Genomic DNA, 52,831 nt, shown 5'->3' with positions numbered 1-52,831 from the left:
TTAAGGTAAGGACTTTGGGTTTAAAATATTATCTGTTATTAGGAAAAAAATTTTATTCTTCCTTATCCTGTGCTGCGTGTTGAATCTATTACCTGTTCTTTTTCTACTCAACATAGGTTCGTTCTGTTTGAACAAGTATTTATTGAACGTCTAAATGGTGTACGAAGAAGACATTGTTCCAGTTGTTCTTTCAAACAACCATGATCTAAGTGTGGGGACTGGGCGGGTGAGTCATTTATTGACAGAGCAAGAAAAGACCGTAGCAGTGGGCCTTGACGGACACGAAAGGCCAGCGCCGTGCAACCGCGTTTCAGTTGCCCGGAGAGGGGAGGAGTCACGTCTGGCGCGCCGCAGGGCATGATGGGAGGTGCCCAGACGCTGCAGGAGAGGCGGGAAGAAGAGGCGGACGTGACTTCCACCTCAGCGGGCGCGGCCTGGGGGTGACTCTGGAGCCTCGCTGGTAAGAGTTCGTTTGAGAATTTTCCAGGGACCAGGGCTTTCCTCATCCACTCCGTTTATTAGCCCTGTGCGACCTTTGAGAACAGCGGTGTGAAGGACTGTGCGGCCGGGAGGATGTGAAATTGGGCATAGTGAGGGGATTTGAAGGGCCCTTGATAGACTAAGCCAGTAGAAAATGTCAGAGCATTCTTAAGTCGTCGCATCCCATGTGAAGTTTTAAAATGTGTATTTGTTATGGTGTGGTTTTTGGTCTTCTGGGTATATGCCCAGCAGAGGAATTACAGGATTGAATGGGAGATCTATTTTTAGATCTCTAACTGTTCTCCATATATCTTTCCAAAAGGAATGTATTAGTTTGCATTCCCACCAGCAGTGCAAAAGTGTTCCCTTTTCTCCACATCCACGCCAACATCTCTGGTCTTGAGATTTTGTGATATAGGCTAGTCTCACTGGAGTTAGATGATATCTCAAAGTAGTTTTGATTTGCATTTCTCTGATGATTAAAGATGATGAGCATTTTTTTTTTTTAATTGTTGGGGATTCATTGAGGGTACAATAAGCCAGGTTACACTGATTGCAATTGTTAGGTAAAGTCCCTCTTGCAATCATGTCTTGCCTCCATAAAGTGTGACACACACCAAGGCCCCACCCACCTCCCTCCTTCCCTCTTTCTGTTTCCCCCCCATAACCATAATTGTCATTAATTGTCCTCATATCAAAATTGAGTACATAGGATTCATGCTTCTCCATTCTTGTGATGCTTTACTAAGAATAATGTCTTCCACGTATATGTCTGAAGGCCGCTCGCCTGTCTTCTTCGGAGAAGTTTCTTTTCAATTCTCTTGCCCAGCCTGTGATGGTATCCCTTGTTCTTTTCTTGCTAATGTGTTTGAGTTCTCTGTGGATTCTGGTTATTAAACCTTTGTCAGAGACATAACCAGCAAATATCTTCTCCCATTCTGTGGGCTGTTTGCTTGCAAAGATATTTGTACCAGAATCTTTATTGAAGCCCTATTCATAATTGCTAAGTCATGGAAGAAACCCAAGTGCCCAACGATCCACGAATGGATTAACAAATTGTGGTATATGTACACCATGGAATACTATGCAGCCTTGAAGAAAGATGGAGACCTCACCTCCTTCATGTTTACATGGATGGAGCTGGAACATATTCTTCTCAGTAAAGTGTCTCAAGAATGGAAGAAAAAATATCCAATGTATTCACCCCTACTATGAAACTAACTTAGGACCTTCACATGAAGCTATAACCAAGTTTCAACCTAAGAACAGGGGGAAGGGGGAAAGCGTGGGGAGGGAGGGGGGAGGTGGGTAGAGAGAGGGGGATTGAAAGGATCACACATGTGGTGCATCTTACAAGGGTACATGTGAGCCTTGGCAAATGTGGAATGTAAATGTCTTGACAAAGTAACTAGGATAATGCCAGGAGGGCTATGTCAACTAATGAGATGAAAATGTGTCAAATATTCTATGAAACAAGTGTATGGTGGCCCATGATCATATTGATGTACACAGCTATGATTTAATAAAATAAAATAAAAATTAAAAAAAAATAAAATGTGTATTTGTATATAGTCAGGGTATTATGTTGCATATATAGCATATATATTCGCAAATATGATCCTAGATGGTATTTATAAAATCAGTTTCGGGTACTAAGAATTGTGGATACCAGTTGAATTATATTTCCCAGTAGTGGGAAAAAAAAGATGATTCTGTTTCTCAGAAGGTACCGCTATCCATATCCATCCTTTTAACAGAATTTCTCATGATTTGAGCCCTCACACTATGAGGTACCTCAGTTTTCCCAAGAAAGAGCCACCAGCTACAAGTTTGGGTGAGAAGTTGAGAAAACAGTCCGCCATTTTGTGAAGGGCCGGGTACTGGAATCTAAGGAAAGTCCTGTTTTCTAAAGAAGGGGGAGTTTCTTCTTCAACATGGAGAGACTTGCTTTTTCCTGTGGCCTCTGGAAGCATCATCTGAGTAGCCCTTGGCACCAGGAGGGAGGAATCAGGCTGGTAAATTCCATCCTTAAGAACTTAAGTAGGGTTCTTTCCATCTGCCTATGACTGATTCTTCAGCTTCTCGCTTTGGAAAATGTGACTGATGAAGTCCACGGTGAAGGTGCCTGGGGACACTGATGTGTATAACATGTGCCCAAACCTCTGCCACAGCCAGGAGGCAGAATTTGAGTTTACTCACTGACAGCTGCTGGTGTTAGCCCAGGAATGTTAATCCTTACCGAGAGTTTGGACGAAAGACAGCAGCTTTTAGTAGCTGTGCTAATGGTCTCATCCATCAAATGACCCTGTCCTCTTTTCCTTTCTGTTATCAGGCATATCCATGTTTGTGATGAGAAGTGGATATAAAATCTTAAGAGTCAGGTTGTTTTTATTTATTTTAAAAATATGAGCCTTTAAAATAACTTCAAAAGTAATACACACATTGAAAATATAACCAAACATACTGAAGGAAAATTTTAAATCCTAAAATTTTAGCATAGAGGTAATCTTTACCTTAATTTTGGTTTAAATCCTTTCACACATTTTTTTTGTGTGTGTTGGTATGTATTCTTTTTTTTTTTTTTTTTTTTTAGAGACAGAGTCTCACTTTATGGCCTTTGGTAGAGTGCCATGGCATCACACAGCTCACAGCAACCTCCAGCTCCTGGGCTTAAGCGATTCTCTTGCCTCAGCCTCCCGAGTAGCTGGGACTACAGGTGCCCACCATAGCACCCAGCTATTTTTTTGTTGCAGTTTGGCCAGGGCTGGGTTTGAACCTGCCACCCGCGGCATTTGGGGCCGGCGCCCTACTCACTGAGCCACAGGCGCCACCCTGGTATGTATTCTTAAACACACAAATGAGATATCAGTTTTCAAGCACTGTTTTGTATTCTGCTTTTAGAACATGTTTTGAAAATTTTCTCATAGTATTAACTATTTTTCTACATTTTTTAAAAAAGAGGATCTTGGGCAGTGCCTATGTGTCAGTGAGTAGGGTACTGGCCCAGTATATCAAGGGTGGTGGGTTCGAACCCAGCTCTGGCCAAACTACAACAAAAAAATAGCAGGGTGTTAGGGCGGGCACCTGTAGTCCCGGCTACTCAGGAGGCTGAGGCAAGAGAATTGCCTAAGCCCAGAAGTTGGAGGTTGCTGTGAGTAGTGATGCCACAGTACTCTACCCAGGGCGACAAAGTGAGATTCTGTCTCTTAAAAAAAAAAAAAAGAAGGTCTCATTCTGTCCCTCAGACTAGAGTGCAGTGGCCCAATCACAGCTCACTATAACTTCAAACTTCAGGACTCAAGTGATCCTTACACCTTAGCCTCCCAAGTAGCAAGGACTACAGGTGTATACCACCCTTCCTGGCTAATTTTTAATTATTTTTATGGAGACAGTTTCACTTTGTTGCTCATACTGGTCTGAACTACTGGCCTTAGATGATCTTCCTGTCTCAGCCTCCCAACATGCTGAGATAACAGGTATGTGCTATTATGCATGGCACACATTGTGATCTTTTATAGTTAAATAGTGTTTTTCATCCTTTGGATATGCCAAAATTTATATTAATACAAACAAATGCCTATTTTTGGACATTTGGGGTGCCCTTATTTTTTGTTCTTTTAAATATTCTAATAAATGTATGTGCACATAATGGCTAGGCATCTCTTCAATTAATACATTTAAAGAATGGACTTTCTGGGCAAAGGCTGGGGATTTTTTATGGTTTATAGTGGAAGAGTTTCTGTTACTAGACAGTAATGTTATTGCATAGGAGAACAAAAAGCAATCGCTAATGATTTGTTGATCATCAGATGTTGTAAATATGCAATAATCAGTTCAAGTTGACTGTGAAATAAAATGGAAAATCTTGCAAAAGTTGCAGAACTTAATTAAGTCACTGAAGGTGGTATTAGAAATCTGCTTGAATTTTGCAAAGCGATTAATCAGTATGGATTAACAGTGTTGAAGTCCTTTGAATAATTGAAAATGGACAAAGATGATGATCCAATTGATGCTTCAAGAGAATTAGTTCAGTATCAAAAGATTAAGGAAGGGCCTTAAAAATATTGAAGAAGCCATCATGTATTTTTGCAAAAAGTACATTCTTTATGATTGCACTGCAAGAACTAAGCATAGAAGATGCCATATTGGCTGAGTGCCTGTAGCTCAGCGGCTAGGGCGCCAGCCACATACATTGGAACTGGTGGGTTCGAACCTGGCCCGGGCCTGCCAAACAGCAATGAAAACTACAACTACATAGTTGTGGCGGGCGCCTGTAGTCCCAGCTTCTTAGGAGCCTGAGGCAAGAGAATCGCTTAAGCCCAAGAGTTTGAGGTTGCTGTGAGCTGGGACGCCACAGACTCTACTAAGGGCAACATACTGAGACTCTGTCTCAAAAAGCAACAACAACAACAAAAAACGCCGTATGCCATAGAGAAGAGGGTTGCAATTATGACCTAAGTTTTAAGAAATAGAATATCAACATATTTTTAATATTTTGGGCTTTATTTTATTTATTTTTTTGTAGAGACAGAGTCTCACTTTATCACCCTTGGTAGTGTGCTGTGGCATCACACAGCTCACAGCAACCTCCAGTTCCTGGGCTTAGGCGATTCTCATGCCTGTGCCTTACAAGTAGCTGGGACTACAGGTGCCTACACAACGCCTGGCTATTTTTTTGTTGCAGTTTGTCCGGGGCCAGGTTTGAAACCACCGCCCTTGGTATATGGGACCTGTGCCCTACTCTCTGAGCCACAGGCGCCACCCTATTTTTAAGATCAAATCCTAGTTCACAATTTAATATGAAATTTTGGATCTCTTCTTAATTTAGATTCACTTTTTAAATGGTATGTTTTTCCAGGTGGGATGATCATCTGTGTAAAAAATCCCAAGGAATCTGCCAAAAATCTGAGAACTAACATGTGAGTTTAGGAAAGGGTCAAGGTACAGAATAAACATCAGCAGATTGTTTTTTTAAATGCTAGGAATGAACATGTGGACAGCAAAAGTAGAAATACAATGAACTTTTACAATCATTTTTAAAAAAAGAAAAAGATGAGGTATAAATTTAATAAAACATGTACAGAGTTTACATGCTGAAAACTACAAAACACTGATGAAAGAAGCAAAGGAGAGCTAAGTCAATGGAGAAATAGACTGTAGAGACAATGGAAAGACTTAATTTAGTAAAGATGTCAATAAACTGATAAACAGGTTTGATTCAATTCTGATCAAAAATTATAACTGTGGCTTTAAAGTTTGGTATGCAGTGTCCTAATTATTATTACTTTCCCAAAGTACTTGAATTGTAGTCTTTTTTCCAAGGAAATATTTTAAATAGCTTTATGGAGGTGTAATTGATATACAAAACAATGCATATTTTAAGTGTACAACTTGATAAATTTTGACCTGTATACACTTGTGACACTATCATCTCAATCAAGATAATGAACATGTTCTTCAGCCCCCACAAGGTCCTCTTGCTTTCTTGTAAATCCTTCCTCCTCTGCCTTCACGCCCCCTGTAAACCTACTCTCAATTCCTAGGTAAGCACTGGCCCACTTATATCACTATAGATTAGTTATAATTTTCTAGAATTTTATATAAATGGACTCATGCTTTATGTACTTTGGTGGGGGTGAAGGGGACCTGGCTGCTTTCAATGACAATTATTTTGGGATTCATCCATGTTTTTCTCCCTGTTAATAGTTTATTTATTTTGATTGATGAGTAATATTCCATTGCATGGATAAACCATAATTTGTTTACCCATTCATCTGTTGATGGACATTTGTGTTCTTTCCTGGTTTTGGCTGTTACTAACAAATATACTGTGAACATTTGTGTACAAAGTCTTTGTAGGGACATATGCTTTCACTTCTCTTGGATAAATACCTAGGATAATTTCTTCACTTTGGTCTTTTGGCCATTGTACTAGGTGTACAGTGATAGCTTCTGTGTTTTAATTGATATTTTCCTAATTACTCATGAGTATTTTTTCAGGTTCCTGTTTGTCATATGTATATCTTCTTTAGTGTTTAAATGTTTTGTCTCTTAAAATATTGAATTGTTTTCATTGAATTTTTAAGTTTATATATAGTGTATTTTGGATATGTCTTTTATTGGGGATATAAATTGCAAATACTTTCTCTCAGTCTGTGGCTTGTCTTTTCATTCTCTTTAACAGTGTTTCTCAGAGTGCAGAAGTTGTAAATTTTGATTAAGTTCAACTTACTAATTTTTTCTTTTATGGCTCATGCTTTTGGTGTTATATCTAAGAAACCTGTGCCTAAGCCAAGGTCACAAAGATTTATATTTACTTCCAGAAGTTCTTTTGATTACAGTATTGATTTTCTCTTTGATCCAAAATTTTGTTTGAGAAATAATTTTGAAATTTTTTTCTCTTTTTGTTTTGAAATTTTATTATTAATTTAGTACATATAGTAGGACCTCTGTAAGTTGACCACCCCAGGGACTATAACTGTTCAGCATAAGGAACTAGGCCCCTACTGTATTGATTCATACATGTGGTGCATGTTTGGTCTATGAAAATTAGGTCAACATGAGGAGGTGGTCAGTGTAGGAAGATGATCAACTATGGAGGTTCTACTATATTTGAGATTGTAGATTGCACAGTGTATACTGTAAAAGATGAAGGCTGATGTGGTTGAGAAGTTAGGGAAGAGTAGATCTAGAAGGCAGAGGAAGGAGTGGATAAAGTATACTCTTGTCTAGATTGCAGTTTTTATTCTGCTGCTTCTTTTTGATTTTGGAGGACAAATCTATCACGTTATACTCTGCTAAGCCTTTCTTATCCCTCCTCATCCCTCTTTTCATAAGTTCATTCTTTCTCTTCCTCTCTATCTCTCATCTGGTCTGAAAATCTTACATAAGCTACCTTCAATAAATCTAGAATCCATCTACTTATCATCCACTGATGCTGTTTTTCTGGTCTAAGCCTCTGCCACTTTTATATTTTGTTTTTTAGTAGGCTCCTAACTAGTTTCTCAGTTTCTACCTTTGCTTCCTTCAATCTGTTCTTAACATGGCAGTCAAAGTGATTCTTTTAAAATGCATATTAATATCACTTCTCTCCTCAAAAACCTCCAAGTCTTTCCCGCCTCATTCTGAGTAAAGGCAAGCATCCCTAGTGTGGCCCTGAGGCCCTAACTGGGCCCCTGGTTCCTCTCTCTCTCTCTTTTTTTTTTTTATTAAGTCATATATACATAGATCATGATGGTTCCTCTCTTAATGTCATAACTATCTGTCTTGCTCATTCTCTTCCAGCCCTGCTGATCTCCTTCCTGTTCCTGCAACATGCTTACTTGCCCTTGCCTTGGAGCTTTTGCTCTTTCTGCCCAGAAATGCTCTGTACTCACAGACTCATTTTGCTTACGCTATTGCTTCCTTTGGGTCTCTGCTTAAATGTTTTCTTAGTAGAGAGGCCTTCTCTGACTACTCTTTATAAAATACTAAAGTAACTGCCTCCCGCCTACTTTATTTCCCAGTAGCACTTATCATCTGACACATTACGTATTTAGTGCCTTTTTCTCCTTGTGGAATATAAACTCCCAGAGAGCAGGAACTGTGTTTCCTTGGATGCTATGTCCACAGGAAGTAGAACAGTGTCTGGAACATAGTAGATGCTCTGTATCTATTTGTGGAGTAAACGAATGGGTTTATCTGGAGGGACTTCAGAAAGTGTTTTCCTTAGTAATTTGTAACAATCCAGAGAGAGTTGATAAAGCCTCCAAAAGACATTTGTGTGTGTGGGTGGAGGGGAGGGAGAGAAAGATGCAGGTGAAAGCACAAAATACTGACTGCTTTGCAATTAATATTAAAAATTAATAACTAGTTGAGAACTGTGAGAGTAAATAATTTTGCAAACAAAAAGTGAAAATCTGGCTTAATTTTAAATTTTATAGTTTTTATTCTCCATTAAGAGGAAAATAAACATCACAAAGCAAATGACTAAAAATAGCACATTATGGCATTTCTTCAGCCACTTGGCAGCCTCAGGCAGGTATGTTTACTCTGCACTGAGTTTTGTATGAACTTCCCGGCTCTTCACTCGCAATTTGTTGACCTGAGACTCCGCAATGTCAGCCCGTTCCTCTGCCTCTTCAAGCTCATGTTGGAGCTTGCGGAGTTTAGATAGATTAGTGTTGGATTGTTCCTCCTGAGAACAGAGGTAAAATTGTGAGAATTAGACTTTGTGGTTCTCATTTGCACCTGTCACCAGGCAGGATCATTTCCTCACATCAAATATTTTCTTCTTAGGTCTGTTTGCCATATCTGACTTCAAATTTAGACAGGATTTGTAACTTCAAATATATATTTTACTTTAAAGAATGAAAGGAGAAATAGTTCTGAAGTGGAGGAGACAACCTTGTGTATGTCCTGAGTAGAAAGCAGGAAGAGACCCATGCACTCTTACAGAGTTCAGTAAGTAAATGTGACCACTGTAAGGTCACATTTTTTTTTTTTTTTTGTAGAGACAGAGTCTCACTGTACAGCCCTCAGGTAGAGTGCCGTGGCGTCACACGGCTCACAGCAACCTCTAATTCTTGGGCTTACCTGATTCTCTTGCCTCAGCCTCCCGAGCAGCTGGGACTACAGGTGCCCGCCACAACGCCCGGCTATTTTTCTGTTGCAGTTTGGCCGGGGCTGGGTCCGAACCCGCCACCCTCGGCATATGGGGCCGGCGCCCTACTCACTGAGCCACAGGCGCCGCCCTGTAAGGTCATATTTTAACTTTGCCGAAATCCCTCTTAAAATTTTTTTTGTTGGCCAGCCATATATTTTGAGTCTAGTGTATAGAGAAAGGGAAAGTGGGGGAAGAAGGAAGAAAGTCTTCCTCTGTTGGTTTAGCTTATTACCATTTATGTCTTTCTCTTTCCTTTTTCCTTTCCTTCTTTCCTGCTTACATCCTACCTATTACATATGTCTGAAAGAATGGAAGAACAAGCAGAAAAAAAGTGTCTCTGGAGAATCTTCTAGCATGTTCTTATATGTGTAGTAGCTACAGCAAATGTGGGGAGAAGAATCCTTGCTGTGACACTGGTACTGAGTGAATGAGTCAGTTGGGGTAAAAGATTGATGTTCGGCTTATGAGAACATTTGATTTTGAGTATGTCCCGAGGGGGAGGAATATTTATCATGGTGTGAGAGTTTCTACTGTGTATTCGTTGCAGCTATCACAAAAGGTGGGTTAGTAGAAACTTTTCCCAACCCTTACAAATTGCTTAATGATAAAATTATCTTCTCTTGGAGTCTTACTCTGTAATTAGGATTTGGAACATAAATTCATATTTATAAAATCATTCCTCTTAAAATATGAGTAGTAGATTTTTACTGTGTCTTCTTTCTTAACAAGTTCTTTTAACACTTTCTCCAAAAGAAGTTTGCTTCTTTCCTCAAGGGCTTAACGATACTTACAGCCTCTTCAGCTTGTCTCTTATATGATTTCACCTTTGCCTGTAATTTATCTACCAAGTCCTGCAGCCGGAGAACATTCTTCCGGTCTTCCTCAGTCTGAAAGTTTGAAAAAACAATTTGCATTCAACCCAGAAAAATAAGCCTACTGTGGGTGTTAAAATAAATCATTTGGTAATGATGGCAGATTGACCTGGGGTGAATTTGATCAACACCAAGGCTTTCTTTATAGCATTATCAACAGCATTCTTGTTAAATGTTTATAATGTGAAAAATGCTGTATTAGGGAATTACATACATTTCTAATTCTTACCTCCCTATCTTGAAAGTAGATGCTAGTATCCCTATCTTATAGGTGAAGAAACTAAGGTGTAGAGTATTAAGTAACTAACTCAAGTTTAAAAAGCAGGAGAGGCTAAACTAAGACTGACACCTAGTTTATCTGGTTTTAAAAGCCATGTTCTTTCCTCATGCTGTTTTCTGCAGCCTCCCTAACCTTCCTGGCTCAGTACAGGTTTTTGATAGGTCTGTGTCTTTTACCCTTTATATGCACTGAGTTAATGTGCGTTTGTTTTGGGGTGGCACGTAAATAGTCATCAGGTTTTGAGTTTCCCTTTGGGGAAGATACTAGATATTCTAGAAAGCTATTCCCTTTACCTGGTAAGTGAGTTCCTTTACTCTTCTCTCGTGTTTCCGTAAACCTTTAACAGCCTCAGCATTACGTTTCTGTTCATTTTCAACCTCTCCTTCAAGCTCACGTACCTGCGACCAAGAAAAATATTTATACAGTCAGTTTTGGGGGATATGAATTAGCTTCAGAACTACTGAAGGTATGGGGTACGTGTCCCCAGCCTCAGGGTGTGAGTGGGAATTATATGTCGGAAGAGAGAAGGGAAGAAGGAGTGCTGCTTTTCCCTTCCCAGATTCAGAAAGATTGAGGCACCCACCCTGGCCTCCAGTTTCTGGATCTGCTTCTTCCCGCCCTTCAGCGCCAGCTGCTCGGCCTCGTCCAGACGGTGCTGCAGGTCCTTCACCGTCTGCTCCAGGTTCTTCTTCATCCGCTCCAGGTGGGCGCTGGTGTCCTGCTCCTTCTTCAGCTCCTCAGCCATCATGGCGGCCTGTACAGCAAATAAATCAAGAAAATAATGGACCCTGATGGTAGAAAGAAACAAGTGTGTCAGAAAGGCAAATGCTTGTCTTGCTCACGTCAGTGATGGCCTTCTTGGCCTTCTCTTCTGCATTGCGTGATTCTTGGATTACTTCTTCTACTTCACTCTGGAGTTGTGAAACATCATTTTCTAGTTTCTTCTTGGTATTGATGAGGCTGGTATTCTGTTAAAAATAGTGGAAATTTACAAGATTTCAGTTATCCCTTTTGGAAGTTTATAAATGCCTTTCTTGTGGGCTCTTGACCTGCTGGCAATAATTAACTAAACTTTAAAAGTTTGTTCAGTGCAAAATATTAATCATTTGCAAGGCAGGACCCTCTTCCCCAGTGTCCATTTGATTTGTGCATAAGGACTTCTGAGTTTTAAGAATGTCTGTATTAGACATTAATTAATTGCTTTCTCCATTATATTTCAACCAGACATCACTAGTCATTCTATCCTTAAAAGGTTGGAGACGTTACAAAAGAATAGATTAATTTTTGTACTTGGCACTGACAGTTTCTCAGTTAGAAAAAATGTATTTATTCTCTGTGAAATTTCCTGATTTGTTCCCTGGGAGATTATGGAGTTTATTTATGAACATATTCTTAAAATTTCAACTCAGTGGTTCTCAAAGGGAAGTAACAATATCTCAGCAGGTATTTTAAAATGTTTGGGTACATTTTTATGTCAAAATAACTCCTGGGGAGGGGTGCGCTACTGTATTTACTGGGCAAATGTGGACTGCTGAATGTCCTGCAAGGCACATGCACAGTACACACAACAATGTGAAATGGTGAAGTGCCCCAATGAGAAATACCACGTGGGACATTTCCAGATTTTGGAGCCAGCAGGCATCTTTACTCAAGTTCATTCCACTTCATGGTTTCCAAAATAATCTAAAAAGCCAAACTTTATTTTTGAATAAAAAAGTAGTATCTCTTTTTGGGAGTAGAAACCCCCCAAAAGACATATAGGAACACATACCAAAAACATCACCCATAATTTCATCACTCTAAGATGACTGCAATGAATATTTTAGAATACATACCCCATGCTTATTTAAACACACATACAGGTGTGTATTTATAAAAATGGGGTAGTTTTGTATTATAATTCTGATTTATCACTTGCCAGTGCTGGCTTTGTTTGGTGTGAAGGTCTTACCTGGGTGTGCAGGAGCTGGACGCGCTCACTGGCATCCAGGAGCTCCTGTTCCGCCATCTTCCTGCTCCTCTCCGTCTGCTCCAGAGTGGCCCGCAGCTCCTCAATCTCGGCCTGCAGCAGGTTGGCTCTGCGCTCTACCATGGCCAGCTGCTCCTTCAGGTCCTCCTGGCCCCGGAGAGCATCATCCAGGTGGAGCTGAGTGTCCTATTAAGTTCAAAAAACAAAAAAGAACCTGTATGTTCTGAAGAAAATGTGAATATCCCGGGAGATGAACTAGAAGAATGTATTTCTGCCAGAAATAGGGGATGATGTGCCTGACATTTGAATTTACTTGAGGATGGTGATGTTATTTGCTTAGGGTGAGAGAGTTGTGAGGAGACAGATTCTTGTTCTCTTTCTGCCATTAACTGATTATTGTTTCATGTGTGAGTCACTAATGTCTGTCATTTATAGGCATTTTTCATATGCTCTATCCAGTACCTGACATCTGTTATTTCATTTGATCCTCACAGTAACCCTGTGAGACCAGTAGTTTCATTTTTATTTTGAAGAAGAAACAGAGTTCTGAGAGGTTAAAAGACTTACCTAACATCAGGTGGCTAGTAAGTGACAAAACTAGGACTCAACCTCAAGCTTGTTTGGTGGCCAAGTCGGTGTACTTTCTCTCGTATCCTACTTTACTTAATCTCTGGGCTTCTGTTTGTTTTTCTATATAAAATTTTCTTAAAAATACGTTTTATATATATTTAGTTTAACTACCTCTGTGCTATCAGCTGTATGAAATTTGTTAAGTGAAAAAAAAAGGATGGTTTAACAAGGTATTTGGGGAGTGGAAGACTGGTAGCTCCGACTCCTCTGAGAGGGAAATGTGGGCCCCCTTTACCTTCAGGACTCCTTGGGTGTTCCTGTAGTTCCTCAGGGCCTCGGCAGCCATGCGGTTGGCGTGGTTCAGCTGGATTTCCATTTCATTGAGGTCTCCCTCCATCTTCTTCTTGAGCCTGATGGCATCGTTCCTGCTCCTGATCTCAGCATCCAGGGTGCTCTGCATCGACTCCACCACTCTGACGTGGTTTCTTTTCAGCTGGTCAATCTCCTCATCCTTTTCAGCCGTTTTCCTGTCGATTTCTGACTTGACTTGGTTCAGCTCAAGCTGGATTCGCAGGATCTTTCCCTCCTCATGTTCAAGAGATGCCTTAACAAAAGGTGATCAATTAATAATGGAAAAGAACTTGAATGTTTGGAGTATATTTCCTGGTGGGACAAACTCTTATTAGTATAATCCAGTAGTTCCAGGAATTCAATAGGTAAATCATTCTTTTGTCATTCAGTCACAGGTTATATAGGGCAGCTCTCTTAGAGGTGCTATAGAGGTGCTTTGTTTAATACAAAAACCATTATTAAAAATATTAATAATTTATTGAATATTTTGTTTAATGAATAATTTATTAAATATATTAGATATTAAATAAAACAATAATTTATTAAATAATTATTAATAATACATATAGAAAACATGAACTCTCATTATGTTTTATAAATTAAAATGTTCATGTGTGATTCACTAATTCATCATCTAGAAACTATCAGTTTTAAAATATGCTTATATTTTTTCTGATTAATAATATATGTTTATTATAGAATGTGGGGTAGTCCATAAACACAGAGAAAAAACTACCCATTGTGGCTGCACTCAGATATAGCCATTTTAATGTAGTGTATTTTTTATGATTTTTCCTACTTTTGTATATTTTTACATAATCAAAATTATATATGTAAATTTGTATCTTAAAAAATTACTGTCTACTATACACATTTCCCCATAATAATCATATTTACTGTCCATAGAAAATTCCATAATATGGATGTTCTGATAATTTCAAAATAATTTGCTTATTTTTGTTCTTAGATTGGACATTTTTATCTTAAAGCTTTGGCTTCATTTAAGATTATTTTCTTGAGAAAACTTCTTAGAAATAGAATTGATGGGTCAGTGTATTTACATACTTAAGGCTTTAGATAACTACTGCCAAATTGCCTTTCATAAAGGTCCTACATATTTAAATTGTCCCCAGCTCCACAATAATGTATTCATGTCACAGCACTGTTGCCCACTTTGAGTGTTTTCACTGATTTTTGTCTTTGATTCCTCCCCCAGCATAATCTGCGTAAAACATACCTCTGCTTCCTCTAAGGCAGCCTGAATTTCACATTTCTCTTGTTCCACTTGCTTCTTTACTTTCTCCAACTCATGGATTTGCTTTCCTCCCTCTGCAACCTGCTCTGTGAAGTCAGAAATCTCCTCTGTGGAGGGAAAAGACAAGGGAGAAATGGCCAGAAAGATGGCAATGTGAAAGGGTCCTTCTGGGGCTGTGTGCGGTAGGTAAGGTTTTGAGGACTCACGCTGCAAGTTCTTATTTTCTCTTTTTAGCGTTTCAAGTTGATCCAGGGCTTCCTCATAGGCATTTTTCACCTTGAACAGCTCAGTGCTAAGAGAACGGGACTCCTTCTGGGAGGCCTCCAGTTCAGCTTGAGTTTCCTCATACTTCTGTCTCCATTCTGATAGGACCTGAAAAGCAATACTTCATCAGCTGATGCAAGGAGAAAGGAAAACCAAATAAAGCATTCATAAAGATGAAGCAGGCTGGGCCACCTTGTCAAAGTTCCTTTGCTTCTTATCCAGAGCTGCACAGGCCGCATTAGATCTTTCCACATCAAGCATGAGATCTTCGACTTCATTCTGGAGTCGCTGCTTCGTTTTTTCAAGGGAAGCACATTTGGCGTTCACGGCTTCTACGTGTTCCTCAGCTTCCTGCAGATGCTGGGCCAGCTTCTTTCTGAGAAGTTAGGCAGTTAAGGATAGTGGCCAAGATAAGAAGCAAAGTAATAATTTCCTAGGTCCCTTTTCACAGTCCTATTTCTATATTGGCAAGAACACATGGTTTTCAAAATTGTGGCAGTCAGCACTTCTTTTTATATTGATAAACTGTATGAAAAGTTCCAAAGTGGTGAACAGCTGGATTCAAGTCCTTGGTATGTTTTTGAATTCTTAGAGGCTCCCATTGGTGCTGCCATTGTATGGGCCTTACTAGATACGGAATGCTGGATTTTTCAAGACTTTTGCTTGAGTATGGTTGTGGAAAATGATTAGCCAGGACAACTTATTGATTGATTTATATATCCCTTCTCATTTCCTTTTTGTTTTAGAGACAGTCTTACTCTGTCACCCAGGCTGGAGTGCAGGGGTGGTGTCACAGAACCCCTGAACTCCAGTGAATCTCCTGCCTTATTAGCTTCCCGAGTAGCTGAGACTGACTATGGGAATGTGACACACTCAGCTAATTAAAAATATTTTTTTAATTTACATTTTTTGTGGAGATGACATTCTTGCTATGTTGTCCAGGATGGTCTTGAACTCCTGGCCTTAAAAATGATCCTTTTACCTTGGCCTCCCAAAGTGCTGGGAAATATAGGTGTGAATCACCACTCCTGAGCTACTTTTCATTTCAAAAAAGATTTGAGGCTAACTAGACATTTTAATCAGCAAAAATATACTGAGAATGGTTAACTTTTTAAGACTTTCCATTTTATGTTATGTGCTTTTACCCTCTGAAAATAGCGAGTTTCTTCTAATCATATACATTTGGACAGTCTCACCAGAGAAATAAATTGAGAGGTAAATCAGGACAATTCATGTAGTTTAAGCAGAGGCAGATTTTGTTTTTCTAAATTGTCTATAGTCTTGCTTCATTTGCAATTGTATGCCAGGTATACATCTTTAAGGTAGAGAAAAGCCTTTAGCTCTGATGCTCCAAAAGTCTCCTTTGGTCTATACAAAAACTAAGGCTTTACTCTATTTAGACCAACACTAGACATTATATATGGGTTGGTGTCCTCCAACATGACTTTTAAGATGTCTGTCTGTTCAGTAATTAAGAAGGTGGGCTCTGGAATCAGAAAGTCTGGTTCCAGTCCCAGGCTGTACCATTTATTAAGCATCTGCCCTTATGCAGATGCTTAGTTGGTTAACATCTCACATCCTCAGTTTTCTCATCTGTAAAATGGGGGTAAGAATAATGGTAACAATATAATATGAAAGCAAAATTAACTGATGTATATATAGTACTTGACACATAGTATGAACTTATTAAATGTTGGCTTTTGCTATTTGTAATATTATCATTATCATTAATATCATAACAGCTGTTGCTGAGTTGGCTAGCTAAAAGACCATGTCTTTTCCTCCTCCAGATTTCACAAAACATACTTGGCCTCCTCCAGCTCCTCTGTGCGCTGGATGGCATCCGTCTCATATTTAGTCCTCCACTGGGCAACCTCGCTATTGGCCTTGGACATTGCCCTCTGCAGCTCAGCCTTGGCTTCCTGCTCCTCCTCATACTGTTCCCGCAGCAAGTCACAGTCATGGCGGGAGGACTGCAGGGCATGTGCCAGGGCGTTCTTGGCCTGTAGCAGCAGTTCAGAGACTTAAATTAATGTTTTCAGTGATATTTAATTTATACACCCAACTGGACATGCTTAGATTTGATTAATCAAGAATATCTTTGGGGGAAAAAAAGAAGATCTTTGGTTAAACTCACTTTAGTTTCTTCTTCTAGCTGATGTTTCAGCTCCTCAATCTGCTGAGTAAATGCCTGTTTGCCCCTTGAAAGCTGAGAGACTAAAGCATCTTTCTCATCTAATTGTCGCGAATATTCACCTAAGAAGTAAAGGCATTTTTTAAGGGCCTAAAAGTAAGCCTGAGGCTTTTATATATCTTGTGTGTATGTGTGTGGGTGTATACGTACACACACATACAGATTGAGTATCCTTTATTGAAATACTTGGGACCAGAAATGTTCCAGATTTCAGATTTTTTCGGATTTTGGAATATTTACATTATACTTACTGGTTCAGCATCTCTAATCTGAAAATCTGAACTCTGAACAATGAGCATTGCTTTTGGGTATCATGTTGGTGCTTCAGGTTTTAGAGTATTTCATACTTTAGATTGGGGTACTCAGTGTGTGTGTGTGTGTGTGTGTGTGTGTGTGTGTGTGTAAAGACATACTTTATCTGTTTGTGGTTAGAACTGAAAATTTAAAAACAGTTGTCCCCAATTGCCAAGACATGGAAGCAACCCAAGTGCTTATCAACACATGAATGAATTAATAATAAACTGTGGTGTATGTTTACCATGGAATACTATTCAGCCATAAAAATATGGAAACTTTACATCTTTTGTATTTACCTGGATGGAGCTGAAACACATTCTGCTAGGAAAGTATTACAAGAATGGAAATGCAAGTATATAATGTATTCAATACTAATATGAAATCAATAGAAAAACAACTACATGGCCACACGAGAGAATGACACAAGTATATTCAAGTGGCGTGGGGGGGAGGGGAAGGGGAGGAGAGAAAGGGATTGACAAGCTGTCACCTAATGGGCACAACGTAGGGATATACAGCACATCCCCTGGGTGGAGGGCTCAACTACAACTTGAGCTTTACCTTGGGAACACAATATGGCATGATCATTTGTATAAACATATTAATCCAAATAAAACAAAAATTAAAAAAAAATCAGTTGCCATAGGAGCGTAACAAGTAAACTTCTCTGCTCAGTCTTCTTTTCTTTTTTTCCTTTTTGACCTTCTCAGCAAATTCTGATTGTTTATTCCTCATCAAAAAATGGAAGTTTTGCTGTTTATTAGGACCCCGGGCATCCTTTTTTATCTAATCCATGGTTTGGAGACCCAGAGAAGGTGTCTTTACCTGCTTCAGTCTGCAGGCGTGCTCTCTGCGCTGTCAGCTCGTTTATCTGCCGCTGTTGCTCATCTTCCCTGGTCTTAAGTTCACTCACTTGATCTTCTAGAGTGCGGCACATCTTTTCAAGGTTTCCCTAAAGGCAGTGAGAGATTAGACATTGAATATAGTAAAAGAAGGTTAAAACTTGATTCTTAATATATTTTTAGAGTGAATAAATTTATGTCAAGTGTGAGTAGAAAATTTTGACATCAACTCTTTGGAACATGCCAGAACTCAAGCATAGTGAGTGTATAATGTCCCCAAACTGGTCATTGTTGGAGACTATTCATTTATCCCAAGGATGTTGACAAGTGCTTAAAGTAGATTTTGAAATTCTAATGGGTCATAATCAACATTTAAAAAAATTAAGTAGTGGCTCAGTGCCTGTAGCTCAGTGGCCAGGACTCCAGCCACATTCTCCAGAGCTGGCTGGTTCAAACCCAACTCGGGCCTGCCAAACAACAATGACAACTACCACCAAAAAATAGCTGGGCATTGTGGCGGGCACCTGTAGTCCCAGCTACTTGGGAGGATGAGGCAAGAGAATTGCTTAAGCCCAAGAGTTGGAGGTTGCTGTGAGCTGTGAAACTCTGTCTCAAAAAAAAAAAAATTAAGTAGAAAAAAATTAATTAGGATAGAAGCTGGGCACAGTGGCTCAGGTCTATAATCCTACCAGTATTGGAGGCTTAGGTGGGAGGATCCCTTGAGCTCAGGGGTTCAAGAAGAGCCTGAGCAAGAGTGAGACCCTGTCTCTACTAAAACTAGAAAAATTAGCCAGGTGTGTGTCAGTCCCAGCTACTTGGGAGGCTGAGACAGGAGGATCGCTTGAGCCCAGGAATTTGAGGTTGCAGTGAGATATGGTTACACCACTCTACTCTAGTACACTGTACTGTACTCTAAAAAATAGTTTAGAAAATATTTGAGTAGTGCCATAAAATGCCTGCAAACAGTATTTAATGACAGGGAACAACGGGTGTTCTTTTCAGTTATTACCTTCATTTAACGATAGTATTGTGTACCTTGGCTTTGGAGACCGTCTCTACATTACTAGCAAGGTCATCGATCTCCATCTTCAGCTCGCTCTTCTCCTTCTCCAGCTTCTGTTTGACCCGCTGCAGGTTGTCGATCTGCTCCCCGAGCTCAGCCACACTGTCTGCATGCTTCTTCCTCAGGGTGGCCGCCGTGGCTTCATGCTGCAGGGTGGCCTCCTCCAGGTCCCTGCGCATTTTCTGGAACTCGGCCTCTCGCTTCTTGTTCATCTCGATCTGGGCTGAAGTGGCCCCGCCAGCTTCTTCCAGCCGCTCGCTGATCTCCTCCAGTTCCCGGGAGAGGTCAGAGCACTGCTTCTCTGCCTTGGCCCGTGAGGCCCGCTCTGCCTCGATTTCCTCCTCCAGCTCCTCAATGCGGGCCTGGGAGTGAAAGAGGCATTATTAGCATAAAGTCATCACTGCTTTAGGGGTTTTTTTGGTGTGCAGAGAAAAGAGAGGTGAGATAAGTCACCTGCAACTCTTTAATCTTCTTTTGCAATTGAGTTTCTACTGCTTGCTCATCTTCAATTTTGCTTAACAAATTGCTAATTTCAAATTCTTTCCTTTAGACAGAAGAATAAGATACATTAATACTCATATGAATTAAAAGATGGTATCATGTAGATTTTTTTTTTTTTCTAAAATGTTCCTACTTTTTAAGCTTTTCATCAAGTTGCTGTTTGTCGTTTTCCATATCCATTGTGGATTCTTGAGCCAATTTAAGGTCACCCTCCAGTTTTCTCTTTGCTCTTTCCAGGTCCATTCGAAGTTTTTTTTCTTGCTCCAGAGATCCTTCAAGCTAATGAGAAAGTAAATATGTTGAAAATTAAAAGTATTTAGCAGTCTTTCAAAAGGATATTAAAATTTTGCTTACATCATCCACTTGCTGCTCTAGCTTGGTTTTAGCCTTGGTCAGGGTGTTGACTTTGTCTTCTTCTGCCTGCAGATCATCCAGGGTCTGCTGGTGGGCCTCTTGGAGGGCCTTCTTCTCCTTGGTCAGCTTTGCAATGGTTTCATCCAGGCCTGCCATCTCCTCTGTGAGGTTTTTCACCTATAGAGGGTAAGGAAGGAGCTTAGTTGCTATCCAGCAGTTTAGTTGCGTGGCAGACCTCTGTCTAGTAGTGCAGAATATGATTCATACCTTGTTCTCTGTGGCATGCTTCTCCTTCTCAACCTTGGCCAGTGTCAGCTCAAGGTCATCAATGTCTTTCTTGAGTTCTGAACATTCATCCTCCAGTTTTCTCTTCTTGGCCGTCAGCTCAGCGTTGAACTCTTCCTCCTCCTCAGCTCTCTCACTCACCTCCTTGATTTTGGCCTCAAGCTGGATTTTGTTTTTAATCAGTTGCTCATACCGTTCCTCTGCATCAGCCAAGCTATCTGCTTCCTGTGAAGAGATGTATTCAGATATTTAGAATTTGTTTCTCGTTTTGAAACTAGTTTGTGCACAAAAATAATAGTGTTCTGAATTTTGTTAAATTTTTCGTATGAATATAGGTTCGACTAAATTCAACACTGTTATTACATGAGCTGGAGAAATGTGGCTAATTAGAAGTGAGACTATCACTTTAGAAACAAACTAGTTTGCAAAATGATTGGGTTGGAGCCATTTAACTGTTTGAAAAATAATGTGTAGAAGTGTGGAAAGACTTCTAGACAGGGCAAAGGGAAGCCTGGGTTCTTGCCCCAATATTGCTCCAAATGTGTGACCTTGGGCAAATTGCTGTATTCCTCTTATTCTCAATTATTTTTCATTTGTAAATAAGGAATAAAATTCAGATCATTGTCTACCCTCTTCAAACAACTAATGGCTAGATTGAATTTAAAAAAGAAATAGAAGAAAAAGAAATACATTTCCATGCAGCATTTTTGTATACTAGAAATTTCCTGATGCCCATAATAGTGGTGTAATTGTACACAAAGTTACATTTTTATTTAAAGAATTAACCATTAGTCTCAAAATGAATTTTATTCTTTGAAACTTTTACCCCAATTTTTTATTTTTGTTTTTTTTTTTTTTTTTTTAATTTTTTTATTAAATCATAAGTGTATACAATGATATGATTATGGGGCATCATACACTCACTTCATAAACCATTTGACACATTTTTATCCCAGTGGTTAACATAGCCTTTCCGGCGTTATCTCAGTTACTGTGCCAAAACATTTATATTCTACATTTACCAAGTTTCGCAAATACCCCTGTAATATGCACCACAGGTGTGATCCCACCGATTCCTCTCCCTCTACCCACCCCCCCCTTCCCACTTCCCCCTATTGTTAAGTTGTAGCTGGGTTATAGCTTTCATGTGAGAGTCCCAAATTAGTTTCATAGTAGGGCTGTGTACATTGGATATTTTTTCTTCCATTCTTGGGATACTTTACTAAGAAGAATATGTTCCAGCTCCATCCATGTAAACATGAAAGAGGTAAAGTCTCCATCTTTCTTTAAGGCTGCATAGTATTCCATGGTATACATATACCACAATTTATTAATCCATTCGTGGATCGATGGGCACTTCGGCTTTTTCCATGACTTAGCAATTATGAATTGGGCTGCAATAAACATTCTGGTACAAATATCTTTGTTATGTTGTGATTTTTGGTCTTCTGGGTATATGCCCAGCAGAGGAATTACAGGATTGAATGGCAGATCTATTTTTAGATCTCTGAGTGTTCTCCATATATCCCTCCAAAAGGAATGTATTAATTTGCATTCCCACCAGCAGTGCAGAAGTGTTCCCTTTTCTCCGCATCCACGCCAACATCTCTGGTCTTGAGATTTTGTGATATAGGCTAGTCTCATTGGAGTTAGATGATATCTCAAAGTAGTTTTGATTTGCATTTCTCTGATGATTAAAGATGATGAGCATTTTTTCATATGTCTGAAGGCCGTGCGCCTGTCTTCTTCAGAGAAGTTTCTCTTCAAATCCCTTGCCCAGCCTGCGATGGGATCCCTTGTTTTTTTCTTGCTGATGCGTTTGAGTTCTCTGTGGATTCTGGTTATTAAACCTTTGTCAGAGTTATACCCTGCAAATATCTTCTCCCATTCTGAGGGCTGTCTGCTTGCTCTGCTTACTGTGTTCTTAGCTGTGCAGAAGCTTTTTAGTTTGATCAAGTCCCAGTAGTGTATTTTTGAAGCTGCTTCAATTGCCCGGGGGGTTCTCCTCATGAAATACTCACCCAGACCAATTTCTTCAAGGGTTTTCCCTGCATTCTCCTCTAGTATTTTTATAGTTTCATGTCTTAAGTTTAAATCTTTAATCCAATGAGAGTCTATCTTAGTTAATGGTGAAAGGTGTGGGTCTAATTTCAGTCTTCTGCAGGTTGCCAGCCAGTTCACCCAGCACCATTTGTTAAATAGGGAATCTTTTCCCCACTGAATGTTTTTAATTGGCTTGTCAAAAATCAAATAGCGGTAAGTAGCTGGATTCATCTCTTGGTTCTCTATTCTATTCCAGATATCTACTTCTCTGTTTTTGTGCCAATACCATGCTGTTTTGATCACTATCGATTTGTAGTAAAGTCTGAGGTCTGGTAGTGTGATTCCTCCTGTTTTGTTTTTATTTCTGAGTAATGTCTTGGCTATTCGAGGTTTTTTCTGATTCCATATAAAACGAAGTAATGTTTTTTCAAGATCTTTAAAATATGACAGTGGAGCTTTAATAGGGAGTGCGTTGAAAGTATATATTGCTTTGGGTAGTATGGACATTTTGATAATGTTGATTCTTCCTAGCCATGAGCATGGTATGTTTTTCCATTTGTTAACATTTTCAGCTATTTCTTTTCTTAGAGTTTCATAGTTCTCTTTATAGAGATCTTTCACGTCTTTTGTTAGGTAAATTCCCAAATATTTCATCTTCTTTGGCACTACTGTGAATGGGATAGAGTCCTTAACTGCTTTTTCAATTTGACTGTTGTTGGTGTATATAAAGGCTACCGATTTATGAATGTTGATTTTGTAACCTGAGACGCTGCTGTATTCCTTGATCACTTCTAGGAGTTTTGTAGTAGAGTCCCTAGTGTTTTCCAGATACACAATCATATCATCTGCGAAGAGCGAGAGTTTGATCTCTTCTGACCCTATATGGATACCCTTGATCGCCTTTTCTTCCCTAATTGCGGTGGCTAAAACTTCCATTACAATGTTGAAAAGCAATGGAGACAATGGGCAGCCTTGTCTGGTTCCTGATCTGAGTGGAAATGATTCCAATTTAACTCCATTCAATATGATATTGGCTGTGGGTTTGCTGTAGATAGCCTCTATCAGTTTAAGAAAAGTCCCTTCTAGACCAATTTTCTTGAGTGTTCTGATCATGAAGGGATGCTGGATATTATCAAAAGCTTTTTCTGCATCAATTGAGAGAATCATATGGTCTTTGTTTTTTAATTTGTTTATGTGCTGAATTACATTTATAGATTTACGTATATTGAACCAGCCTTGAGACCCTGGGATAAAACCAACTTGGTCATGATGTATAATTTGTTTGATGTGTTGCTGGATTCTGTTTGTTAGGATCTTGTTGAATATTTTTGCATCTATATTCATTAGTGATATTGGTCTATAATTTTCTTTTCTTGTTGGGTCTTTTCCTGGTTTGGGGATCAGGGTGATATTTGCTTCATAGAACGTGTTGGGTAGTCTTCCTTCTTTTTCTAGATTTTGGAACAGGTTGAGTAATATAGGTACTAACTCCTCTTTAAAGGTTTGGTAGAATTCTGACGTGAAACCATCTGGTCCCGGGCTTTTCTTTTTAGGGAGGTTTTGTATAGTTGATGCTATTTCTGAACTTGATATGGGTCTGTTCAACATTTCCACTTGATTCTGGTTAAGTCTTGGAAGGTGGCGTGCTTCCAAGTATCGGTCTATTTCCTTCAGATTTTCATATTTCTGAGAATAAAGTTTCTTGTAATATTCATTAAGGATTTTTTGGATTTCTGATGAGTCTGTGGTTATTTTGTCTTTGTTGTTTCTGATTGATGATATTAGAGATTTTACTCTTTTTTTCCTGATTAGGTTGGCCAGAGGTTTATCTATTTTATTGACCTTTTCAAAAAACCAGCTTTTTGATTTATTGATCTGTTGTATTATTCTTTTGTTTTCAATTTCATTTAATTCTGCTCTAATTTTGGTTATTTCTTTTCTTCTACTGGGTTTGGGGTTGGAATGTTCTTCCTTTTCCAGTTGCGTGAGATGTCCCATTAAGTTGTTAACTTCCTCTCTTTCCGTTCTCTTGAGGAAGGCTTGCAGTGCTATAAATTTCCCTCTTAGAACTGCCTTTGCGGTGTCCCAGAGGTTCTGATAGCTTGTGTCTTCATTGTCATTTTGTTCCAAAAAATTGGTGATTTCTTTCTTAATCTCATCTCTGACCCAGCTATCATTCAGCATAAGGTTATTTAACTTCCATGTTTTTGTATGGGTATGCAGATTCCTGTTGTTACTCAATTCAAGTTTTATTCCATGATGGTCCGAGAAGATGCACGGAATAATTTCTATTCCTTTAAATTTACTGAGGTTAGACTTGTGACCTAAAATGTGATCAATTTTGGAGTAAGTTCCGTGGGCTGATGAGAAGTATGTGTATTCAGTTTTGTTGGGATGAAATGTTCTGTAGATGTCTGCTAAATCTAAATATTGGATGGTTAGGTTTAAATCTAAGATTTCTTTGCTCAGCTTCTTTCTGGAGGATCGATCCAACTCTGCCAAGGGAGTGTTGAAATCTCCAACGATTATGGAGCTGGAGGAAATCAAGTTACTCATGTCTGTTAGAGTTTCTCTTATAAATTGAGGTGCATTCTGGTTGGGTGCATAGATATTAATAATTGAGATCTCGTCATATTGAGTATTACCCTTAACAAATATGAAGTGACCATTCTTGTCCTTCCTTACTTTTGATGGTTTAAAGCCTACTGTATCTGCAAATAAAATTGCAACACCTGCTTTTTTCTGATTACCATTTGCCTGAAATATGGATGACCATCCTTTCACCTTGAGTCTGTATTTGTCTTTTAAGTTGAGATGTGACTCTTGTATGCAACAAATATCTGGCTTAAGTTTTTGTATCCAGTCAGCTAACCTATGCCTCTTTAGAGGACAGTTTAAGCCATTCACATTGATGGAGAGTAAGGATAAGTCTGGTGGAATTTTGGGTATCGAGTTTTTCAAAGGTCCAATGGACATTTTTAATCCTTTCGCCAGTGTGGAAGTTGGAGTTTGATCCGAAGTTTCTGAGTGAGTTTACTTTTGTGGTATAGGATTGGGTTGGTCATTGTGGAGGATAGGTCTGAGAACATCCTGAAGAGCTGGTTTACTTATGGCAAATTTTTTCAACATATGAATGTCATTGAAGTATTTAATTTCTCCATCATAGATGAAACTCAGTTTAGCTGGATACAAGATCCTGGGTTGAAAGTTTTTTTGCTTTAGGATATTAAAAGTTGATGACCAGCCTCTTCTTGCTTGAAAAGTTTCAGCAGAGAGATCTGCAGTTATTCTAATATTCTTACCTTTGTACGTTATAGTTTTCTTTCGCCGGGCTGCTTTGAGAATCTTCTCTTTCATGTTAACTTTAGTGAAGCTAATTATGATATGTCTGGGAGATGGCTTTTTGGGGTTGAATCGTGCTGGGGTTCTGAAGCTGTCTGCTATCTGAATTTCAGATTCTCTAGGCATGTCTGGAAAATTTTCTTTCATAATTTCATGTAGAAGGGCCTCTGTGCCCTTGGCTGCCACGTCATCAGCCTCCGAAATTCCTATAACCCTTATGTTATGTTTTTTCGAATTATCTGAGAGCTCTCTGAGTGAGTGATCCGTTTTTGCTCTCCATTTCTCTTCCTCTTTGAGAGATTGGGAGCGTTCGAAGACTTTATCTTCAATGTCAGAAATCCTTTCTTCTGCTTGCTCCATTCTGTTACTGAGGGATTCTACTGTATTTTTCATATCTTTGAGGGCTGTAAGTTCTTGTTTCAGTGTGTCTAAGTCTTTGGTGGTTTTGTCTTTAAATTCGTTAAATTCTTGAGACAGTTTTTGAATTTCTCCACGAATTCCTAATTCCATTTTATTAATCTTGTCTGCAAACCAAATTCTGAATTCAATTTCTGACATTTCAGCCAGTTGTTTATGAATGGGATCTTCAATCACATCTGCCGTATCTTTTCTTGGGGGGGTTGATCTATTCTGGTTATTCATGTTACCAGAGTTTTTCCGCTGATTCCGCCCCATGGTTTACTCCCTTTGGTTTTTCCCCTGGGGTTTTATCGAGGGCCCGTACAGTGTTGTGGCCTGAGAAACTGGGGCCCTGTCTGGTGTGGTGGAGCAAAGTGGTTCTGTCTTGTTTTCAGCTGGTTTCTGTTCTATCCTATTGCAACTTCTACTCTGGCTTGAAGTCTCAGCTGTGTGGAAAAATCAGCAATTAAGTCACCCCGCCTGCCCACCTCTGGCCCCAGTTGGAGAAGGAGAATCGAACCTTCCTACAATCGCACACCCAGGGCACCACCTGAAAAGTCCTCAGTCTATTAGCCCAGTTCAAAAGGTCCGAATCAACTGTCTCAATCGGCACTTGTCTCAGGTGGAAGGGTTCAAGAGGTCTCTGGGAACTGGATCACAGGGGCCTGGTGACTCCTCTGAGACAGCTCACTCCAGTGCAGCGTGGAGTCAGGAGGAGCCACCCCGCAAACAGAGCAGTCTGGGAAGGTTAACGTCTCCTTCCCCACTTTGCCCCTCCGTCGGACCCAGTCACTGGTATCTCTGCAGATGGCTAACCCAGTTGCCTGCAGTGAACAGACACTCCAGGGGTTTGCACCTGCCTGAATCGCGAGGAAGTCTGCCAGGCCCCCGCAGACTGCCGCTATCTAGCAGGAGGAGATGGGGCCTGACATCTTTGAGTGTTTGATCCAATTTTTTATTTTTGAAAAACGTTATTCATATTGCTACAGAATAGCAATATGAATAGTATAAAAAAATTGCCATATACCATTCATCTAAATCCTCAAGTTATTGACCTTTTACCATATTTGGGTTTTTCTCTCTAAACACATATACATCTCCTCCAATCATTTGAAAGTAAATGGTAGATAGGATATTTCAGCATTTCTCTCCCAAGAAAATGAACATTCTTCCACATAACTACAATACCATTATTACAAATAAGGATATTGTGATCAATACAATATTTTATAATATACAGTCTATATTTAGATTTCCCCAGTGTCCCAAAAATGTTCTCTATAACTTTTATTGGTTTTGTTCTCTTTTTACATACATCATAGGCAATAGGCCTGAGCCAGGCTAGAGGTTCTTCTTAGAACAGTTCTACTGAGGGAAAGATTGATAAACTGCTTTTAGTTCTTTTTGCTTTAGTTTTGTTTGCTTTTGCTTTGTTTTCCTGTTACCTTCTCTAAATCTTATTTATGTGGAAAGCTGACATTGACACTCTTAAATTTTGGAAAATTTCAAGCCCATATAATATGTTAGGAAAAAAATAGAATAAACAATGATATGTTGTGAAACTAAGTTGAACAGTTGTTAATACTGCCACATTTGTTTTATATGGTCCTCTCCCCCCATAATTATCAAAATGAATTTTAGACCAGGTAAGAACATAGAATCCTGAGGAACAATAAAGTTTTTATAATTGACTAAAGGAGTCAAATAAAATCAGTCCAGTCACTAATTTATAGATAACCCTGATAATAACCCTGATAATAAATTCTCCCAGGGAGAATTTTTTTTATCTTTCCAGTGTTTGTTTTATTTAGAATTAAAAAAAAAAATGGTGGTGGTGCCTGTGGCTCAGTGAATAGGGTGCTGGCCCCATATACTAAGGGTGGCAGGTTTGAACCCAGCCCTGGCCAAACTGCAACAAAAAATAGTTAGGCGTTGTGGTGGGCACCTGTAGTCCCAGCTACTTGGGAGGCTGAGGCAAGAGAATCGCCTAAGCCCAGGAGTTGGAGGTTGCTGTGAGCTGTGTGACGTCACGGCTCTCTACCAAGAGTGAGACTCTGTCTCTACAAAAAAAACATAAAACATAAAAAATGAAAAATAAATGTTTAAATGGAATATAATGGGGGCTTCCCAGCATTCCTGCACTTTTCTTTTCCTCTTTTTAAATTGAGTTTTGCTGCTTAATCTTTTATTTTTCATAGTGATATTGTCAGAACACATTTACTCATTGACTGATGATACCTCTGAAAAGAGGTTAAGATAGGCTATGGAAAAGCTTTTGGAAAAGTGTTATCTTCAGATAAGTGAAGTTATCAGAAGGAAAAACTTAAAATGGCTAAAAAATTTAGGAAAACTATTCTTTTCACAGATTACTTTATGACACTATTAGGCTTTTTGAATCAAGAAAATGGGAGCTTCTGTCATTTGGCCAGCGTGCTGGTGCCAAATGTGTCCCCCCACTTTGACTACCTACACCTTCCTAAACCAATACACAGAGACCTTCGGAACTTGAGATTTGTGTCAAAGGAAGAATCATGGAGGACACATTGTTCTACCTCGGATGCTGATATTTCAGTTCAAGGAAATACAAATAAATTTATTGAGTTCAATCTTGTGGGTTGGGGAAAGGAGCTAGAGAGAGAAATAAGACTGTATTTTCTTGAATGTAAATACAATCTCATGGACTTGTGTTTGGAAGAGAGGCCTTTTAAGGCTGGGACAGAACAGCCAAGGTAAAAGGGTAAAATATCTGACTAAGATTTGGGGGCCTGACTTTAAACTACTTCCTTCATGGATGCTAAATTTTGTGAAATCGTTGAATAAATTCTTCAATCTTTCATTTTCCCTTTGTAACTTGGAAGTATTTGTGCCTTTCCTTCCGCAGAGAATATTGAAAGGAAGATGAAATACTAAAAAAAGCAACTTGAGATTTTTTTTTTTTTAAAAGAAATTCCCAGTTGTAAATGCAAAGTACATACATATTCTAGAAAAGCTCCAGTGACACGGAGCATTCAGAATATGGAGTACTCACAGATTGAACCTGGAGCTGCAGGTCATTTTTCTCTTTTAGGAGAGTGACCATTTTTTCTTCCAATTCCTTCCTTTTGGCCTCTGACTTGGCGAGCTCGTCTTTGGTTTTCTGGAACTCTTGCTTCATGGTGGCCATCTCCTTCTCTGTCTCTGCACTCTTGAGGAGGGGCTTGATCTTGAAGAAGAGTTTCATCCAGGGCCAGTGCTTGACGTTCATGAAGGCGCGGACATTGTACTGGATGCAGAAAAGGGCTTCTCTGCAATGGCATGGAAATGTCAGAGTACATCAATCTCTTAGGGCAAAAGTTATGATTGTTTTTTACACACAAACTCCTCTTTTAATGAATGCCCCCCACATATAAATGATGTATATGTCAAATTTTGTATATATCATGTGTAGGATTTAAACACACATACACACATTCTCACACTCACACTCAAATTCAGTAGTCTTTAGTCACTTTGCTAACGTGAGTCCTCTTCATATTGAGCAAATCTGTGTTCTCAAACTAGCAAAGAAGCTGACATTAGAGGGTAAATACTGTGAATGTATGAGCACCCTGTACCACTTGACATATGACAATATTAGTGACTTGGGAGTGGACACGGTAATTCTAAGTTGATTGTGCTGCTTCTTTGTCAGCACATGGATATGAACCGTGAAATGGCATTGGTTGTTTTCTGTATTGCCCCACCTAAACTGAGCTTATCATTTGTTAGATCTTCCTTGAAGCACTCCTTTTATTCTGAACACCACTCTATAAACTCCTTTTGTTAGCTTCTTCCGATAATATACTGGCTTGTCTCAAATTCTTTCAGTTGCCTTGGTCTTATCTGCTTAATTAGACTGTTAATATTCACAGGGTATTTAGTATGGATTGATCTCCAAAATTAGTTTTATTTAAACAAAATTGAACAATAGTAATAAGAGATGCTGTTCTGTGGATGATAGCCATAGACTGGCTAGGTTTGACTATTTTGTAGTAATGTGTATTCTCTTCAAGCTTGTTAAAATCCAATCTGTTTTAAGGCCTGTAATTCTGCAAAGGAAGACACCCTAATACAACCCCCAATGCAGACACATGGAAAAGACTCAGAAATACTTACAATACAGACCTGAAATAGTGCGGTTGTGTGAAATGAACGTGCAGTGTATATGGAAGGAGACGGCAATCATGCTAGGTAGATAATCCAGGTGAGGTTAATTACAGAAAGGGGAAATTAAAGTTTTAAATTGGTAAACAGATTAAGTTAGGATGAGGGGAGAGGGCCTATCAAACATGAGAATAGGAGATAAGCAAATTGCTTATCTTGGCTGTCAAAGATTGTGTGGTTGGAAATGATAGAGAAGGTTGTGACAGCAAGCAAGGCAACTGGCTTGATGGAAATAGTGCTTAGTGCAAACTATTCTGCAGCTGTAAGTGAGGTGGATGGAAATGGGAAATTGGAGGCAGGAGAGAAGTTTTAGAGGGAATCCAGGTGTGAGGGCTGAAGCAAAGGCTGATGTGTTGTGGGGGTGAGTTCTGAACTGGATAAGTGGCACATATTAGCCACAAAATGAAAGAATTAATGAACAGGGGAGGCTAATTGGTAGTCCAAAAGGGATCTTATCCTGATATTCTGTATGGTTGTTACCTTCTTTGCAACATCTTCTGATATTCTACCCTCATTAGGAATCCCCTACAGACAGCTTGTGTTCTTGTTATAATCTGGGCCAATTTTTCATCTCTCATTTCTTCCAGAAGACCCAAAAGGCCAGCTTTGAAGAAAACCTGGTGAAAGAGAGAGTCACAAATCATCCCCCTACTACAGGAGACCCAGAAATGGCAGAAGCTACTTGGATCAGATGTAAATAAGTAACAGCTATACCTTGGTATGCCCAAATTTATATTGTGTATGGTCAATATCAATAGAAGCAAGAAGTTTCTCAGAAGCCTTCTTACTATCAATGAACTGTCCTTCTGGAATAGCACTTGCATTTAAAACCTTGTATCTGCTCAGGTAAACAAAGAAAGAATGGTTAGAAAAGTGAGATCACATGTAAACCAAACAAAATATCACTAAACATCTGGGAGCAAAAGTTAAAGTAGAAAATCTAGCTGTCCTGTAAGGTTAGATAGTAAAGCAATGTGGTTTTCTGTTGCCTGCCACTTTCCTGTTATTCTTCCAACCTGTTATTCTATCCTACTACCACAAAACTATACTAGTTGACTTCTTAATTTTGTAATATATACTCAAAAGGGTGCCTGACATTTCTGCTGAGACAAAACATTTAAATATGCTAAAGGGATATGTGAAATACAATGACCAGAGGACAAAAATTAAGATGATAAAATAGTCACAGATTTCAGTGACATATAAGACAGAGAACTGACCTTTGTTTAAAATCCCCATATAAGATTCTGCTTGGGAATCCTTTCCTACAGATGCGTATGCCTTCCAGAACACCATTACACCTCAGCTGGTGCAGGACAAGTTCATGTTCCATTGCCCCTAAAAATATAGAATAATACTTACTACTAAGCATTGCATTTTCAAACCTAAGACTGATTAGTCTGTGCCCTGTGCCTTACCAGGAGTTTTGGTTTCATTTGGAATGATACACCTTACAAAGTGAGGGTGTGTGCTTCTCAGATTGGTCATCAGTTTATTTAAATTGTCCTAGAAAACCAGACAGAAGGGACTTGATGAGAAAGTTATAGTTGAGATTGCTTTTTTATACTTATATGGAGTGAACTGAGGCAGTCTTTTAACACTAGGTATAAGTCTATGAGGCTTCAATTACTGTCTACTGTGAAGGTCTCCAGAGTTACAGCCTGCCAAATAACCAAAAGGCCAAAGTATTGAGAAGAAATACAGATCTCCAAGGTATTCATTCATTTCTAACACATAGGGTCAGTCTTGTAAACAAACTGCACATTCAGAAGCCTTGGTGCACAGAAAAAGACAAAAGTCTGTGGCCTTTCCTTGCTTCTAATGAGCTACCTGACTGTGTAAAATTCCTCTTGTCTCTCTGGGTCATATCTAAAAATACTTGAGATTAAGACTAAAATACTCTGAGGTCTTTCTTCTCCCTCAGTGCTAATATTTTCACAGTAGCAGTTTACAGTGATAACCTAGGTTAGCAATTGTGCTAACTTTTGCCATTCCTTCCTTGAGTTTATTATTCCCTGGGTCTCTAACTTCTTGTTTTGCTTTGTTTTTTGAAGAGTCTGAAATTTTGAGACTATATAACCTTGCATGGACAGATCTTGGGTACCTGAAAATATCTACAGTCTGAAGCTTACAGGGGAGAATTATTCTAGAAACAGAATAATTGACTATGACAAAATGATGTTTTATTTTGTCATGGAAAATACACAGATAAATATCTCTCAGTACTTCTTAGATACACTCTTAAGAAGATACTTTTTTTTTTTCCACATCTCAGTTAACTATTAGGAAATGAAGAAAATAATTAATGTGAATTTGTTATTTTGGAAACACATACAAGGACAAGTTGATGAAACAAGAATTTATTGGGTAAGACATTGCAAATGGGTAGTGAGAAAGAAAAGAACAAGAGCAGTTTTCTTGTCATAGGCCACATGTGATATCTGCATTTTAGTTTTAAGAGGAATGAGACTTAGCAATACTAGCTTTGGTAAAGCATCCTTTAGTCCAGACATTGAGCATATTCCCCTTTGGAAGAGCCTGTTTGTAAGTTATGTAAGAAAATCCCATTATTTTATAGTAAAATCATTGTTCTTTTAATCTAAAGAGATGTTTGCTAGCATAATCATCCACGTAAATCACTAGGCTTAGCTTTTTTAGATTATTTTCAGCTGTAAAAAAAAATTAAATCCATCTCAGAGGGCAAAGATGTGTTTTGGTGGAAGATGTCCTAAAGAGTGTTTCTCAGGCTCATTCTCTAAGGGCAGTATTAGTAGAATAAGAATACGTCTTCCACAGGGACAGCTTTAAATTTCAGCTACTCTGCTAGTTTAGAAATCAACCTCATTATGTAATAAGAAAGCTTGTAAGGACCTTTTGGCATTCTTGAATACTTTAGATAATCATAATGAGGAATAATGGGGTAAAGCATCTGTCCCACGGGAGTAGTTATTTCTTTGGCTCTACCCTGACAAGAGTAAATATTTGAAGTGATTCCTATTAACATTTCATTCCCTCATAATTTATTCTAAATCCCATAATTATGGCAATTCACAGAAACTGAATGTATTTTTCAAATTGAATTTGTACTTTACCCTGAAAAGGGCAGACACAGTCTGGAAAGAAGAGCCCTTCTTCTTAGCACCTTTCTTTGTGCCGCTATCTGAAGTCAAAAGAAAACCTCTTGATTAGAGTAAAATACCAGAGGTTTATATGAACATGTGTTATGTGAACATTCTGTGGGAATAACTTTAATTTAGATTAAAGGCACAGAAGGTACCTGCTTCAGCACTTGCATATGTAGAAAAGAGACTAGCCAGAGTCTTCATTGCAGACTTCTGGTACAGCCCAACCACAGTGTCATTCAGGGGATCCTTATTTTTGTCGAGCCAGCCAGTAATGTTGTAGTCCACAGTGCCAGCATAGTGAATCAGGGAGAAGTGGGCCTCAGCCTTGCCTTTGACCACCTTGGGCTTCTGGAAGTTGGCAGACTTGCCTAGATGCTGGTCATATAGCTTGTTCTTGAAGGAGGTGTCTGTTGCCTTGGGGAACATGCACTCCTCTTCCAGGATAGAGAAGATGCCTAGTGGCTGAATTCAGAAAAGTAAACGTTGAGGTCAACCTATCTTCTTTCAATAGATGTGGACATGGTGGCCGTCATTTGACTGAATTATGTACGCCTCCAATTAAATATACGTATGAAATAAACTAGGGTGACAACTCAAAAAAGTCTCTTTGTTATCACGAGAATGATGCTTCCACCATTACTTCCCATGTTCAATCTGTTCTATAACATTACTTTTAATTAAAAGAATAGCTGGATACAAACTCCAAATGTCAACACAGCCTGTGGAGGTGACTTATTAAAATGTTATGTATTTGTCAACTTTTTCCCTATTAAATGAATAAATCTATTGTCAAAGATTTATTTTGCTATGAAAAGGGCACTGACTTAGAATGATGTTGGCTCTGTGTACAATAGTTAAATAGCATCTATAAATAACTCAAACCTTATTTAAGATATTGTGTCTATTTAATCTTTTTAAACATAGATTATGAAATAGCATGTGCAGTTTGACTTCTTGAATTCAAATAGATTAGCTGTATTATGTATGCATTAATGCTTAGAAAAAATATTATTACTGACATCTTGGCTTATATTGGAGATAGATTAAGCATTAATGAAGGTGAAGGAGGCCATCTCAAATAAGTTTCAGTGTTGTTTTAAACCTGGATTTGACTCAGTATCAGAATAAAAATGGTTAGAACAAAAACAAAACACTATCCAATCCTTCTTATGTAAAAGTTGAAGAAATAATTTCAAAATAATTTTTTTTAGTTCACAAATTATTTGAGATTATAGTAATACTTTCTAGAATTAAGACATATGGGAAAGTTACAGTCTGACCTGTCTTTAGAAGTCAAACAAACCTTCTCTATGAGCTCGATGCAGGCGGCCAGGTCCATCCCAAAGTCAATAAATGTCCACTCGATACCTTCCTTCTTGTACTCCTCCTGCTCCAGCACGAACATGTGGTGATTGAAAAACTGTTGGAGTTTCTCATTGGTGAAGTTGATGCACAGCTGCTCCAGGCTATTGAACTACACAGAATAGTAGAGATTTCCAACATTAAATGGGTTTTTATATTACAGTAGTAAAATTCATTACTGAAAAACTCTTTCAATGGAAAATGGAGACTATAGTAATGAGATACAATTTAAACTAATTGTTGTTCCTTCACAATTCCCAGGGCAAAAAGATTATTATTGATATGAGCCTTTCTCATGAATTCTAGGTATTATTAAGGGGCCCTGGTATCAATTAAATAACAAACGTTCTGGGAGAATTCACCTCCTTTTACCTGTAAGATTACATGGGAAAAAATATACAATAGAGGTACAATTATGGTCCTGTGTGTTAGGGTGAATATTTAAAGGTGAGGGGGAAAGTAAGTTATTGGAAAACTTCTGTTAACCACTTCCACTCTCCAATTCAAAATAGAGTGCACATTTTACCTTGGGCTGTCACATTGTTCAGGAAAGCTTATCTTAAGACCTTTAGTGGTAAAGATCTTGTTTTATAAAGTGAAATGAATAGACTAATTTCTCCTCTGTTGATATCAAACATTTGGCAAATCTCCTTTGTTTTGTGTGTAAAAGTAGGGGCCTGATTTATCCCAGCAAAGATCTAAAAGAGTCTTTGTAATAATTTATTTTCTCATTTTGTAGATGATTAAGCTGATGTCCTGGAGGTGAAATTGTGTAAGATGAACCTGGAAGAGGAGACACTATCATTTGTCTCTAAGCTTCTGCCCTTGGGCCTTTCCTTCTTCATGGAAAATGCCTTGTGTATGACCAGATGCTACAGACCTGGGTTCCTCTCCTGGCCTTGTCTTATATGCCCAGGGCATCTTTAGCTAGTGTTTTGATTTTCTTCTGTCTTAGTCTCTTCTGTATGTAATTAGGGATAATATTAGCTACTTCTTGGGTTGTTTTGAAGATTAAAGAAGGTAACATTTTGAAGTCCCTAATACAGTGCCCGAAATATGCGGACTGCTCCGTAAGTGTTAGCTGTTGTTTTATTGCATTCTGTTACCTCCTAGGTATTTTGGAGATAACACTTGGTCTAGGTGCAGTGTTGGAGCAAGCAATATGGACACTACAAATGTAAATGTATAATGGTAATGTTTAATATATAAAAGATGACAATTGCCGCCCTCTCAATTTTTATTACTATGAAAATAACTCACATCAAAGATCTCAAAGCCAGCAATGTCCAAGACCCCAATGAAATACTGCCTGGGCTGCTTGGTGTCCAGCTGCTGGTTGATGCGGGTGACCATCCACAGGAACATCTTCTCATAGACAGCTTTGGCCAGAGCACCCACTGCATTGTACACCTTCACAGATAGAGTAAAGTGTCGGCCTTATTAAAGATGTGTCATGAAGGCCTAGGATGTGTGTGATTCACTGAGGTTGTGCACTTACCTGCTGCACAGTCTGGCCTTTAGTGACATACTCATTGCCAACCTTGACCCTGGGGTAGCAGAGGGCTTTGAGCAGGTCAGCAGAGTTCAGACTCTGGAGATAGGCTGCCTTGTCAGCAACTGTAGAGACACAATTCAGGAACTGTTGTATGATGGTGTATATCCTCCTTAATCTTTCCATTTTTCTCCAATTCATTTTTATATTATTTAAACAAAAGCTTTGAATAATTCTATATCTTAGAGCATATGCTTGCCTCTACATATTTGATCAGTTACACTGGCCTTCAGTGATGTGTTGCAAGTAGTTTTGAGAAAGTTTTCATCAATGGTAAACGTAAGTCCAGTATTTGCTGCAATATTTATGCAGCGTAAAAGCCAAAGTCCCTGTTTTTAAGACACATTGGTGTAGTTGGGAGGATAAGATAAATAATCACTGTTAGGGAGGGACAAAAGCCAGAATATTTGCGCTTTTAGTTTTGCCCCTCCCAATTTAATCTTACTGGTTTAATTTTATCTGAAAATGTGAGGATTAAATTTCACTCTATTGATCTCAGTAGAATTTCTTCCTAAAATTCTGCCAATGACTATAACATAAACAAATGCCACATGTCAGACACAAAAGTGACCACTAAAAAGTTTAGAGGCAGGAGAGAGAATGTCCAGCTGGGGTGGTCAGGACTGGCTTTATGGGCAGATGATTAGCTTTCTGTTGTCCTGTACACTGTATGTTCTTTCCATATGTAGAGAATATGATTTTTCTTTCTTAATTCCCTTTTTCATCTGCTGCTCATATAGTCTATAGGTTTCTGTACAGACAACACATGCATGCAGTTGTCACTAGGGGTATCTTTCACCCCTAACCCTGTGTTTGGGCAGATTCTCTGTTGCCCATCACTAATTTTGCTAGCTAGTGCCAAAACAGACCATTGCCAAGGCAAAGCAGGAACACTATTCCATCTCATTTTGTCTTAAAGGCTGTGCTTATAAGTGGCTATTGAGGTGTACTATAATTTATTTGGGCTTGATAGAAATGAAAGAGATATGGAGATGTAAGGAGGGGGGAGTGCAGAAAGTTTGCACTATGTGTAAATGTGTATATGTTGTTCAGAAGTCCAGCTACAAAGGAGTTAACAAGTGTAGGAGTTTTATTTTTCCTTTTTCGGAGGGCCATGTTCTCTGATTCCAACCCAGATGGAGGTTCATGTGGTACCTTCAGTGCCATCTGGCTCAGCTTGTTCTTCACGCTGCTTTTGCTTGAATTTCATATTCCCATAATGCATCACAGCTCCTGTGAGTTTGTAGATGGACACTTTTTCTTCAGGAGTGAAGCCCAGGATGTCAATGGCACTCTGCCAGAAGAAATGATAGGACAAAAGTGAGGGCAGAAAAGACTGACAGGAGAATTTATGGGGGTATCCTAAGGTAACCACATCAATGGGGTGTTGCTGTTGTCATTTTAAGAAAAATACATGTGTAACTTACATCTGTGGCCATCAGCTCTTCTTGGTCATCAATGCTGGGGACTGTGATCTCCCCCTGACTGACAAAGGCATAGTCATATGGGTTGGTGGTGATCAGGAGCATTTCTGGGTACACAGAATTCAGGGTACATTTAGGTTTTGCATTAGAAGATATTATTACACTAACTTCTAGTCTGTGAATTTAAGTCCTTTCTTACCAGTTAGATCTGGCTTCTTATTGGAAGTGATCTGATAAAAAATATGATAGCTTCTTTCAGCCTTTAGCTGGAAAGTAACTCTAGACTTCTCCAGAAGATCTGGAAAGAGAGAGAGACATTGAATTTGAAAGAAAAATCAGTGCATCTAAGATATTAAATGAATCAGTGCCTCTGGCCAAAATTGGGGGTATTACATTTGGCTCCACTGAGATTTCAACTTGATGATCCTGCAGTTGTACATATTAGCAATGCAGATGGGTATGATAATTGCCCATGGTTTTCACCATCTGAGAGCATACCTGCTCTAGAACAAATAAATTTTTTATATGGAGTATTTGTGACCTCTGTATTTTAATTGATCCGGTCCTGCTGGTGTGAGGGCTACCTTGGAATCATCTACCAAAGCTCAGACCAAGAGCAAATTACAGAAATATATCAGGAACCCGTAGGTAACTCATAGGAATCCAAAGGAAGCCCTAGTACAGGAGTTCTCAAACTACAGCCCACGGGCCACATGAGGTGGTGTGATTGTATTTGTTACCATTTTGTTTTTTTACTTCAAAATAAGATATGTGCAGTGTGCACAGGTATTTGTTCATAGTTTTTTTTTTTTATTTTTAAACTATAGTCTGGCCCTCCAACGGTCTGAGGGACAGTGAACTGGCCCCCTGTTTAAAAAGTTTGAGGACCTCTGCTATTTGTCCTGGAAAAACAGCATATTTGCTTCTGAGGCAGGATTTTCTCTAGAATGTGCTACAGAAGAAGCAGACTGAGATTGAAATAAACAGAGCCCTCAGTGGATGATGGATAAATCTGGCATTAGGTCCTGGGCAACACTGGCAGCAGATCAGTCTTTTACAGGCTTCATGCACAGCAAGTGTTGCAAAATATTCCTGCAAATGAAATCACTTGTCTCTGTGCTTTGATTTTTCAGTGGTCCTGTTACTCACATGTTTCAATATCAGCAGATGCCAGCTTCCCTGTAGTACCGAAGTGGATTCTAATGAATTTACCCTTGAAAAGATAAAGATTATTTAATATTAGAGAACTGAAGTGCACAGAATGATGCAACTGAAATAGTAATTCAGACATGGCAACCACTTCAGTGACCAAGAGACTTACAAAACGAGAGGAGTTGTCATTCCTCACAGTCTTGGCGTTGCCAAAGGCCTCCAGTAGGGGGTTGGCACTGATGATTTGATCTTCCAGAGTCCCCTGCAAAGGCAAGAGCAGCTCTCAATATTTGGGGCTCTAGACTTCGAAGAATCCTGACAGTCTTAATTCTAACTCTGGCTGCAAGACAAACGTACCTGCATTTTGCCTGATTCCTCCTTCTTCTTCTCCCCAGTGACTGCAATTGTTGCAAAGTACTGGATGACACGCTTGGTGTTTACAGTCTTTCCTGCCCCGGATTCTCCACTGCCAAACAGAAATCAGACCAGAAGTCAGAACTATAGCCCACCTTGTCAACATCTAAGATAATCACTGCCAATCTGAGAGGAAAAAAATGTCACATACGTGATCAGTATGGACTGGTTCTCACGATCTGTGAAAGAGATCAAGATGATCAATTAACAAATGGACATTCAATATGAAGATTATTGAATCAGTTCAAGTCAAACAGTTTTTTTTTTGTTTGTTTTGTTTTTTACTTTTTGAAGATGTTGCCTATGATTTTGGTTTTGTGTTTAGCCTCCAAAATAGCCAATTGCCTCTTGGAGTAAAATTTGTGAAAATAAGAGGCAAAATATCATGTAGAGTTTTGGGGGTACTTATTATTATTATTATTATTAGTCATGGTAAAATACACATAACAAAATTTACCACCTAAACTATATTTACGTGTACAGGTCAGTGGTATTAAGTGTATTCGTTATGTTGTGCAAACCTCACTACCTTCCAGCTCCATAACTCTTTTCATCTTGTAAAACTGAAACTCTGTGTTCATTAAATACAAACTCTCCATTTCTTACTCTTCCCAGCCCCTGGAAACCACCACTCTATTTTCTGTCTCTGTGAATTTGACTACTCTAAATACCTCATGTAAGTGGATTCATATAGCACTTGTCATTTTTATGACTGGCTTATTTCATCCAACATAATATCCTTAAGGTTTTTCCCTGTTGTAGCACATGTCAGAATTTCCTTTTCAAGGAAGAATATATTTTATATATGAACAACATTGTTTATTCATCTATCAACAGACACTTGTGTTGCCTCTGTGTTTTATGTCTTGTATACCTTATCCCAATCTTCTGGATTATTTTATTTTATTTAGTTTTGTTCTTTTATTTACTTATTTGGATTAATATAAAGGTATATGTGATTAGGTTACATTGTTTGCATTTGTTAGGTAAAGTCCAATTTGTGGTTGGGTCCTTCATCTAGGAGGTGGACCCTTGTACCTGTTAGGTGGGAACTTACAGAACCCCTTCCTCTTTTTCCTCCTGCCCCTTTCTTGAATTTAATTGTGTTTTTCTCTCATTCTCCTAGATTTTTTTAAAGAAAACCCCAGGCATGATGTAATTGTATTTATAAATACTTCAGTAAGAATGATATAATTTTGAAGTCATAAGAGATCTTAGAAATTGCTACTAAGGCCAGCTCTTTCATTTAACAGGTAAAGAAGCTGAGACCCAGAGAGGAATAAATGACTTTTCTAATATTAATTACATAGCTAGTTAAGGTTAAAGATACTATATTTAGATTGTTTGACTTCCAGTTTATATATTTTTCTGCCACATGGCCTTCTCTCAGCTTTTGATGACATTATTTTAACTGCTAATGATTCTTACTTTAAATAAGGGGTCTGGAATTGTGAATGTTTGTGTTTATTGACTTCTATTTCCCTTTTAATGCTATGCACATTTCTAAATAATAAATACAAACACTGTCACTAGTTATGTGACTCATATTTTGTATTTGTATCAATTTGCCATTGTGTTTAATCTTTAATTCTCTACTGATAATTTTTTTTTAAGAGATAGTCTCACTTTGTTGCCCTTGGTAGAGTGCTGTGGCATCATAGCTCACAGCAACCTCAGACTCTTGGGATCAAGTGATTCTCTTGGCTCAGCCTCTTGAGTAGTTGGGGCTACAGGTGTCTGCCACAATGCCTGGCTGGTTTTAGAGACAGGGGTATCACTCTTGCTCAGGCTAGTCTTGAACTCCTGAGCTTAAGCAATCCATTTGCCTTGACCTCCCAGATGGCTAGGATTGCAGGCATGAGCCACTGTACCAGACCTTATACTGATAGATTTTAGAGAATACTGAACTCTAAAATTGTATTCAGAGAAAGTAACTACAAATCTGGATGTTGTTTAGATGTAGATACAAGCATAGACTTCAGAGAACTTTAAAGTTCCATTCAGGGAAGTAAATGCAGATTTTGCATCATATTCAGATTTTTTTCCCATAGTTTAAGCAAAATCATGGAAGGTCGTATTGCATGTAGTGGGAACATAAATTAGAAAACAATGTTCTATTCTCTTTAGGCAATGCCAAAATAACATTAATCAGGTCAAATGCCAGAGTTGTGCATGATTTTATATGAAAATCCTGTTTAGAGCCATAAGTAACCTTGATTTTGGAGCAGCCTCAAATCAAAGCCTGGGGGAGAGTGGGGACTTCAGTGTGAGTGCTGATGTATAAGCTATGTAAATGCAGCTGCTGAGTGTTAAAACCTCTGAAGTGAGCCAGCGTTTGGCTGATTTCTGAGAGGTAGCTATAACTTCTGTTGACAACTACAGAACAATTTACTGACATAGAATCCTTGTAGAATTACTGGCCAATTTGTAATAGGAGATTTCTATTTTATTTCTTTCTCTTTTCTTTCCTTCTTTAAAAGACAATTAAAAAATAAGAGCAAACAAAAAAGAAAAATAACTTTCAGTTTCCAAAATTCTGTTAAACAATAGGAACTTGGAAATGCATACGTGGTATGCATTGGTTGTTTATGTTTATTAAGGCAGGAACCACAGATTTTGATACAGTTTTTTTTTTTTAAATTTTGCTAGAAGAGATTTTTTTTCCTCTCAAATAAAAAGGCAAGGTTTTTTTTTTTTTTTTTCCTTTCATTCTAATAGGACAGTGCTTCAAAAGTTGTTGGGCCAAAACTCAATAGCTCTTTCTTTACTTATGTGCTACCCCAAAGGCTGGCCGTATCACTGTGTAAATAAAGATAAGAATTCACAAAGTTTTACAGTTATGGTTGATAACTCTTTTCTTTGACTATTGTGGATGTGGATATTTTTAAGGAATATATTTGAAATTGTTTTCTATTCAAATTATAAAGTAAAAAAGTATGAAAAGCCATAAATAACATTTACAGAGGTCGCTAATTTCTTCACCAAGGCTTCTCCTTCCTAGCTGTGTTAGCTCAGATAGGACAGTGACTTTGTGAACTTCACTCTACTCATCTGTAAAAATGCACATGGCTGCTGGGAAGGACATAGGACATTATAGCTGTAAAAGTTTTTTGAAAACAGTGAAGCCTCATGTGGCTCAAAAGAGGTCTGTTTATTCATCAAAGATTTTATTTACACATTTCTGTAGACAGATGCCTCCTTCACTCACCGGTCAGCATGAACTGATAGGCGTTGTCAGAGATGGAGAAGATGTGGGGTGGGGCCTCCTGACGCTTTTTGCCTCTGTAGGCCGTCACCACCTCGGGGTTGTACACCGGCAGCCACTTGTAGGGGTTGACAGTGACACAGAAGAGGCCCGAGTAAGTCTGTGGGAATCAGAAAATTCAACATGTGGATCTTGTTATTATTTAAGGAAATAAACAGAATAAAAAGAGATGCAGAAGGGCACTCACATAGATCATCCAGGCTGCGTAGCGCTCTTTGAGGTTGTACAGCACTCCAGGTTCATGTAGATGGGTCATCATAGCCATGTCCTCAATTTTGTCATATTTTGGAGGGTTCATAGGAAAGACTTGGTCTTCCCTTACAGTTAGAGTCTGGTAAGTAAACAAGAGACCAATTTGTTTTAATGGTTGGAGATAAGGTTTACGTTTGCCTGTTTATTTTGGTGTAAAACTATAATTGCAAATACTTTTCACCATACTGTGTTATTCAATGTCCTTTGATAAAACCATGAAAATATATTCATTTCAGAGTAGTTTGATGTTAAGAAAATTTGTTTCCAATGGTAATCTAGGACACTACCTTTTTCTTAGATTTTTTTTCCTTCCACGTTCTTTTTCTCATCCCAGATTTATTAGTTTATATCTTTTATTGTTATTTTAATATGTTGGTTACATTTAAAATTTTTCCTTTCTTTCATTGCAAGAAACTTTATATTTGGGAAAAGTAATGGGGATATTAATAATTTATTTAAGTAGAATTTTAACTTCTAGTAGGAGGAACTAGTTTTTATTTCTCCCGAGTTTAGAGATTTAGTTGGGAAGTGGGGAATTGAAACAGAACAGTAAAGCCAATATTTAGGTGGGTCGAAGTCCTCTGGGGAGTTAGGAGACATGCGATTACTGCTGTGAACGCCTTTCAGATCTGATGTCTATATGCCGACTAGAAGGGTGTTTGTATTGACAACAGGTGCAGGGATTCCCAGTGAGTTAGGCTTCAACTCTAATTGGGGAGATAGAGAAATATCTATCTTATTTATCTTTATTAAACATAAAATATTGTGTTTTCACTTACTGCTCCACTTTCCGTCTTTACAGTTACTTTCCCTCCCTCCTTGCTTTGTACAGTGCTCTTCACATAGGATTCCTTGGGCTCCACGACAAAGACTGATGTTTTAGCATCAAAAGGCTTGTTTTGGGCCTCAATCCGCTCCTTTTCCGATTTTCGAAGGTAGGAAGCTGCTTCGCCAAAAACAGCCATCTCAGCGTCGGAACTGGCACTCATAGCTGCAGTTTTTTCCTTGGGGAAAAAAACAAAGGAGAAGGAGAAAAAAGAAACAATAGTTATAAGTGTGAGGATTTGAAATGGAAGAAATGGTGAGCATCGCCTGTGCTGGGACACTACAATTGAATTAGAATGGAATCTTTACGTGGTTTTTTTTTTTTTTTTATCTCTAAACTTAACAATTTCTATCACTAAAACTCATGATGGATTGTGTTATAGCAACTGTCATTATTTAATCCCCTCCTCTCCCGCTGCATAATTTGAGTATACCATATGCTAAAATAAGCATATAGTTAGGGAAGAAGTTTGTCTTGTACAAATGAAGGTTGATATTTAGCCATTTTTCTCTCACAAACCAAATAATTATTTTTAATATCTGCTTTATTTTGATATTAGGTGAGATGTGTCTCAGTGAGCTCTTAAAAGAACCTCATAGTACATTCTGATTTTTTGTCATTTGGCTTGTTACCAAGAGACTTAGCATTGCCTTAATTCTAAAATCTTTTTTGACAGTCTCCTTTTGCCATGAGAGATTTCAGCTGTCAGTTAATTGATCTAACCACAGGGAAATAAGAGCTCCCTCATGAAGGCCCATCTTCCCACATAAATTCCACAAGTATCTTTTCTTTTCACCCAGAAAAAGAAAAGAGAAAAATGTTTAAGAGTGCATCACATGCATGTCTTCTGATTACAGATATGCCTCTGCAGCATTGACATATTAGGTTTACTTTCAGGTAGTAAGTCACTTAGGGACAGGCAGGATCTCTCTTATATTATTTAGCACCCTATGGGTGTAATGCTTATGACTTTTTAAATGAATAATAAATGTTTGAAACAACAAATATCAGTGAATCATCAAAATATTATGGTTTTAAACAGGTGTTTGTGTTTACATTTTTAGATAAGAATTTTTCTGGGGTTTTAAAAAACTATGAAATGTCTTAAGCAGTCAGTGCTCTGTAGTAGAAGAAGGTTGGCATGGAGTCTATTACCCCTGGATAGTTCTAAGACAGCTGAGAATTCACTGTCAAAGCTAATTCTGTCCCAAATGGTCCTTTAATGCTGGAACTCAAATGAGAGTAGTCTTTGAGAACAAGACATTCTGAAAAAAATGCATTTCTAGCATTTATAAACTGTCATTTGGAAGCACTCTGTACTGATATAACTTCAAAAACGTGGAAATGGTGTCCAATTGAGAATTGTTCACAGTTTCATTAGATTAAATCCCCTCTGTCATCTATAAATGAGTAAAGCCAAATCTTACCTCTGGAGTTCCAGATGAAAATTCAGTTTCAAAACTGTCCCACTCTGTAAAACAAGTTTCTTATTAGTGGTAATAAGTTGAAATTCTGGTAATATAGTTAATTAAAATTTCTCTGCCCTGAAGCTTGGCTCTGTGAAAACAAAAGTTGAAGTTGAGAGCAACTGTTTCATGCTCAGAGATAGTCACAGAGTCAGCTCTTTCTGCCCCTGCAGGTCCTTTGAGTCCCACGGCACCCATCACTTACCTCTTAAGTGCTTGGTGGAGATAAGGCATAAGGGTTAGCCCTCCTTATATAGGAACTAATGTGCTGATGCTGCAGCTACCTCCTCTTTGTTAGGGCAAGACATTTGGCAACATGAACCCTCAACATAGTTTATAGTGACATTTGGCATGTTTGGATATAATTAGAAGTATTCATATCATTTAGAGTATGTGAACCAATCTCCTATAAATAATTTGACAGGGACCAACCTGTTGGTAGAGAATGCTTTCTAGTGTGCTGGGAAGGGAATCTTTGACAGCACTTGGTTGGGCCTCAAAGTAAGTTCTTAAGAGAGATATTCAATTTGGCAAACTCTTGCATGTACACAGGCAGTAACCAAATGATCAGATCCTGGGACACATTACCATCAGGGCCTTAATCACTTTTCCATATTTGTTACCGTAGCAACACTCCCCACACACTGCATTTCCTTGGACCACTTCCAGGTTCCCCCTGGAGTCCAGGCTTGGGCAACAGAGCCAATCTGAGAGGAGATTCTATGCCAGGTGTCTACTGTTGGGCCATTGCCCACCTATCCAACATTGAAAAAAGTGACTAGTAGAAAATAATATATATATATATTCATTATAGAAAAAAGAACAGATAAAGAGAGAAATGTCTATAATCCTATTATGCAAAGATACATAGGCTTGTAAGTGGGACAGTATTATAGACATATGTATGTCTTATAATCTTTAAAAATATATATGTCAAGTAATTTTAATACCACTAATGTAATTCATATCCTTATTCTTTAAACAAACTATATTTTGATCTTTTTAAATTAAAAATTTTCCACTTTTAATAGATTGAATATATTGAAGTATAATTTACATACAGCCCAAATTCACCTTCACAATTTTAGGTGGCAGTTACAATAAACTTCACTCCTGTTGCTATATGGTTCTATGAAATTTTACACATGCATCAGTTCATGTAACCACTGCTGTAGACAGGATGCAGGATAATTCTGGTTCCGTGGGTTTGATAAATATATGCAGTTGTGTAACTTCTTACATTTTAATTACATAAAAAGTAAAGCCTTATAGATAAGGTGAAAATTCTCCTTCGATAAACACTCACTCTTTAATGGTAACCATAGATACCAGTTTGGTTTGTAATAGTCTGTGTCTCTTCTGTGCTTTCACATATGTATTTATTATATTTTCTACGTGGTTATTACTGGCATGTGGCAGATGAGTCTACATAATCAAAACTTTGGTTTTGTTTGTGGCAGCAGTGCCCAACTAAATTATGTTTCCCATACTCCTTCACAGCATAGGGTAACCGTATAAGTTTTAGGCTAATGAAAGGCAAGCAAAAGTTGCTGGGTGGGACTTCCGGAAAAGCTCTTTTATAAAAGGGGCAGACTCTGCTCATAATACCTTTCCTTTTTCCCTCTTATCTTTTTCCTACACAAATGTAATGACTGGAGCTATATCCTTGAAAGAAAGGTCAAGAGAATTTCAGAGACCTTAGCCTTGACATCTGTGAGCTGAATGTTACTGTGTGAAGAAAAGAATAAACCACTAATTGTTTTGTTAATTCAAGTTTTTTTGTTACACACAAACACAATCCCTAACAGATACATAGTACTTGAGAAAGTTATTGCTTTTTCTATGTTATCTTTCATATGGTCCCCCCTTGCTGAACTCCCTTATCACTTCTAATAATTTATTTGATTTTCTTAGATTTTTAACACATCATGCACACATAATCACAATTTTGTGTCTTTTTTCTCTTGTAATTTATATGCTGTTTTTTTTTTTTGTATTGCATTATCCATGACATTTAGGACAATGTTGAATAGTATTAATATAGTATTGGTACCAGGATATTTGTGTACAGATCTTAGATAACATTAGGGCATCCTTATTTTTCTCTTGACTTTTATTGGATTGCATTTGATGTTTCATCAGGGATGGTATTTGTGTTATACTTTGTGTCTAATTTGCCAATACTTTGATCATAAACAATTTATTTTCTAGGTTTATGCCCAAGAGAATTGATAACATGCCTATACAAACACTTGTGACTAACGTTCATAGCAACATTATGTATAATACCTAAGAGGTGGAAACAATCAAATGCCCATGAGCAGACAGGTGGAAAAGCAAATCTGTTATATGCAAACAATGTGATATTATTCAGCCATGAGAAGAAATGAAGTACTAATAAATGCTACAGTGTGAAGGAACTCAAAGATACTATGCTACGTAAAGAAGCTGGACACAAAGAACCCATAGTTGATGATTTTGTTTATATAAAATATCTGTCTATAGAGAAAGAAAATAGATTTATTGCCAGAGGATGAGGAGAGAGGAGAATGAGGAATGACTGCAAATGGATGTGCAATTTTTTTTAAGAGTGATGAAAATGTTCTGGAATTAGTGATGATGGTTGCATAACCATGAGAATTTACTAAAATCCACTGAATCTTGCACTTTATGTGTTTATTTTTTGAATCATACATTTTAAATGGCAAATTTTATGGTGTGTGTGTTATGTGTAAAAAGAATGCTTTAGATTTTATCAGTGTTTTTTTCTGTATCTATAGAGATTACTATTTTTTTCTCCTAACCTGTTAATGTAGTAAATTTTAATATATGGTAGATTTTTTCTTCACTTTACCATCCTTGAATTCGTGCAATAAAACCTATTGATATAATATTGTTAAATTCTCCACTGCTTTTATTATACTAATTTTTTGTTGGGATTTTTCCATGTGAGCTAATATATGACCAGACCAAAGTTTACTTTGTTGCGCTATCATTTTCTGACTCTGATATCAGAATATTTTGTGAAGTAAATGAGTAGCTTCCCATTTGTTTCTGTGTTCTGCAGCACCGTGTTTGGGATCTGACTTACCTGTTCTCTGAGGGGTTTGGTAGAGTCTGTTTGTGGAACTCATTTGGCCTTTAGCCTTATTGGAAGATAAATTTTTTTAGGTGTAATGAGGTGTTTTTTTTTTATGATTATTGATTAGTCTGTTTCAGAGTTTGGGGGTTTCTACTGGTTTGGGGGTTCACTGGGATAGTTTATAGTTTTTTAGAAGATGACTCATTTTGTGTGACTTTTAAGACTTTTTTGATATTTTTGTGCATGACTTTTTATAATAAAAAATCCCTGTGTAGTTATCTTTTCCTTTTTATTCTTTTTTAAAATTTATTTTTATTTTTTATTGTTGGGAATTCATTGAGGGTACAATAAACCAGATTATACTGATTGCATTTGTTAGGCAAAGTTTCTCTTGCAATTGTGTCTTGCCCCCAAAAGGTGTGGCACACACCAAGACCTTTTTATTCTTTACATTGTTTAATTTTATTCAAACAATTTTAAATGAAAAATTTAAAATCATATTTCCCAAAGTTTTATCTTATTTTTGTTTTATTGAATAACTTTTATTCTCTAATTTATTTTCTGCTTTTAATTAATTCCTATTAATAGAAAACTAATTTCTATTTTATTATGTTTATTATTTATAATTAATTTAAAATCCTGCTTTCTAGCCTCTTTACTTCTTTGCCTACTTGCCCTGGCAGTGGAGGCCCATTTGGTGAACATATTTGACTCTGTAAGCCTGTATCTTGTTCTTGCTCTGTAAACCTTTCTTTCCTCAATAAACTTTGTTTCATGCTTGCCTTTAAAAAAATGCATAAAATAAAATTTTGGTTTTCATTTTAACCCCCAAATTAATTAAGGTATATTTGTCTTTTCAATTTCCAGGTATATAAATTTGGGTGTTCTGGGGCAGGTGAGGTGGGAGTGGATTTCGTCTAGCTGGTAATTCTTTTTATCTGTGAATGTGTGTGTGTGTCAGGGGGAGGGGGTGCAGTTTATAGCCCAGTAGGCCCAAAAGATAAAACAATTCAACTAGTATTGAAATGAGAACATGATCAACAATCCCACAAACCTCTCATGATCTTTCGAATTTTAACTCTTATTTTCCTCCCTTAAAAGTCACAAGTTTTACTTTTATGAAAATTATTTCTCTGCTTTTCTTTATAGTTTTAACATTTGTATGTGCATAACCAAACAATGTAGGTTAGTTTGGCCTATTTTTGAGCTTATCATGAATATGACTTTATTTCACTTCTTTTGCTGAAATTATTGTTATGAGATTTTTTTCCTACAAAGTTTCATGTAACTATATTCACTGCTGTACAGTATTTTACATTGAATGATAATATGACAGTTTGTTTATTCATTCAGCTATAGACAGATTTTAGAGTTGTTCCAAGTTTTTTTGTGATAGCCTTTAATGTAATTGATATAATGTAATGTAATTGCCTTTATGATATCTCATTCTAGAATTAGTTGGGATTTCTTTTGTGTCTTTGTACATAGGTCAGTTCTTCTGTCTTTAAAAAGCATTTTTATTTAAGTAGAATTCTAAATGCTTAAATGTTATCCATTTTAAGTATACAATTCAATGAGCTTTAATAAACTTATATAGTTGTGCAATTATTAACACAATCTAGATTTAGAATACGTTCATTAATCCAGAAAGTTCCTTTGTGCTCAACTTCCATTCAACTCCAAACCACAGGCAACAACTGATTTGCTTTTTATCTGTATGGTTTTGTCTTTTCTAGAAATTTTGTATGAATGGAATCCTACAGTATGCAGACTTTTTGGTCTGGCCTCTTTTGCTCAACACGTTTTCTAGTTTCTCCCATGTAGTTGCATGTATCAGTAGTTCCTTCCTTTTCATGCTGAGGAGTAGCTAATTGCACAGAAGTGCAGTATTTTGTTTATCTGTTCATTAATGGACGTTTGAATTCTTCCTACTTTTTGGCTAGTATGACTAATGCTGTTAATAATATTCCTGATAAGTTGTATGTGGACCTTTTTCTCATTGTTTTTCTTTCATGAGTGGTCAAACAGACTTGAAAGTATTAATAATAGACAAAAGATAGAGAAATTTCTTGGAATGGAGAATTGCAATATTGAGTTTCTGGTATAAGAAGGTAAATTTTTGGGAATAAAAAGCTTTTACTACATCATGAAGTAACAAGCCACCCTACTGACATCGAAACGTATTATAAAAGTGTGAGATTAAAACTGTAAAATTAGTGTAAGTAGAGATACGTGGCTCAGTAAAACATAATACAGTCTAGAAATGGAAACTTGTGTGTATAGATTAATGGTGGCATTTCAAATCACCAGGGGAAAGGAATAACACTTCAATGAATTAAAATTGAGACTTAACCATTTGACAAAAAAACTAAACCATTTATTTGCCTGAAACCATTTATAAAAATAAGTTCTAGATGAATTCATGTCTTAGGCATGAAAACAAAACAAAACCATAACAGCAACTGAAGAAGATATATAAAATGTACCACATTTTTATGCCCCAGGATCAGAGGAGATTTTTCACAAGGCAAAAAGACCATATATTTATAAAATTGACTACATCAAAATTTAAAGCTTCTCAATGATTAAAAATATCTCCATAAACAAATTGAAAGATAAGTGGCAGACTAGCAAGGCAGGTTATTAGCAATTTATAACAGACAAAGATATTATATTCAGAATATGTCTCCTTTATATCAAAAAGAGAGATATAAACAAATAGGAAAAAGTAGCCAAAGGATATAAATAGACAGTTTATGGTAGAGGCAATATAAATGACTGATAAACATGAAAACGTGCTTAAAGGAGAAAAAAGATCAAATAACAAAGAGGTAGTGTATTTTACCCATCAGGTTGACAGAAATAAAAAAAATTGATAGTAGCAAATGGTGGTGGTATGGGGAAGTGGATACTCTGATAACATGCAAGTAAAGGTATAAATATCCAGAGCAATTTATTGCATCTTTTGAAATTTAAAATTGTAGTAATTTCACTTCTCACTCTCTTTCTTACAGAAGTACCTCAAAATGGGAAGTTATTCTGAAGACTGTGCATTTAGCATTTATTCTTATAGCTAAACTTTGGAAACAACTGTCCATTCAGTGACTGTAATTTAATTAAGTGGCCACCTGTTAAGTGGTGGTGCCCTGATGATATGATCAGTAGTTTAAACTTGACACTTTAATCTGAGATTTGGATCAACATAATGCATTTTCCACTGCTTCACTTGGAAATGTACTACTGAAAACCTTATTTAAAGTAACAACAAACAATGAAATAAAGAATTTTGATGGTTAATTTACATGTATAGGAAAACTAAACTATTAGATATACTTTGCTAAAGCCTAATTATTGGTACATTCTACCTCTTTTTTTTAAGTGCTGAAGTCTTTATTTTGAGGTAATTTTATTATTTATTTATTTTTATTGTTTGGGATTCATCGAAGGTACGAAGAATTAGGTTACACTGCTTGCATTTGTTAGATAAAGACCCTCTTATACTATGAAGTATACTATGCACCATGACTCCCATCCCCCACTCCTCTCCTCTCCCTGCTCCCTTATTCCCTTACCCCTTCCCTTGTATTAGCTCATCTACTGCCTTCATGTTAGAAATGAGCACATTCTCCATTCTTGTGATGCTTTATTAAGAAGAATGTGTTCCACTTCCATCCAGGTTAACACAAAATATGTAAAGTCTCCATCTCCAGCTCTTAGACATGTCCTTATATGATTCTTGCCTGACAACTCATTTCCTCTGACTTAGAGGCTCTTCCAAGGTCTGGCTTATATCCCTGCCCTTGTTCCTCTGGCTAGTATCCACTTACAATTAAGCCTAGGGCAAGCATTAAGTTACTGTATCTAATGATCCTTCTGCTCTGAGATTCCTTGCCAGAAATTAGCTTATAATTCTTAAGAATCCCTTTGCTCTAAGAGTTCCTCTGTTTTCTCCTTCAGTAAGTAAAAGCAGTTGAATTATAGCCACTTAAAACATCTTTACCTTTGCTAATGTGAAGATGTTTAATTATCTTCTTTTCTGTTTTTTTTTTTTTTTTAGTGGTTTTTGGCTGGGGCTGGGTTTGAAACTGCCACCTCCGGCATATGGGATGGGTGCCCTACTCCTTGAGCCACAGGCGCCACCCTAATTATCTTCTTTTCAACAAAAGGAAACGGCTTGCCTTTTATATGACTTATGCCAAAGAGGAATGTTAATATTTTTTTTTTTTTGCAGTTTTTGGCTGGGGCTGGGTTTGAACCCACCACCTCTGGCATATGGGGTTGGCGCCCTACTCCTTTGAGCCATAGGTGCTGCCCAGAGGAATGTTATTTATATACAATCTTGCATGTATCAATAGCTCATTTCTTTCTATTGGTGAGTAGTACTCCATTGTAAGGATATACCATATTTCAAATGTTCTCTGGCTGATAGATATTTTTCTTATCTTTTTGTAGACACAACTTTCACTTCTTTTCGTTAAATAACAAGGAGTGGAATTATTGGATCAAGAGGTAAGTGCATATTTAATTTATAAGAAATAGCCAAATGTTTTCTCTGAAGTAATTACACCATTTTACAATCTCACTGGCAATGTATGAGTAATGAGTTGCTCAGTATCCTCTTTGACATCTGTCATTGTTGGTCCGGGTCATTTCTCGAGTATCTGTATTGCACATATTTCCTTCCAGTCTTTTTTATATTCTTAATAGTGCCTTGATGAGAAGTA

General features: G+C 37.8%; 1 protein-coding gene across 1 annotated transcript; it reads right to left on the bottom strand.

Moving 5' to 3' along the window:
* Positions 1-8,390: 8,390 nt before the first annotated feature.
* MYH8 (myosin heavy chain 8) lies at positions 8,391-43,737 on the bottom strand. The gene is made up of 38 exons (XM_053569614.1): positions 43,513-43,737; positions 42,669-42,812; positions 42,425-42,581; positions 39,368-39,395; positions 39,160-39,268; positions 38,972-39,064; positions 38,800-38,863; positions 37,850-37,948; positions 37,654-37,757; positions 37,382-37,520; positions 36,173-36,291; positions 35,935-36,084; positions 34,616-34,786; positions 33,465-33,774; positions 33,280-33,347; positions 31,606-31,693; positions 31,408-31,525; positions 30,902-31,025; positions 30,668-30,804; positions 29,034-29,289; positions 20,204-20,446; positions 19,937-20,113; positions 19,716-19,861; positions 19,535-19,625; positions 19,054-19,443; positions 18,002-18,128; positions 16,823-16,941; positions 16,492-16,688; positions 14,878-15,061; positions 14,628-14,793; positions 14,404-14,528; positions 13,111-13,419; positions 12,228-12,431; positions 11,119-11,244; positions 10,860-11,030; positions 10,570-10,674; positions 9,916-10,011; positions 8,391-8,656 (listed from the first exon to the last, which is right to left on the bottom strand). The coding sequence occupies exons 1-38, from the start codon at positions 43,720-43,722 to the stop codon at positions 8,507-8,509; spliced, it is 5,814 nt and encodes a 1,937-aa protein (XP_053425589.1). The 5' UTR covers positions 43,723-43,737; the 3' UTR covers positions 8,391-8,506.
* Positions 43,738-52,831: the final 9,094 nt, after the last annotated feature.

This window comes from Nycticebus coucang, chromosome 18 (genome assembly GCF_027406575.1).
Source record: "Nycticebus coucang isolate mNycCou1 chromosome 18, mNycCou1.pri, whole genome shotgun sequence".
In the NCBI taxonomy this organism is placed as follows: Eukaryota; Metazoa; Chordata; class Mammalia; order Primates; family Lorisidae; genus Nycticebus; species Nycticebus coucang.
This window is presented reverse-complemented; position numbering and strand designations above follow the sequence as displayed.

Excerpts from the sequence above, each read along its gene's own strand:
- MYH8 (XM_053569614.1), bottom strand. The coding sequence starts at position 43,722 with ATGAGTGCCAGTTCCGACGCTGAGATGGCTGTTTTTGGCGAAGCAGCT. Across the intron at positions 39,065-39,159 it reads AGGAATCAGGCAAAATGCAG|GGGACTCTGGAAGATCAAAT; the intron begins GTACGTTTGTCT and ends TTGCCTTTGCAG. Across the intron at positions 14,529-14,627 it reads AGAAAATAAGAACTTGCAGC|AGGAGATTTCTGACTTCACA; the intron begins GTGAGTCCTCAA and ends TTCCCTCCACAG.